The sequence below is a fragment of the Lepidothrix coronata genome, unplaced genomic scaffold (genome assembly GCF_001604755.1).
Source record: "Lepidothrix coronata isolate B3197 unplaced genomic scaffold, Lepidothrix_coronata-1.0 Scaffold1, whole genome shotgun sequence".
Taxonomy (NCBI): Eukaryota; Metazoa; Chordata; class Aves; order Passeriformes; family Pipridae; genus Lepidothrix; species Lepidothrix coronata.
The window spans coordinates 12,320,364-12,391,423 of record NW_016690181.1 but is presented as its reverse complement, the minus strand read 5'-3'; the positions used below and the strand labels follow the sequence as shown (position 1 = coordinate 12,391,423).

Sequence of the window (71,060 nt, the reverse complement as noted above, 5' to 3'; positions counted from 1 at the left end):
GAAAGCATCCTTTAAGCAGAAAGAGGTACAAGCCTGGTATTGTGGCAGAAAAATTGAGCACAGAGGTACCCAAAAATTGGATAATGTTGTGAAAAAGAGAGCTAGATCTGTTGCCAAAATCAGATCCATAAAAGCCAGTGGGCCACTCCTGGACCACCATCTCCTATTAAAAGCAAATTTACCAGCCAGAATGGACTAATTAGATATTTTCTGTTTTTCACTGGGCTTTACCAGAAATATTTCTTGGTAGTAAAGACACCATTTTGGGCACAGCCCCAGAGAGAAGAGCTAAGATGCTGAGAACTCTCACCTGCAAATGGCAGAGACTGAGTCTTTGCTCTGCTTAATCCGAAACAGAAATTTGAAGGGGCAGGTGAAGGAGGGGACCTCCCTTTCAGCAGGAGAAGGTGGAAAGGCTCACTTTTTTTCCACATATACAATTTCAAATGCTCAAACTCTGGCCCTGAGCTGAGACAAAATGATGATCTAAGGTCTCCTGTAAAATGCAAATGTCATTTCTCCCCCTGCCCAAGCTGTGGACACGTGTTTTTCGCTGTGGACCGCATGTCCAATGAGTGGGGACACCGATAGCCTCAGCTCAATAATGTGTTTTCCTTCTTTTAACACCTGACAGTAGCATGATTTCACCAATAACTTGGTCCCATTGCTGCATACTTTCCAAGGTAATATAAATCAAACAGATTAACATGTTTGCTTTTAATTTTAAATTTTAGAAACAGATGTTGAGCCACCTCAATGCCAACAGTGTCTATTGCCAGCATTAGTGTCATCAGTAATCATTGCAGCTGTAATAGCATCATTATCTCCTGCTAAAAGGGTCACTGATGGCTCAAGACAGAGCTTCAGGGAAGAGAAAACAGGTTGGACTAAATGAGATGGAAACTGCAAACTCTTGCTTCTGTCCTAACATGCATAAAGACCTGTGGATGTTACGCAGAGGGAAATTAATTTGCACAAGTAGCAAAAATTTTGTCTAGAGTGTCATCAAGGAGGTGGGGCTCATAGCTCTTGTGTCACTTGGGCTAACGTAAAGAGTATAAATACGGGAACAAGAGAATGGGGATATTACTACCAACCATCATCTCTCAGAGCAAACGTCTCTCCACCTCTTGCTGCCACCTCTTTGGGTAAGTCAGATTGCCTCCCTTTTAGCTTCCATCTGTTTAGCAGAGCTGTTTTCTTAAGTTGATGTAACTGGCTCCTTGACCCAAGAAAACGAGGTCTCCTCAGGCCTTTGAGCACGTTGTGCTGGTTTGGGGCCATCACGAATTACAGACCCTTCTGATTTGGCAGAGAGGGTTTTTCCTCTGAAAGTGTCTGCTGATCTTCCCTCTCCCAGGTATGTATGCTACAGGGCTTGGTGGGATGGTTCTTCAGCCTAATTTGGCCTTTTGAGACAAAACGGCAGGGAGATGAAGAGTGATGTGAACATGTGAATGGAGATGTATTTATGGTTATAACCATTAGTTATTTACTGTGACTTGCAAAGCCTGATGCAGAAAACTCTCCTTCCCTCTCAAGCTAGTGCATCTCTAGAAGGTACATCTCCTGCTTTGGTCTCATTTCCATGCCAAAGGATCTTGATTACAACCTAATTTTTCCTCCTAGACCTCCCTGTGTCTCCTCTGGCTCTTAACCTTAGGCCTCACCCTGCTCACCATGGCTCTCTGGATCCGATCGCTGCCTCTTCTGGCCCTTCTCGCTCTTTCCGGACCTGGGACCAGCCACGGGGCTGCCAACCAGCACCTCTGTGGCTCCCACTTGGTGGAGGCTCTCTACCTGGTGTGTGGAGAGCGGGGTTTCTTCTACTACCCTAAAGCCCGACGGGATGTTGAGCAGCCTCTGGGTAAGTCAGGCTGACTGTGAAAGCAATCTATGCTAAGTGATGTGAAATGCAACAACTGCCTGTCTTTGACAGTGACACCAGGAATGTCCTTGATGGGGAATGCCAGGAATACCTTTAGCATACCAGCAGCATCACATTGCCAGTGAAAAGCTCTTCAAGCTAAAAAGGCAGATGAGAGGGCAGGCAGGGAAAGAGGATTTATGAGACAAAAGGAATTGTGCCTGATAGCTCAAACTCATCTATTTCTTTGTGCAGCCATTACACTGGCCTGGGCGTATTCATAAAATATAAAGGTGGAAGGAACTCAAGAAGCCTCCATCTGCCCCAAGACAGGATCAGTTGTCCCCATTCTATTCCTTACCCATGCTTGCCTAGTATGTTCATAAAAACCTCCAGAGAGAAAGCTTCTGCCATCTGAAACTGCCTGTTCCCTAGCTTAACTGACCTTCTTGAGTGTTTCTTCCCAATATCTAACCTGAACATCCCATGCTATAAATTATTTCCTGTCTTCTCAGTAGTGGACATGGGGAAGTGTCTACTCCTTTCTTCTTTATGACTGCTTTTCAAAATATTTAAATACTGTTCTCATGTCTAGTTTTAACCTGTCCTCAGCTACACAACCCTACTACCTTCTTAGGTCATATTTCCTAGATCTCTAACCGTGCAAGTTGTTCTGCATTTGTCCACATCTTTACTGACTGGTGGGGCCTGGAGAAGAACATTGGATCCCAGCTGAGGTTTCGACAGTGCCACGTAGAGTGATTAGACTGAAAGAACAATATTTCAAGTTTCACACCTTGTTCCTGTCTACACAGGCACTTTGCCTTTTTCAAAGTAGCGCTGCATTTTCCATTGATAGTGACTGCTGTCTCCCTGGGATATCTTGGCCCTCCCTTGGGTGGCTTAGCAGTCCTTGAAGGTTTGCTACCGCAGTCAAACCCCTGTCCTGAATGTGCAACACAGTCTCACTGCCTACCTTTAGTGTCTTTCCTGTTGCTTACTGAAGTCATTTTTCCGTATTTCTATAATTTCAAATGTAAACTTGAGTACTAATCTTGCCCTTCAAGAGGCATTTTATCATGTCTTTTATTTCATGGTGGCAAAATGCTGGTGGAGCTGCTTTAGTTCCCCCTCCTTAGGATTCCTGAGCCATTAATGAGTGCAAGAACCAGGAGTCAGGAGAAGACAGCCCTGCCAACACCCCCAGCAGTGCTGGGTCACTGCCCCTGGTCGAGCACTTGGTGTCTGTATGGCATTGCAGGTGGGATGAGGCAGTCCAGAGATCTGCCCTTCAGCATGGTGTTTGTATCTAGATCGGGCCAGGACCTGTAATGGTCCAGCTGTAATGCAAAGGTCATCTCTCCTGGACATGGGTACCTGTGGCTCCTCAGCTCTGGCTCCTCTATAAACCCAGCAAGCACAATCTTTATTCTGGCTTCCAAGCTACTAATGAAGACTGTGAATAGATGCAGAAGAGACCCCTGCCAAACACATCCATTTCACCCCTCTCATTTCAAGATGGACCACTACTTAACCTCCCCTCACTACAATACCTCTGTCCCATCATTTCTCTTCCCATCACATACTGTTTTCATTGGTGTCCAATTCCTTCTTCTGTGTATGTAACCATCCTGTGAAATAGTCTTAGAGGTATTTGTAAGGTGAAACCAGGTAATGTCATAGCAGAGGGTTTGCCATGATTTGTTTAGAATGCCCAGCTGTGATGTTATTTGCTCTGTTCTCTGATATTTATTTCTGAAGACCACCACAAAGGGGTCGGAAATTTCGTTGACCAAATTCCCTAAATACTGTACAGAGAATTTGATCAGGCTAAACAGATTGCAAGTATTTGAGGACTTTCTACCTCTTTTTCCAGGACTTTTGCCTGAGCCACCACCTCTTTGTCACACAAACTGGTTGTGTTTACAATCTACTCACAGCTGGCTTGAAGGATGAAGACAAGTAAATTACAAAACATTGACTAGCTATTTCCTCTTCTGCTTAATGTTGGACCAAATCTTCTCTAAATTCCCCTCCTAGCACACTAGCATAATGATTTCATGTTACTCTTGTGCCTTGTTCATTGCATCACGCTTTGGGGGCTTGGGGATTTTGCATCCTGTGCTGTACTTTCATATTGCCCTAGAAACCACATCTCATTCTCGCTTTCCAGGCATTTTCTCTTTGTTGTTAGGGGCTCTTTTCTTCCTGCAGAAAAAAATCACTGATTTATTTGCCATTTTTCATATTTTCATTGTGCAACTAAAACCTGAACAGATCTGTGCACACGTTTTCAAGTTCTCTCCAGTAAATAAGACATTCTGTTGAGTTTTATCTGTGTCCAAATACCCTAATTTATCATTGCTTCTAAAACTTGCCCCCAGCTGTGAACAGGGACACACACAAATGCTTTTGCCATTGGCTTGGGGCTATATCCAGGCAGCCGACTGGAGCAGGCTGTTCAGGAACAACTGGGAAATTCACCCAGGTTCAGGACTGGACTGTCCCAGCAATTCTATGGACAATCCCAAGGGGGGCTGCAGTCCCAAACAACTCATCCCTGTAGAGCAGATCATCCCATTTTATCATCTTATTTACTAGCTGCTCACCCCAGGGAGGATGCAGACTTTCTCTTCTTCTCCAAACACCTTCCTCAATAAAGCCCTTGTGTTCCTTTGTCCTTCACTCTGCTGATATCCATTCATCTTGGCACATTCTGAACACCATAGGATTATTTTGGAAGTGGAAACAGGGACCTGAAGATGCTCCAAGCATCATCAACCTGGGGAAACCTTTGCAATGTCCTTCCTTAAGCTTAACAATCTGGTGTCTGCTAAGGGGGGGTCTGCAGGGCTCAGCAGTGCGGCCTGATGCTGTGTGATGTCCCGCAGCTTCTCTTTTTCTTCCCTGGCAGTGAGCGGTCCCTTGCATGGTGAGGTGGGAGAGCTGCCCTTCCAGCAGGAGGAGTTTGAGAAAGTGAAGAGAGGGATTGTTGAGCAATGCTGCCACAACACATGCTCCCTCTACCAACTGGAAAACTACTGCAACTAGCGGCGAGGCTGGCGGTGGGGAGCTCGCAGGCCACAGGTAGAAACACGCACTTATGCTACTGCACCTTCAAAGCAATTGAATAAATGTTGTGATCTATTGGAAGGACTGTGCTGGTTCATGTGTCCATGTCATGGGGAGGGGGCCACTGGCGTCTCCTTTAGGGCGTCAGTGTCCGTGCTTGGGTAAGGCAGTTTTATAAGATCCTGGAGCCAGGCATCACTTCACGCTATCCCTCTGCCATACAACCCTGAGATTAGCTCTGGGGGTTAGAGCATGGTGCAAATAACATCATGGTCGTGGGTTAGATTCCTGTATAGGCCATTCACTTAAGAGTTGAACTTGACGATCCTTGTGAGACCATTCCAACTCAGAATATTCTGTGTTTGTGTGAAATGAACTCCATGGGAATGAGGGAGGAGGGATATTACGCAGCATCGGAGTAGGTGCACCAAGCATCTGGTACCCCCAGTGCTTGGGACAAGGAGGAGAAGGCAGAGAGGTTTGAACAAGACTTCCCTCTCTAGGGAAACATTACAGGGGAATATCTGGGACAATGCCATACTGATCATCTTCCTGCAGTTCACAGCGCAAGTACAGCCAGGCAGCTGGGAGACTGAACTTCCTCAGCTACATAATGGAAACAGTACAGATTAAGCAAAGAATTAATCACCTATTAACTGTACTTAGAAAAACCATGGATGACCACCATGGCCAATTCAGAAAATCTATCCAGTTCCCCATTCTGCTTGTGGAAGGCCCAGGCAGAGTCCCAGCTGTGCGATGTGCTTATCATTCATAAATATATGACAAGCCATGTACTGAAAGCGGATTCAATCCAAAAGGAATTTTGAGTGAAGTTTTGAGTCTGTTGGCCACATATTGGGCAGTATTCCTGTTCCTGTTGCTGCAAATCTTTTTCAAGTATCTGGCCCCACAATCACCACTTTCTGGGAGGAAAAGCTGCCACAGCAATGCCAGCTAGCTGGAGTGGCACAGAGTGTAGGGAAGGAGTGTGTTCCCTCTGCCGAGGGACTCCCATGCCAGTCTAGTGAAAGACATGCAGGAGGTCCCTGTGGGATGGGCTCAGCCTGGCAGAGGTGACAGCAGCGGCCAGGGCTGCACTTTGCTGGTAGCAGATTTTGAAAGCTTGTCTGAGAGGAGGCTGTGGTTTTAACAGCCTCTTTTCCCAAACCAGTTCTGACTGCCTCTGGTGGAACTACACAGATGGAAGCTGCCATCTCATCCCTGCCAGGATGCATTACTCCTGCTCCTATCATGAGCACAAAACTGGCCCAGCCACTACAAACTGATAGGCTGGAAGAGCAGCTGAAGGAGCTGCTGAAAAGAAGGTACAGACATAAAAATTGAAATCAGAAAGCACTTTTGATTCCCTGTTGTGACCTTCCAAACAGGTTCCATTGATGCATCCAAGAGCCCAAGACAGGGGCCTCCTCCTGCAGGTGCCACACTAGTGTTGCTCAGTCAGTCCTGCTCCTCCTGGCCATCCTTCTGTCCCTCTCAATCACCCTTTCCTCTGGGCCCCGATGAATATTCCCAGCAGCAGAGCTTTCAACTGTGACAAGCAGCCTCAGGCCAAAATCTCATAGTTATGAAAGCATGGCAAGGTGTTTGCTGTTTCTGAGCTACTTGGTAGCCACCAAACCTCACAGTGTATAGCTCCAGTTATTTCTAAAGGGGACTCCCTACAAGCAATTCTCCTACCTGTCCTGGTGCCCCATGAGATCAGGACAGGTGTTTCTACAGTAAAAATGGCAGAGCTATTGCTCCTGAGAAGGCCACAAACATATTTAGGCACGCAGCAAAGTTCCAGCAATCCCAACTATCCATCCATCCACCCACCCCGTGGAGATGCTACCCTGCTCCCAAACATGTTCTGGAGGGAAGGCATATCCAAGAGATGTGTTCCTAAAAACCCAAGACTTACTGGAGTCACACAGACTTGTCCTGCATCACCTAGGATTGAGATCCTGCACTCAGAGTTAGGGTTCCATGGAAAGCAAGTGGGTAGAAGCTCTTCTGAAACAAGACTGAGACTTCCTAGTGCAGATCTGAGGCTTCCATCTGTATCTACCTAGCAGATTGTATAGGTCTGCTGATGAGAAAGGTTGAAGTATGAATACCAGAAGAGAAAGAGGTGGTGTAGGAGGAGCCTTGAGTGCTTGACTGCCAGACTGGTACTAGCACTTCTCCAAGTGCTGCACAGTGGTGATGGAAACAGATAAAAGAAAAGGGGTATATCCAAATCTGTGGAGATTCCACTGGCTTCTCTAGGAAGGGGGCACATGGGTCATGCCAAGGATGGCTGCAAACCAGAGTAGTCTAGAAATCGTCAGAGATGCATTTTGCATTGCAGAGAGAGCCTACCTGTGTTCAGAGCTGAAGGACACAGCAGTCATTTGCAGCAAGAAAAAGCTCACACAACCCTGGTGGTTCTTGCATCTGGCCCAGACCTGATTGTCTGCTGGCACTCCTGCCCTGGCAGTGATGTTCAGGTGAGGACAGCTCTTCGGAGATGCCCGGATCATTTCCTGTCCTCTGCCATTGTTTGGTCTGATCTTTTGTTTGTTTGCTTTTTCTGAATGCTCTTAATTAGAACTGGTTGGGAAATTGTAAATGTCACTTTTTCTGCTGGAAAATGTTGATTCATCAAGATCAGCACTGCCTGAAGGACCAGACTGGTTTTAGCAAGGCAGGATTTGAAGGGATGAAGGGACACAGAAGGTTCAGGTGCCTGTTCTTCCTCCTCTGCATGCAATTACCAAAGTTCACATGCTAACCACCAGGCTTTGGGCTACCCTAGGGTGGACACTTTTCCTTCTGCTGAAAGACTCCAGAAGGTTTCAGCAAACACAGAGTGGGAATTGTTTTGAAATCTTAAGATGGGGCAGGAGCATCCTCTCTTACCCAGCTCGTGTTGCAGTATGATGATTTCTTGGCAGATTTGGATGATAGGTGAGATAGGGGTCTGGACACAGTGTGGGCCCAGCTGGTGATTACCTGGGTCTGGAGCAGAAGAGAGGATGAGAAGCAGAAGGGGACCATGATAGACATTCCCCACCATTCCCCTACCCTTGTGTCTCTGGGAAAAAGGAATCAGAAAGTACCTTGACGAAGAAGAGAAGAACAGGAGGGAGTGGTGACCACCAAGGTCAGGGAAGGACTTTCCTCCCCAAAGCATGAGCTGTCCTGGAGACAAATGGCATACAGTGAGCTACATTGCTCTCCAGTAGGTGCAGAGGAAAATACTGCATCAGTTTTAAAACTGTAGAAAGCCTTAAAATAAAAAAAATGTCTACACTTTGCTTTCCAAAAATGAAAATAACATAAATGGGCAGGTCTTCCCTTTTTCAAAGCTGCAGTAAGGTGAAGGCAAAGAAGAACAAAGGTACTTTTCCCCTTTATCTGGGACCTCAGGGAAGGAAGCCTGGAAGCAACCCTATGCACTTTCCACACTGGAGCATGTGGCTTCTTGGCTTGCAAACATGATCCTGCTGGCTTGCTGACCCTGTGTTGTGGCAGGGCAGGCATCTTTAGCCCCCTACTCCCCCCAAACCCTAGAATGGGTGCCTTAAACGGTGTCCTTACCAGTAATCCAGGATAGGATTTCTTTATAAAGCCTCCCTCAAAGCCCTGTGTCCTTGCCCAGGTCATATGCTTCTCTCAGATGTGCTTGGGAGATGCCACATCTTATGAATTCCTGCAGGAGAAGTGACTCAAGGACAGGGAATGCTGTATCCATTGACGTGCCTTCCTGCTCCTCCTCTTTCTGGGGTTTGCATTGTGATCTTTGGGAAGCAAACTCATTCAGTCCCCTTTACTCTGACTCAGCAGTTGCTTTGAAGTGATTTTTGCAGTAGTGGTGGGGCATCATGCCTGGCTAAAATATCTTGGCTCTGCTACTCTTTCGACAAACTTCCAGAGGTCTCATGCAAGTGGTGGAGGGCAATTTGAAAAGAATGCAAATAGAGGCTTCAGTTCATTCATGCTGCTTGAATAGAGAATAGAAAGCTGAGCCGCAGAGGGGATTGCAAGACAAATTCTTTGGGCTGCTGAGTTGTTAACACTGACTAGAAAAGAAAGGACAAAAGTTGCCCCTGTTTGCGGTGTGCATGAACCCTTACCCAAAAGGGCACCGCTCCAGATTTGAGGAAAGGGGAGTGATACACACTCGAGTGGGAATGGAGGGGAGCCATTGCAGGGCACTGACCATTACAGTCCCTGGTGATTGGGTGGCAGATCATGTCCTCGAGGTGGCTGGATGGGCTGTGCTGCTCCGGCTTATCTGGAGAGGAAGGGAAGGCTGCCACTTTCCCGGAGTTAATCTGACTGTATTATTTCCTTTCCGGGAAACCACAGATAGAGTGCTCTCTATTACTCTGGGAACTCATAGATTTACTTTAAGAAACAGTCAGACTATACCCTGGGCTTTATTTCTTTTTAACCATCTTATCAGCTTTTTAGGAAATTTTAAACCTGCTTACAGCCTCTCTCCTTATCTGCAGGGTGATTCCTTAATAACTGGCTTGCAGTGATGACTTGAGTTGGAAAGCATGCACTGAGCAGATTAGGTGTTAAGACCTCAAATTCACTCTGATGTAGACCAACCTCACCAAAGACACCTATTTTGAACAAAAATTAGCCATTCTTCCTTCTCCTTTCATTCTGGGCAGGAAGAAAGCTTTAGATCAGGCTATAAATTGATCTGGAAAGTCACTGCCAGCACATTGTCCCTGGGTGAATTATTCCTGGATGCCATGGGGAGGAAGGAGGCTGTTTTTTTTCTGAGTCCAATGCCAGGCTGGCTCTCACATGCCCTCCCTTCCCCCTCCCCTGTTCCTCCCAGTCCTGTTGGGCAGAGCAGGCAGGATCAGATCCAGGACAATAAGAGGAAGTGAAGCAAACCCATAAGAGAGCACAAGGAAATGATCTGAGCCTCAATCCTTTCCCTCCATCCCCAGTTGGCTTCAGGACTGTTAACAAAAGGTGGACAAATCATCTGAGCTCCTCCAGCCTCCTTTCTGTTGTTGAAAGAGACAGTCAAAATACGGCTTTTTTTTTCCCTGCCTGGTAAGTGCCAGGATTGCCAGGATCTCCAGGATGTGTATGTTTGCTCACACTGAAATTTTCCATGAATGTTTTCAGATTTTGGAAGCAAATGGATAACAGAAATAAATTTGGCTTTTGATTTCGAGGTTGTTGTCGTTTGGGCTTTGTAACGCTGGATTTTGGCAGTGGGGGTGTTTTACATAACTGCCAACTTCTGAAACGTAACTTTTTGTCAGAAAATAATGCAGCTTCCTCTTTTCTAATCAGAAAATGGAAAATCAAATATAAATGACACCACCCACCCTACACTGACAATAAACCATTCTGTGGAAGTTTCAATGGAAAAAAAATCTACCCTTTTTTCCCCTTATCAGAAACCTCCTCCACTTCAGAGGCTGGGATCCAGTAGGGTCCTGGTTCTGCAGACATGCCTGCCAGCAGATCTTGCACACCCAAGTCTCAAGCTTTTCCTACCTATTTGTGGGAATTTTTAAAACTTATTCCAAATGAACGGTGTCTTAGCCCCTGGACTTACACTGATTTCAGTGACAAAAGAAAGAAATCACAGTGAAGCAGACCGAGACCTAGTAAAAGCACACAGAGGTTGCAAACTACAGCGTGCTCCTCTTCCACTTCTGAAGTCTCTTTTTCAGTATGTCTGCAACCTAAACCTGGCCACTTTTTTCCAAATGCTGACACCTTGTCCTGAAATAATGAATTTCAATCCCAAATGATGAAAAAACTGACCCCATAAAATTCTGATGAAATGTAGACAAAGCAGATGTTACAAAGCAAGTGTCCAGTGTGTATACCTGTGCATCCATGTGCATTTTGGCTGACCAAACCATGGGTGCTTCTCTGCAGTGGAAACAGTGACAGAAAGGGGCCAAGGTCACCCTTCAGCTCATGCATCCAGGGTCAGGAAGGAGCACCTGGCTCAGCCTGACATATGCCAAGCATGTGGGAGGACCACCAAAGACTGAAGTCCCTCTTGGGGTAAGCACTCCTCCAGCAGCAGCTCCTTTGCTCCTGCAAGATCCCTGACCTTACCTCAGGAACATCAAGCAGAAACGAGCACTGATGTAATGCCCATTTTTCCTTTATGGTTTTGACTACAGAGCCCGGATATCATTCTCAAAATGCTTGCCCTTCTTCACCCCATGGAGCTGTTGCTTTGACTGCCCCATTTTGGCATGCATCCCATTTAAGAACACAGGACTGGGAGCAACTTTCAAGCCATTTGCATTGGACCTTGCTAACCTCACACCACTGCCACCTTCACCTCCAAAAAAGGCTTTTATATCCTGTTTTCTTTCTTTAGTCTGTGTGTGGGTTTAGTTTCTGGAACCTTTCCTGAGGAATTCATCCTCTCCTGTTGGGCTTCATAGTCCTCACAACCTGGAAAAGATCCTGAGGTTTCACATGTCTGTTCAGAGCAAAGCAATTATCTGTGGCTCTGTCACCAATATAGGAAAACACAAAAATGTTGGGAATCTCTTAAAACCAGATTCCTGCGATGGCATTCCCTTCTCTTGCAGTCCCAGCTGCTGCCAGGGGATGGAGTGCAGGTCAACCCACAGCTGGCAGCACCGTCTAGGGCAGGGCACAGTGGCACAGCCACCAGGGACTGGCAAAAATAAGGGAGAAAGACTGGTAAATACAGACCGTGCAAGATGCTGGAGAAAAACTGACTGAAGATGTGATGCTGGAGTTAGACTTTGCACCAAGGCCATGGGACCAACAGAGCTGGGGCAGCAGGGCTAGAGCAATGAGAGCAAACTGTCCATTGACTCACAGGCAGCTCCCAGTGATGATGCCTGTGACCTGCAGTGAAGGCATGGCCAGTGACCTGCAGTGAAGATGAGTTGGGTTGCTGCTGCTGCAGCTGCTGCTGCTCTTGCTCTACTCTTTATTAAAGGTGGTATTTCTTCAAAGAAGATTTAGGTTGCTGTTCTGAATCTCTGCACTCTTGAAGCTGGGACTGCCAGCCTGGCTATCACACCCCAGGGCACCCTCACCACGGGTTCACTTGTTACCCTGAAGTGCACCTCTTCTCTGTATGCTCTGGGGAAACTTAACCTACCTGATGTAGCAGGTACCTATGGCCTGTTTGGGGCCACACGGGCCTGTGTTTTCAAGTCCAAAATCACCTTTTGAGCAGATCAAGGTTTAGGTCTGCAGTAACCTCCTGCTGCAAAGAACCCATGCTGTGCAACAACACCCTGGGCTCTTCTGGCTCACTCTGGCACTGAAGTACTGAAGAGCTCGGATATATGTCCTGAATGGAAACATTACTGTTTCAAATCTGAGACATCTCCCCACCCAGCATTGCCACGGGGCTTGTGTTCAAATTCTCACTCCCACACATCACACAAGGCATTTCATGGGATCACAGCCCTCCTCCTCGGCCGTGACACAGCTTTGACCAGCTATTCTGCTGTTGGGGACAGCCATTACCCCAGCCGGCATCCCCTCCCAAGGGATGAGGCCCTAATGGGGGTTATGAAACCATGCTATTGCCAGCAGAGGGAGTGCTCAGAGCTTCGGGATGCACTGGGACAGCTTGGAAAGTGCCGAGAAAATGTATTAAACTCAAGGTCAGAGTGATAGGGTGCTGAAACAAGGGTTCACCCTGGCTCAGCTGCCAGCCTGGTGATGCTCAGCTGTGAGAGGATGGGGAAATGCGATGTGCCATGAACCCCTCTGGAGATCTCTCACACTGGGTGAGCCAGAGATGAGGATCCACAGTGAGGGACATGCTCAAGCCTCTTAGGCTTGGATAATTTTGCAGAGACTCCTCTAAGCTGTCAAGTGAAATTTCCCCATTCATTCAGTTCTGGCTTTAGGCTCTTAACTTTGGGCTTTGGGCTTTCCAACTGAAGTAATTGCTGCAACTCAATTAGTAAGGAATCACTTCTATAGCATTTTATTTCCAAAGCAATTTGTACCTCCATCACAACACCAGCTCAGTTGTTGTGCCTCACATTGGTGCTGGAGTCAGGGAGCACTCTGTGGATTGGGAGTTGTGGGAAGCTCAGGCTCGGCTCTGCCCACCAGATGAACATTTTAGGCAGAGTTTCATTTGAATTTAGGCCAAACAGAGCACACACAGCTAATTTGTATAACTTTAGTGAATTAAAGACTTAACATCTGGCAATATCTATAACAGTCTCTTATGTTAAGAAAAGGGTCTAAATTATTCTCTATGAAATGCCTCAGTGGTGGTGGGGCCTCTCCACTCACATACAGTACTAGAAATACAATTAGTTTCACAAATACACATCATCAAAGACTCATGTCTGGTCCCTTCCTAAATGTGTGGATCCCTCAGGTTTTTAAATTAAGGCGCTTCAAGCACCAATGGGCAATTTTGCAACTTATCTCTAAGCAGATCAATAACTAAAGAGAGTAATGTAATGAAGTCAGGTGTCTCTGGGATTGTGTTAGGAGAAGCTCATGACAGGATTCTGATGTGGATGAGATAAATATCATTAAATCACTTGCAGAGTGAGGTTAGGTAGGGAAAGCCTAGTGCTGAGCGTTAGGAAGGTGTTGCCCATGGTGAGCACAACAACGGGCTGATTAACACCCCACATGAAGCCTTTTGCAAGCCTGATAAAATACAATGGGACACATTTTCACTAATAAATACATCAGGGATGAAAGGGAGCTGGGGGAAGAAGCAGAAAAGAGGAGCAGGTATGATCTGACCTGACTGAAACTTGCCTTTCTACTGGAGAGCAAGGAAGCTCACTCTATTTATCTGAAAAAAAGGTTGAGAGAGACTTGGTTGCAACCAAGACGGTGGTTGCGAGAAGAGTCCTGATGGTGCACAGCGACCAAGTGCCTTACAAGATTTAGTGTCTAGAAAGTGAAATTAAGCCCATCTGTACTGGAGTGGTGTTTGGAGGGCAAGAAGCAATTATTCAGTGGGACAGTTCAGCTATTGACACAGAAGATTTGTATAGTTTGAATCAATGTAAGATGACACTTGTTCCTTGGGACCTGGTTGCTCACCCCAACATCAGGTGCTTACTCTAGGAGCAGCTGGGTACAATTCTTTGGCCATGGTGTGTAGAAAGTCCCTCTTTGTCCACTCAAAACCCGTGTCTGAGGCTTCCCATATGCCTGATGTTCTTGCTGGCACCTCAGACCCATTGTCTCTCTTTTTGTTTCAGTCCCTGAGGCGAAATGGGAACATGTAGGGGTGTCAGTGGGGGTGGCAGTGAGCATTTACACCCTACAAAAAGAGCATGTGGGAGCCACTGGGGAGTGGTGCTATTGCTGTGAGGGGCTCCTCTGCAGGGCATGGATGAGGGCACAGCCATGGGCAGCAAAGATCTCTGTTAGAAAACAACCTTTTTTGCAGCCATACTCCCTTACAGCTGAGATGTGGCAGTGAACCCTGCCACCAGCCCAGGCAGCCTGCTGATCTTACTGTTCCCTTCTCAAAGCCAAGATCAAATGAAGAGAATAAATTCACAGGAAGGAATTGTTCCCTCCTCCCTGCATTCACTTTCCAATTAAATCTTCCTCCCTGGTCTGGAGAAATCTCATGCAGCTCTGCAGCAGAAGACACTCTCTGTCCTGCCAACTATGTCATATGCTGTTAGTTGGTCCCAGCTTTTAGATGGAGATGCCTTGACCCAAGACAGCCTGGTATTTCCAGTTTATAGTTACTCAAAATAAATCTGAGAGGAGAGGCAGCACTTGCTTGTGATGTGGGTGACTCCTTCAAAACCTGAGCCTGTCTCATTCACAGCAAAATAGGACTGAGAAGCCTTTGGGAAGATGGGATGGCAAAACCTGTGATGGGTTCGGTGAAGCAACAGGGGGAAAAAGTCAATGCAAAATGGCTCAAGCAGTGATTCATTTGGATTTCTTTTATTATTAGCTCCAAATCAGCAAGAACAACCAAGCTGTCAGCAAATCCATTTTAGACATAAGCTGCCCTCTAAAGTCAATTTTAGTCTATAATATCCTCCACATGTGCTAATGCAAATTCCCTTTTTGACAACACCTGATGGCTGGTGCAGAAGCAGGAGAAAACTTCATCGCCCAGGCTAGTGGGAGTTCTGGTGCGGTGCCTTTCCCCTTGACTACCACATTATGCCTTTGTAACCTGCGTTCCAAACTGTGTCATTTGACTATATGTGAATGCCAGAGAGCGTATCCTCTGGGCAGCCCAGCAGAGACATGGGCTCCAGCACTGCACCCTGCTTGAGCACTCGCCAGGGCACAGCAACGTTCAACACACCAGTGCTTTCATGCAGGAAAACCTCCTCAGGGCAGTGGGTCCCCCAGCTTCATCGCAGCACTGTCCTTCCCCTCTCCATCTGTGGGATCCTGGCTTGCATGCTTTGCTTTACCTTCCTGACAAAGTCACAGATGGCAGCAGGGCAGCAGAGTTCAGAAATAGCCTTTAAGAGAGGGGGCTGTCTGTCAGAGAGCCCTGGAGCAGCTCATGTTATAAAAAAACGACTGTGACTGGGAGGTTGGTTCCCCACAGCCTGTGCTGTGGTCAAGCCAGACAAGAAGCAGGTGGGAAAGCAGCCGCTGTTTGGGTAAGCACATGGCAGCAGTGTCTTCCCAGGCAGAAGCCTGATAGAGCTCAGCCAGGTTGAACCAAGTGAAGTGCTCACACTCCACAGCCCACTGTGTTTGATCTGAGTGGTTCTTGCAGCCTCCTGTACCTCCAGCTCCCATCCCACAGCTGTGGGAGTCCCAGTGCCTGGGGCAGCTGGGTTTGGGATGCAGAGATGCTGCCACCTGTAAGGGAGCTCCATCCGCCTTCTGGGCTTAAGAGCTTATGAGGCTCTTGCCCCCATCAGGTGGTCTTGCAAAAGCATCATAGAATCAATCCTGGTGCTGGAAACTGGTGGGCAGAGAGTGGTAAGTCACAGGGGGCCAGCATGTCTGGTAGCTGGAGGCCACATGGTAGTGGCAGGGAGAAGAGAAGGCCAGATGATGAGAACCACCCTCAAAACCCTCCAAGCATGGCAGAAATCACTTCCAGTGTCCCAACTTTTTGAAGTGGCCTCATGCAGACCATGTAGCTCACTTGCAAACTAGCACCCTTCCCTAGTTCTCACCTCCCATGCTACCCATTAGCCAGGACAACTACTGAAGCTCAAGGACTGGTATTCCATTTTATTGCAGAGATCCAGGGCTGTTTCCACTCTGCTGACCAGAACCTGGCTCCAGCCATTGCTATTCTGGCAGAATCATGCCCAAAAAAGCATGCTTAATTTAAAATGCAAGTGCCAACATCCCAAGCTGGTTGTTTAGACTAAATGAAAGGTTTTCAGAAAAAAAAAATCAGTCTGACTTAAATTCCACCCCCCTTCCCCAGGAGATTACTCCCTATCTGTTTGCCTCCCGAAGGTGGGAGCAAAGGCTTAGCAGTGAGTCATCTTTCACTTTGTATACCCCAACAGTGCTATTACTGCTCTCATGTGGGTCTCTGGGAACGGCGAGGGTGGCGGTGAGTGGGAGAAAGCGGCCATGAAACATCAGCTACTGGAGGGGGTTTGTGCCCCCTGTGGGGGGATCAGTGAGGCATCCTCAGAAATACTGCCCTCCCCAAAATGGTTCTGGCTTGGGGCAGGCAGGACCTGCTGCCCTACTGAAGTGGGGTCTCAACATGGGATTGGGATGGGAGCTCTTGAAACACCCCAGTGACTCAGACAAATATGAGATGATGCTCATGTGAGATAATTAGGGAGCGAGGGTAGTACTCAGCCTGCCCAAATGAGATTGAAGCCCCTGGGCTGACTCACTGGAAACAGCGAGGTTCACCCAGAAAGGGATACCAAAGCAGCTTCTAAGAATCAGCAGTTGCAGGCACTCATCATCTCCGATGACAGGAGCTCCGGAGTGGGACCCAGCAGGTCTGGCCTGAAATAACTCCCCACCTCTGACACTAAGGTTTCTTGGAGGGAGAGCAACTTTCCTCTAAAAGGAAAGGGGGATGCCTGCTATCCATTGCCAGATTTTTCCCTCTCCTCGTATCACATGTAGATACAAAGGAATTCATTCTATCCCTGTAAAATATCTTTTTTTATTTCCCCTTTGGATTAGGTTAGTGGAGAAGAGGTTGTTCCAGTCTGGCACCTCCTGTGGTTACTGTGCTTGTTTTGACTAAAAAACATCCGTGTGATCTGTACATATTTGAAATGGTTGCCTTTAATGCAAAAAACTCTAAACAAAAATCTATGCAACTTACTTCTAGGCAAAAAAAAAAGTCTTCTTCTGCATGAAGATCTACCCAGTGGACTGAGGTGGATCAGCAAGAGACTCACTTGGAAAAATAAATGGAGGAGAGGCAGGCAGATTTGAACCCAGGATGCTATTTCCATTGCTGTTATTACACTTGCTGATAATTAATTACATCCAGGTACTTGTATAGCTACAGAGGCTCACTGCAGCCACATCTCATAACTTGGGATGCCCTAAACTACAGCCAGATGAAGTTGAAAGCACTATTTCCAATTATTTTTTTGTTGTCTCATTGAACATTTGCTCCTGCAGATGTTTCAATCACTCTCTGGCTACCATTGCCTTGGCAGCATGTCCTTGCAAATGGCTCAGATAAAGGCAGGCGGTCAGTTGCAGGGTTAGGAAGGGCCTTGCATCACACACAGCAATGTCACAGGGATGGAGGAGACACCTCCAGCTCATATAGGTCAAGGCACTAGAAGGCTGCATCCCATTAGCTTCCCCAGAACACACTCACCGAGGGTCAGAAGCCTAGCGCTACGGGAGGCAGCTGACTGTGCCTATACCCACACATGGATTATGCAGGGAAAGGTTCGTGGGGGGTCTCCCTTGGCTGTAGTGATATCTAGCACTGCAGTTTTCTTTAAACTGTGGGGAAGTTGGATTAGGTGAGGAATTCCACAATTTCTTAGCTTTTCAAATAACATGTCTACGATATCACCCACTCTGACTTAAGCTCCCACCTGCCTTGGGAATTCAGTTAACCCTTTGCCTGTTGACTTCAGGGCTTGCACAGAGGGCCTTTTTGGAGCCTGTTATCTTTGGCCGATGAAGAGATGAGGACTCAAGTGACACAACCAAAGTGGTGCCGGAAATAGGGGGTAGCATCTGAATCACCTGCCATTTGGCTATACCTACTTAGTCAAGCACTCACTTCCCCCTCAGCACAAAAATACATTTGGACACACACACACACACACACACACACACACACACATACACACACACACACACACACGCCTGCACGTGCTATGCAAGCATACCACCTGCTGTTTTGAAAAGCTACATGCATGGTCTTTTGGTGAGGGTTACCTTCCAAGTAATTAGTAATTAGCTTTGCAGTCCCAAAGGTCCTACCCTGTGTGAGGTCTCCTGCTCCAGAAGTGCTGATATCTCTACAAAATCCTTGCTTCTCTCACCAGAGCCTTTCTGAAGCACAGCTGTCACCATAAAAAATCCTCCTCCCCATCACACAGGATTGCGTTATAGCTGCTTGCCCTGTGACACTACTTGGAGATGCTACCCTCATCTACACAGCTGTCCTTGAAGGTGAAATAGCTCTATGAGCTGGTGACATCCCCAAGCCCACCCTGGCTGGGACCTGGCTCAGGGTGCAATCCCCAGCTTGGCTCTGCCAGCACCAAGCCACATTATTGCCATGCTCGGTGAATTTTTCAGCAGCGGAGTATAAACATTTCTAGTGAAGTGCACTTAATGTAAGTTGCTTTGCCAAGTGCTGTTGCCTCCCCTCCTTCATTATGATTATGAGACAGAGTTTTGTTTAAGCAAGAAAACAAACTGCCTGCACCTCCTTCCTCGTCATCATCCATGGCAAGGGCAGTGTAGTCTGGAGGGGATGCTGGCAGTATGGGTGGGTACAGTGTCCCTTTGTCACCTGCTTCAGGAATGGGAACAAGGTGAAGGTGCAAAGAGTGGGGACCTTATTGCAAACAGCCCCTGCCAGCTGTAGGTTTTGAAAGTTCCAGCCTCTAAGGCAACAAGGCAATGGGGGATAGACTTATTCCCGTCATGAGTTGACGGATGGGGATGAAAACCAGAGGGAAATTAAGTGATTTGCCCAAGGTGATGTGTGGATGCAGTGGCAGAGGAAGGCTCTATATGAGCCCCATGATGCCCCTGATCCCCATGCCCACAACTGCCTGCCTATGGGACCTCAGCCCCACATCCTCCTTCGGGGTCTTCACTGCTCAGCTCAGACCTGAGGGCTCTAACTGCTAGGCCTGACAGCACATTTATCCTGCCCAAAAAGCCCCAGCCTGAAGAAGTGATGGCAATTGGAGGTGGAGACAGGGGTCCCTGATAAGGTGGGAAGCCCTGGCCTGGGGGAGATGCTGCCACCCAACCCTCTGGCTGAAGACAATGAGAGCTGCAAACAAAGACCTGCACTGAAGCACAGCAGCAATGCAAAAGAAAGGGGGAAAAAAAAAAAAAGAGGAAGAAACGCCTGAAAGATACATAGCTGGGATTCCAGAACTCCTCAGAGGTATTCGGGCTTAGCCAACAGGCTTGGTTTTTTTTTTTCAAAGCCATTAATTACACAACAGAGACATATCTGCACCACTCCACCTCTCTGCAGCAAATAAGGGCCCCACATATGTTGTCTAAAACGCATCACTCTCTGTACTCAATGCCATCACCTCCCTTGGCCAGTTGGAAAAATAAGCCATCACATGGTGGTATTTGCAGCTGGCTCTTATGCCTGATTTTCTGCAGAGTATTGAATGGGTGCTTAAAGCGTGTGCCTCCAAAGTGTGCATCTGAAATACACGAGCAGAGGGTTGGACATACCACCCTAATCACCTGGGCAGCTTTTCTGAGCATACTGATTGCATGAGGCCAAGGGGAAAGGTGTCCAAGAAGCTTCACCAAGGCAATATCGGTAAAAGGACTTCATCCATCTCTGGCACAGCCCATCACTGGCATTGCCACTGGCCACCCTGTGAATGGCTGTTCTGTTGAAGCTGCTGGAGAGGTCCTCGGAAACATCTGCTCTGTCTCTTTTTTTGAGAAAGAATAACTTACTAAAAGCTCACCTTTTTTCCCCCCTGAATCCAGCAATATGCAGCCAGACTGAGCAGTTCATACTGACACTCCTGCGAGCAGGATAAGACATTTCTAAGAGTGAACCCTGAGTTTTCCAAGTGCAGACTGAGTGAAGTGGTACGAGGGTGCATGAGGGTGCCTTGCCGGAGGATGACACACAGACACCCTTAGAGAACATGGTGTGCTCCTGCTCAGAGGCAAGTGTAGACCAGATTCCTGCTGCTCAGCTCCTCCCAGGGCTGTCTGCTACTAGCACTGCCTTTCTGGAACATCCTTGTCAGGCCACCACTGCTGGAACACAGTTATGGGTCACTGTCTTCATCCAAAAGAGCTTCTAGTCCAAATTTCCCACTGTCTCCTGTAACGTGTTTCATTTGCAAGATGTTTTGACTCAGAGCTTGCTCTGTAGACAAACCCATATTTGCACAATGCTATAAAGAGCCAACTTAGTCCTCTGGTGCTTGGAAGAACTAATTGTACCTGCTAGAGCTTTTACTGGTCATTAAACAATCTTGGACCACTTCTTTCCCGTGACATTCCAGTGGGTATTTTGATGGAAATGCTTAAAAAAAATAAGGAAAACAGGAAATGGTGATGTGCTTACTGTTAATATAGGCACAGACTCATCTTCTTCTCTGCTACTGTATTTGTTGCACATTTTTGATACAAATAATCAGACAAAACTTGGAGCCTTCTGGGCTCCCTTTGCAATGAAAAGAAGCTGGGGAGAGGGCAGGCATTTCTCCTTATATATCCTATTCCACTCTTCTTGGAAACTCCTTTTGGGGAAGTCATTAGCTGAGCTGGAGTCCTCTTTGGCAACCAGGGATGACCAAGAGATGGTTGCTTTTCTGCAGATGATGGGGAGAAAGGAGGAACTTTTCTCCATTTCTGGGGTCATCTGACCCCGGGACCCCTTGGCCTCCTTCTTTGGGCCATGCTGCAGACAGCATCTCAACACGCAGACCCACTGAGCTTCACTTGCTGAACAGTATTTGTACTTTTTCAATTCCTCCCTCACACTTGGCCACAGTGGCATCTCCCTATCCCACATCTTCCTTCCTGCAGCCTCTTGAGCCATGTGAGACTGCTCAGACTGGAGCTTTTCTCTAATCGCTGGGGATATATAATTTTAAAAGACATTACCAGAATACCAAGTCTGTCCAGCCTATAAAAAAATCCATAGTTTGTCCTCCATATAAACAGGGGTGAAAACACTACACTTGTGCCTTTTACAACTGTCACAAACTCCTCTGGCACAGTGAAATAACTTACCGTGCAATAATTTCATTTTTGCTTTGCTCAGCATCCTCCAGGTCCTTAGGATCCATATGCCAACAACTCTCCTGAACACCTAAGTCCAACAAGTGCTCCAAGGCATCAGTAGACCTGGGCAGGAGTTGATATAGGAGTCCCTCTTTCTCTCTGAACATGCCAAAAAAAGGTTCCCTGCTTAAGGGCAACCCCATTTTTTCCTGCCCATATAACAATCCTGCAGCAGAAACCTTCTGGGCTGGGAGCACAGCCTCAAAATGTTCTCTCCACCCAGGAGTGCCAGGAGTCCTAAACAGACCTGCCCAGCCTCTGCTCTTGTTTGCTTCTTGTTGATCAAGGGCCCCAGGTGAATTATTTCTCCCACTCTTTGTTCTTTGACTTCAATTTTATTCAGGGACCTTCCATATATCACATACCCTTTTGCCAATGAATCTTTCTTGTTCCAACAGTTTAGTGTGCCCCAAGATCAATATATCTTAGCATGCAAGGACACGGTGTTATTGTCAGGTTCCTGGGTTGTACAAAGCAAAAAGTATCGCTTTCTTAAAGCTACTGAAAGATGCTCTGTGCCAAGTATGGTTATTCCTCTGCCATTAAAGCTCCATTCTAACTAGGAATGACTACTTCTAGTCATCATCAAAGGAGACCCAAACCCACAGCCCAGCCTCACCTTCCTTTAGTCTCATCTTGGACATCACAAACTGCAGTGCCCAGATCTGGACAAATCCCCATTCTTGTCATTTGTGGTGTAATTTTGAAATAGACCAAATGAACACCACAGGGTATCTTGGTTCGGCTGGGATTAGGTGACCTTTCCCCTCTTTGGATTATAGGTGGAGAGAAAGGGAAAAGTCATGTAAAGGTCCCCTTCCCCGAAGGTATGTGCTTGGCTCATCTCCCTGGTAGCATCGCTAACATCCACCCTGGCCCAGGACCATTGCATTTCTGCAGCTATTTACATTCCTCTGTCTTTGCTGAAGCTCTCATCCCTGCTTGCAAGGTCCAGGCTGGCCCAAGTTTTCCTGTTTTTCCCCCTTTCTCTGGAAAGGCTTCCGGCCCAACAGCCACGTGTTGGTGGCCACCCACGAGGTGCTTTGATCAGCTCAGATGGGCAGCGCTGTCAGGAGGCTTTGCAGTCCGCCCCAACGCTTCCACAGCTGCTGCAGCAGCAAGGTTTTCTCTCCAAGCCCCTGGCATTTCCTGGTGGTTTCAGGGCACCTTTCTGGTATTGCTTTTATTTCAGCTCCCACCTTAGATTCACTTAGTTTCAGCTCACTTTGCCTGACTTTGCTTTGTGAACACTGTCCTTGCTCCTTGCAAGGGATTTAATGGCAACCCAGAACCATGATTTCTCTCATGAACTGCGCCGATGACCACGGAGGTCAGAAAAATGCAAGAGGCAGTGGTTTATTTTTATTGCATTTCCAACGTTTTCAGATGATGCTTTGCTGTAGTCCCATCCACTTTAAAACAAAAATGCTTCCTGGGATGCTGTGTTTTTGCAAGACATTGATGGTCTGTGCTATGGTCCAGAGGCCTTCCTACCCCTCTCTGCTTCTCTGTCCTCAAGTTTGCCACATCCTTGGCTTTACTGGTCCTCCTCCTGCTCTCCTTCACAGGCCCTCCTTGCAGGCAATGCCAAGGGCTGGAGTTTGGGGTGGAGGCAGCTATTGTTCCAGCTATCTGCAGTGTAATGTTCCTTATGACTGTATTAAATGAAGGGCGGAGGTCACACATCCCTAGTTTAAATTAGGTTTAGGCTGACCTTTAACAATATTACACTCGTGGATCCTCTCATAACTCATGGAATAAACTCCCAAAGGGTTTTACCACCTCGCTCTTTCCTCCTACTGTAAGGATGCCCGAGGCTTAATGTGCTTCTCTCCAATTTCGCTTTGATTTTTAATCCTATCCCCTTTTCCCCCTTCTCCCCCCTCGCTCCCCCCACTACAGATACATTCACTCCTTTAAGGTGGGGGGAAAGAACCTGTTCCTTTTCTCTTCTGGGCGACAGCTCTTTCTTTTGTGTCTCTTTCTTCCCTTCCCCGCCCCCCTCCTCTTTCTTGACACAATGCACTATTTATTTGCACTGAAGGATAACTAAGAAGCAATTAAAAGATCAAAAGGCACAAACACAAGTAGATCCACTGGCAACTTGTGGGGTTTATTTTGCTGTAGCTGCTGCTGCTGAATCTTCACCAAACTGCTGCCGTGTTTTTCCCCCAGCCAGAGGACACCTCTCTTAGTGGGTCGCCTCTTCCTCCAAGTCGACTTTTTTACGATCGCTATTTTTCACCCCCATTGTTTGCTATTGCAGTTGTTTACTGGAAAATCACTTGTTTTTCTCAGGGAGATTAACCCTCCAAGCTTTCTTTTGTCTACTCTCAGGAGGTCCTTGTGGTGAGCTGGGGGAAGGGAGCTGGTCTCCTTCAGCTATTAACAGTAGCTTACAGCCCTGCTGACCCCCCTGCCAAGGCTGGGTCCTTTTCTTTGATGGGGTTCTGCTTTTGCAGTAAGGAAAGGTGGTTGCTCTTTGTTAAGACCACCTCTGCTGAGCGGTTTTTGAGAATGGTTTGTGAGGACCCACAACTGGGATTTACTAAGTCCTGGGCATCTAGGAGAAACTCCAAAAGCCTGAGATAAGCATCGATAGAGATGACCTTTTTTAGGAGAAGTCTGGAGCCCTAACACATGTCAGCAGATGCCCAGTCTCTTTGATGGTCAGGTCACTTATTTAGATGTTTAAATGTCAGTGTAGGAGCTGAGATTTGATGCCTGTGGTTGAGTTTGGTATGCATGGAACCACTTCCTCAGCATCACCACACTCTCTCTCAGGTGTGCCGACGCTTCGGTTGAAGCCCGCAGCCCTGACACCAGGACTGCTTGGTGTGATGTGCAGCGTCATATCGCAGAGGACAGCTCAGCGAACAGAAGGATGCTGGGGAGGAAAGGACGTCCAAAGCCTAGTGAGAAAGGATAAAAGTATAATCCTACCCACATTTTATCGTGCATATTTAGGGTAATTCTAACTGTTCGGAGACACACTGAGGCCCCCATCCTTGGGGGGGGGGGGGGAGTTGGAAAGTGCAAACTTGAAAAAAAAGAGAAAAAAAATAAGGAGTATTTATTGCATGCTGTGGTGAGGACTGCTGCATCCTTGCCCTTTCGCACCACTATCTATGGTAAACGCTGCCTGAGGTGGACCAGCCTGCTGCCCGGTCTCAGGTAGCTCTGCTCCTCTCTGCTCCAAGGAGGGTGCGTACCTGTGGCGCATCCTGGTACGAGCGCCCCTGCAGAGGGGCACCCACTGGGGCAGCGGTGAGGGTGAGGGCACCCGGGGGCTGCCCTTGGAAAGCCAGCGGGATCCCTTCCCCTGGGACAGGCTTGAAGGGCAGATCTTCGGGAGCAGGCGGGTGCCGGCCGATGCAGCACGGTGTGCCTGTCATGCAGCAGCGCGGAGCAGCGGGAGCGCGTTCTGCCCGCGCTGCTGCACAGGCACGGGAAAAGTCCCTTTGCCTTAAAGGCAGCGGTGCCCGCTTGCAGGAGCCGGCGGGAAGCAGAGGCGACCTAGAGCGAGGGAACCGCTGCGGGAAGGTGCTCTGCGAGGTGCAAAATCCGAATGCGGAGAGGAAGCGCCCATGTTGTCCACACGGACACGCACGGGTGGGTGCGGGGGCTCGCTGCTGCCGAGGCGGGGGCTCGCCTGCCCGCACTGGGGCGCGTAGGGTGGGACGGAGTTCCGGGGCAGGCACGGGAGCCGGGGCAGCCGGGCGGGAATGCCCGCGCCTTTGCCAGGGAGCTTTCCGGAGCAGTTCGGCGGCCGGCGCGGACACCTGTGCCCGTGCGCACCTCGGGAGACCTGAAAGAGGACGGGCTGGGCGATCTCCCCCCTCCTACCCCGCCAGGGCATGGGTCTCGCCGCCTCGCAGCGAGAGGCGCTCAAGGGGTGCCCCCCAGTATTCTGGACAGGGGCTTGGGGCGCGGACCACACACCTTCTCCCCCCACCTGCGGGGCTGCGGGGAGGCGGGGGATTCCCGCAGCCCACTTCCCACCTGGGGCCGGCACGGGGGTTCAAAGCCCCCACCCGGGGTAGCAGCCCGCAAAGAAACCGTGCGGCACAAACTTTCTGTCCCCTCTTCCCTCCCCGAGCTGGACTCCGGAGGATTACGAGGGAGAAGGAGGGAAGAAAGGGAGGGAGGGAGGGAAGAGAGGGGGTTAGACAGCTCTGCAACATTATTGGCTGCGTGGCCGGGCTGGTGCTCGCCGGCAGAGCATGCCCATTGGGGGGGTATAAAAGGGGGGCAGCCGGAGCGCCCTGCCTGTCTCCTCGCTCGTGGGGCAGCCAGCTGGGAGCAGCGGGCAGTGAGGCAGCCGGCTCCTCCGCCCCGGCCAGGGGGACGCACTCAGTAAACACAAAAGTGAGAGCCACTCAAGGGGCAGCCAAAGCAAGAGGAGAGAAAGAGAAGGGAAGAAAAAAAGGGTGAAAAAAAAAACCCAGGAAAAAAAAAAAAAGGAAAGGAAAGCGCTCGCTCGCTCTTTCTCTAGAATAACAAAATACCTGATCGTAACAAAATAACATCCTTCAGAAAAAATCCAGCAGGGACTTGACATACCAAAAAGGCAAGGCGAGGAGAACGTGCCAGGGCCCGGGGAAAGCGAGCCAAAGCCGCGATCGCTGCCAGGGCAGGAGAGCAGCATGTCAAGCGCCGGGGCACACACGGATGAGCGCTGCCGGCAGCCCGCCTTCCTTCCCGGCCCGCCGCTGCCGCAAGAAGTTGAGAGTAGCAGCGGCAGTGCCAAGGTAAGCGCCGCTCCGCGCTGCCCCTGCGCGGGCAGAGGGCGGTGGGATTCCCCGCGCCGTGCCGGGCAGAGCCGTGCCGTGCCGCTCAGTTCCATGCCGAGCCGAGCCGCGCACAGCCGTGCCATGCCGCGCCGTGCCATGCCATGCCGAGCCGCGCCGCCCCGGGCACAGCTGAACCATCCCGAGCCGCGCCGGGCAGAGCCGCGCCGGCCTCGCTGCCCGCCGTCCCCACGCGTGTCACTAGAGGGACCCCGAGCGCCGGCCCAGCCGCTGCTGGCGGGGCGGCCCCGCTGCGGTGGGGTGCGCGGGGCATCCCCGGGGGTCCCTCCCGCGGCCGCCCGCAGCCGGCGGCGGGGATGCTGCGGCGGGACCGCCCTGGCGCGGCGCGGAGCCGGCGCGGTCCCGCGTGGGGAGCGGCGGAGGGGGCGGCCGCGGCCGTGCGGGGGCCGGGCCGGGGCTATGCGAGGTCACGCAGCGCTGCGCGGCCCCCGGCTGCCCGTGGCGCTCCCTCCGCGCCGAGCGGCGGTGGGAGCGGGGGGACGCGCGGGGAGGGGACGGGCAGTTCCCCGGCTCCGGAGACTGGAGAGGTTATTAAACTCTCTTCTGCAAAACACTGCGGTGTGTTCGGTCTCGGAGGGATAAAAATACAGAGAGGAAAAACAAGAAAGCGAAGCCAAAATGGAGCGAGAATTAATGGTTGGCGTGCAACCTTCGACTTTCTGTGATTTTTTTCTTTTTTAAATTTTTTCTTCTGCTTCCCTCCCAATTGCTTTTCCCTGCAGTAATTGTTTTAAGAGCGCAACTTGGAAAGGTTTTAGCACTCTGAGCAGTAGGGAATTGGGGCACATGAGGGAACTCGGATTTAGCGTAACTGTACCAGCAGATGTGTCTGCCTCGCCTCCAGCCACGGGTACTTCAGCAGGGTTGCTGATACGCCAGGTCTCTCTCGGGTGGTGTGGAGCAATCAAGTGTAAAAACAAGGTTTGTGTGGGTGGTTTTAAACAGACACCTCGGGAGAGCCGCTGCTTTCAACCCAGTCTTCCTATGCAAAGTCTGTTGTTTTCTTCCCAATGCCGGGATGTGCTTGGGAGGCCGAGGCCCGTTTTTCTTTGGGTTTGCTTATTGTCAGGTTGTGCGTGTAGGGGGTGGGGAGGGGTGAAGCGTGTTGGGTTTCTTTATTTGGGTTTCTTGTCTTGATTTAGAGTGGAGTTGAGGAGCCTGGGTCATGGGGTTTTGTGAGGGTGACTTTGTGCTAAGGACATCTGGAGGTATAAAACTGACTGACACTTCTGATTTGAGCTCCTCTGTGCTGTTTTGGACCCAACTTGACAATTTTGGTGGGGGTGAATGGGTCAGAGCTGTAAATCTTGCTCCATGTTGTTGACACCCACACAAGTTCACTCAGCCTTTCAAAAGGGGCTATCCCAGCTCCTGTGAAAATTCATTAAGGGATAAAAGATTTGACACCGCAGGTCCCCTCCTACCACCGCATGAAATTTGAGAGCCAAAATGTGTCTGTGTGTGTGTCCCAGCGCTTTTTTCCTGACAGGTGATCTTTTTTTCAGCCTGGCTGGAGGACTGCTGCTTTGAGCAGTCAACCTGGAGTTGTCAGTGCGTGTCTTCCCCTTGATTCCTCTAGGCTTCAGCATGAGCCCAGCTTGCCTCATGGAGCACCAGAGAAAAGCATTTCTGTACTTTTCTTTTTTTAAATAAAGCAAACACAGCAGGTGAGGTCTTATTTTTAGAGGGACCGAGGAGTTGGTGTGTTTCCAGCAATGCATACGAGCACTGTAAGTGGCCCACCCTCTCCGAGCTCGTGTCCTGGGACTGACCTCTCCGATCCTTCTTTGGATTGTCTTTGCTTTTAAAAGCTGATGAGTGTCTTAGCAGGGCAAAGTGATATCGGCCTCCCTAAGCACGTTTGTCTGAGGGGTCACGAGAGGTGGGGGGCACAGGGGGAAGAAATCTGCCTTGGCACTGCAGCCCAGCTCTGAAAGGGTTAAAGTTGTCCTGCCAAGATATAAAGCAAGTTCAACGTGTTGTGGGAATATCACTTGCCAGTAGACTCCAGTCACCCGATTTCTGATTTAACAGCTTAACTTGCTGTTAACTTTCCCTGATATACTCCAGGTTCTGGAAGAGAATGCAGAAAGGAGAGAGGAACAATAAAGAAAGGAGTTAAGTGAGGCTACGAAAACGAACTTAAATCCCTTCACTGGGTCCTGCCAGCTGTCTTTAGAAGCGTTAAGCAAGATTGCATTTCCTTTTTTTTATACAATAAATCAAATGTTTCTGGGCTGCATACCAAAATTTGTGCAATACACTCTTACTCCCCAGTGGGGTGAGTAAATGGTACTGAATACCCCATTCACCTTTTTCAGCTTGATTTTTCCACAGTCATGGTAGTTCTCGCTGTAACATGTATAGACGTGGGGTGTGGGCAGCACTCCCCTGCCTGCCTCAGCCTCTGTCCTGCAGGCAGAGGAGACAGGTGACTCTCCTGTCTCACAGGATGGGAAGAAGAAAGGTGACCCCAGGTGTGGGGCAGAGTGGGCTGCTGATGGGGATGAGCAATGAAGACAAAAAAAGTGAGTGCTAAAAATAGCAGCAGTATTGCCATCCTCAGCCACATGAATGTCATGCAAGCCAGGTTGTTTCTTTCTTTTCTTCAAGCTTGAGCTAAACAACAAAACCGCTGGTTCCAGGTTGGTTTTATTCATCTGACAGCTCTGGTTAAAAGTTTTGTGTTTTGAAACTTGCTTCTTTCAGGCTGTGGAAATCTCCTCATTTCTCTTTTAGATGAAGAGGGAGGCCCTTCTGTGGCACAGCATGAGGTGGCTTCTCTCCCTTCAGGTCCTGCTGGGCACCTCATCCTTGTGCCTCTGCCCAAGATGCAGCTCCTGGGTGGTTTTCAGCTGCCAAGGCACCTGCCTCTCCCACTGGTCTCCACTGTTCCTTTGCTGTTTGGTACCTCAGGGCGTCATGGCCTGGCACTCCATGCGAGGTTGGGTTGCCCCATGGGTATTCACTTGGGGTGGCATTCACTTGGCATGTGTGAGTTTGGCATCCTGCCCCTTCAGGATTGTTGTGCTCAAAACCGGGTCAGCTCCCTACTCTCCTGGGGCAGAGAGGCAGATGTTCAGCATCTCTCACAGGCAATCATGTGAGTAGCAAAACATCAGTCTGCTCACTTTTTTTTGGAGGAGAGGTGGAGTGTGAAGGATGCTGGGATGTGCAAACTGGGGTTTTTCCCTCTGGCACACACAGCTGGGTTTGGGCTGGTGACTTTTTGCTGTGCTCCCTTTTAAATGCTGCAGTGCTCCACAAAGAAATGAGGGGGGTTTTTTTCTGTCCAAATCCAAATTTTACAGACTGGGCCATCTGTCAATTCCCTCCTACGTTGTTCTGTTCATATTAAATTGCAATGAAGGCCAGACTGAAGAAGGAATTAGGTCAGACAGGAGGTTTAGTCTCCATTTTTGGGGAGGTGTTTGTTGCCCAAGAGGCACTGTGGTTTGATTTGCTCAGAACAAGCCTGGATGTAAGGGATGCCTGAGCTGTTCTCTGAGATTTGGCAACTGGACCTTCTAGTGCATTGTGGCCTCTTGGCCCCTCACTCCCCAGCAGCTGGACAGTAATTGCCGATCCAGCTGATTCTGGAGCAGATTCTGAAATATCTTATAATGGTCCCAGGTGGGAGGGCTATTCCACTGCAGACCTGCCCTCAGTCTCACTCCTGGCACACCACAGCCACTTGTAGAAGATGCTTTCTGTTGGACCTCTCTGCTGGATGGGTACAGCAGTGAGGCAGGAATACACAGGAGTTCCAAGGCAGCGGCAGCATCCTGCATATGGCATCTCATGGCTAAGCTGATTCTAGTGGCAGCCTGGCCTTGTGTAGGGTCCTGGGAATGCAGAGGAATGCAGGAGAGCGACATGGAGAGCAAAGCAGACCCTCCCTGGGAAAGAGAGGCCAGCAGTGTGTGCTGATGTCCTGTCTGAGCCTCTTCTGCACTGAATATGCTGCTCTCAGATGCAGGTTATTCAGAGGAACTTCAGATGTGATTCCTAGGATGGTACACAGGGTACCTGTGCAACCAAAAAAATTCCTCTTGCATCACTCTCTTGCACGCTGTATGGGGTCCAAGCCTTTGTTAGAAGGAATTTGGTGCTCACGTTATTGAGCATCCAGCATGCCTAGCACTGCTATTCCCACTACATCCTAAAGCCTTTGAGCTCTCCCTGGGCACATGAGGAGGAACAGCAGCCAGCATGGCTGGTTCAACCCACGCTGGCAAGAAGGGAACTGTGGTGGCTGTAGTCTCTCTCCTAGCAGAGACAGGACCTTGTTCTTTAGGGAAGTGGCCCACTTCCCTCTCTATGCCTTGTTCCTGTTCCATGTCATGTAAGAGAGGCTTTCTAATAAAATCTGAAGGTATTTTCAGCCATTGGTGTGAATTTACTCCTGTCCCACAGCTGAGGAGACTGTGCCTGTCCTAACGCTTGGACTAGAAACCAAGAGCTCTGCTGTCCCATATTTTCAGTGGAGAATGGAGTCTTGGAGGTGTTCAGAGGGCTTCGACTCATCATACTGAGCAGGATTTGGCCATGAAAACTGAGGCCCCATGCAACCTGTGCAGCTGGTCACGGGCTGCAGGTACCCAGCTGTGCCACGGCACCCTGTTTGGGGAAGTAGCACCTGCTCCAGCAGCCATGGCAAGGCAGGTTCAAGCTCTCCTGCCTGAGTGCTGCTCATTCCTGCTAGGAGAGGCATGTGAGGGTGGGAAGGATCAACTGAAAAGTCACCGGGGCATGAGCCGGTGATGGCACTCTGGGAGCCTGTCTAGCCTTTGCAGGGACTTTTCCTCAGAAGAGGTAGTAGGGCTAAGGTGAGAGGGAAGGGCTTACAGTTTGGGTTGGATTGTGTCTCCATCAAACTGGAGAGAAACTGCAGCACTGGGTAGCAGATAAAGATGCTTTTTGCTTTGCTGCCTGGTTTCTCATTACACGGTTGCTGGAGGGAGTAGGGAGATGCCAAGGTAATGGCAGTGGAAAGGGCTGGCAGTTGGTTCATGGGCAAAGGTGGACTTGATTGCATTTCACCCCTCCAGGTTAGCCGTGATTCGGATGACAGCACTGGGGCTGTCCCTGTCCTAGCGGCTTCAGGAGTGTTTCCTGGATGGAGTTATGGGGTGTGTGGCCACCCAAAAAGAGCTTGCAATGGAGGCAGGGAAAGCTGCCAGAGGCTGCCTTATGCTTGTGGCGCGAGTTGTGCAGGAGCGGGTATTTTCCGAGGAGCATGAGTGTTTTTCCACAGAAGGTATCAGGTCTCCCCAGCATCAGATATCGCCCCGCTGACAAAATCTCGCTCTCTCTTTGCTTTTCAGAGCATCTCACCCCTTTCTTTAGACTGAATGTGGAGGAAAAACAGGGTTTGTCACCTGTGCCACCAAGCACCCCCTTCTTGGAGGGGTTGGCTTTGGCTTGGCCTGCTCATTAGCCAGCATTAGCCTAATTGGGGATGGGGGATTACGTAGGTGTCCTGAAGTCCCCCATCAGTGCCTTCAATGGCAGTACTGGGTGGCACATATCTGTCACCTTGGCAATGAGCTGCTGGCACTACCCAAGCCCTGGGGACACCAGCAAACAGGAGATGCATGTAAAAAAAGAGGAAAAGGGGGGAAAAAAAGGGAAGGGAGCAGGATCGTTGGTCTTTTGTCAGTTGGGGATCTGACTGATGATGATGCTGCACCAGAGGCATGACTTCAGCAGTGGAGGTGATGCTGTGGTCATGTTGGAGAGGCCCAGTAAACACCTGTTGGCCACTGGATAAAAAAAAAACTCAAGGTGAAAAGGTATGGGTGGCAAAACACTGCAGATTGGCAGCATGGTGTCACAGCCTGGTGCCATCCCTCTGCTCCTACTTTAATACAGAACAAAGCCCCCGCAGTATGCCGAAGGGATCATTGCTACTGGAAAAGCTCATCCTGGTTCTCATCACTTGCTGGTTTGAGACCAGTTTGTGCCCAGGGCTGTTGCCTCTCTTGTTGAGAGCCCAGGAGGGCTTTTGTCAGCTTTGCTGGTCTCTGCCAGCACAGGCTGAGCAATACTATGAGCATCAACATTCAAGCAGGGCGGATGCCCCCCACAGCCCATCCAGACCTTGCAACTTCTTGGCTTTTCTTGCTGCTGGTCCCTGTCCTCCCACTGCTCAGTAGAGCCTGCGACTTGCAAGCATGATGCATTTCTAGCAGCAAGGATTCAAACTATGTGCTAGTAAAAATTCGGTAGCAAGGGTGTCTTTATTGCTGGCAGGACTGTAGCAGGGCCTCGGGGGAGCTGGGCTAATTTCCTGGCTGCGCTGCAGACTTCCCCTGTGACCTTGGGCGAGTCATTTAATCTATCCTGGGCTTCAGCTCCATCTCTGAGCATCCCAGGAGGGTGAGGTAATATTCATTAACTGATGTTATTCTCGAGTTGCTCAGATGCTATGGTGATGATAGCTGGATGTGAAACCCAGCATCTTGGTTGAATGCTAGCAAGAGAGGGGATGCTCTGCTTAAGATTAGGGTTGCCACACACCGTCTGCTATTTTGACACACTTATCCTCTTCATTTTGAGCTGACCTGTCTGGTCACCAGTGTTATTTGGCTGTGTATATACCGTGAGGCTCATCATTGAGGGGCTATAATACCTTGAATAATCCATGGGTTTTGTCCCATCCAGTGAGGCAATAACAGCCTTGTTTTACACTTACAGAAGCTGACACAGAGGTAAAGCTGGTTGCTGGAGTGGAGCCAGGGGAAATCTTTGGGCTAGTTAGCAAATATCCATGGAGTTTCTTTTTTAGTGCTCTGCACTGTCTGATACTGCCTTGGTCCTCCTTGGTGATGCTGCAAGTGTGTTTCCCATGGTACTGCATTTTTCCTGAGGGATGTCTTCTCAGTCCCAACTCTTGTCAGCAAACACGGCTTGTGCAATCAGCCCCTTGATTGTCCGAGCCTCCCATGCCCAGGACAAAGGCTGTTGTTCCCAGCTTTCCTCAAAAGCAGCTCTAGGACAGGTTGAAACTTCACTTGTTTCTGCTTTGGAGGGACATGTTTTCAGGTATGGCCTGAAAACCTGTCATCAGAAGAGGAAAAAAAACACCCTACTGATAATAATTTGAATGAATTCCCATGTAAAGGGGGGGAAAAATAAAAAAAAATCATGCTGTTGAAAGAGCAGAGGGAATAAAAGCCTTTTAGACGTAGGTTGAAGTGGGATTTTCCAATGGAAAAACTGCTTCAATGCAAACCTTGTCTGACCGAGCGGCTGCCCGGCAGGCCGAGTGCCGGGAGCCGGCCTCACACCAGCGGCCGTCGCAGTGCTGCCGGTCCTTCCCTGCAGCATCTTGACATGCCCGGGCATCAAACCCCCAGCATGCTGTGGGCGGGGGGCATTGCCTGGGGGAGGTGGCGGAGAGGGATCTGTCTTGCAGTGTTAATGCTGTGCCTCTGTCCCCAGGTGCAGAGGATGTGTGCGGCGAGGCGGATGCTGCTGCTGCTGCTGGCTTTCCTGGCCTACGCACTGGATTCAGCGGCTGCGTACGGCACGGCGGAGACCCTCTGTGGTGGGGAGCTGGTGGACACACTGCAATTCGTCTGCGGGGACAGGGGCTTCTATTTCAGTAAGTGCTGGGCAGCTGCCAGCAGCAGGCAGGATGCTGCCCCCATCCCACACCCTGCTTAAGTGGAGCCAGGCCAAGAGGGAAAGGAGGGATTTCCCAGCCTGGTGCTTTTCATGATTTCCTTATACGTGGCAGTAGGCCAGGAGAAGAGCAAGAAAATGGACATGTTCAGGGTGACATAAACCCACCTCACGTCAATTTTGGGCATGGTCTTGTACCATGGGGAAACTGGGTCCCACATATGCTCGGGGAAGTTGAATATCACTGGGGAACCTTATGTGGCTGGCTCAACAGTCATGTGGGCAAGTCATTACAATAGCAAAGATGTCTGCAGCCAGCTCTCTGCTGAGCTTGGGTCCTGGCTTATTCTGAAACGTTGCTGCCTAAGTGCTGCATCTGACAGCAGGCAGGGAGCTGAGCACTCATTCTTGGACAGGCTTTGCTTTGGTACAGCAGCACCTTCTATGCTGCTCTCAAAACGCACTTCATGACCTCCTAACTACCTGATGGTAAACTTGTTGCTGAAGAGTGATGTCTTATCCTTTTGCAGTGCAGCTAGTGCAGAAAAAAAAAAATTGCAGCATTGCTGTTGTCTGCAGAGTGCAGATGGCTTCAGGCCAGTTGGCTGCAGCAGGCTTTCCACCAGGATGCTTTGGGTGTTTGGACCATTGGCATTAGCATTACAATGGCTTAGCTGGTAAACGGGAAGGATGAGGAGTAAACCAGTAGCAATGGATGCTGAGTGATCTATGGGCAAAGGTGCCTCGAGTGTGATACCTTGTTGGTTCAGTCCTCTGCTCTGCTCGGGAGAGGGAAGACCCTGTGTTTTGCTCCCCACTGAGGACTGAACCACAGACTGACTACAGGAAAGATGCAAAGCCAAATGGGGGGGAAGAGGATACCAGCTGCACATGGTGCCATGTATTTGGCAGTCTTGCCTCTGCCTTGTAAAAAGATGTTAAAAAGTTACTTTCAAGTAATGGGGTGGGGTTTTTTTGAGTACTGGAGTTGAGAGCCAGCCTCTCTCTTATTCCAGTCTGCCTATGCAGGGAACAGGTTGCTGCAAAGTTGGAAGATGACTCTGGATGTCCCTTTGCAACGTGGGTGCTTTGCCAGACTTGACTGGTGCTGTCTGCTGAGGTTGGGCAGGGAGAGGTGCAGGGATCCCATACCCAGCCACAGCGGAGTTCAGGCTGTGTAATTCCTGGTAGGTGGTTGGACTGCAGATGGCTTTAGAACTAGCTGGGGCAATCACCCTGCCCCATCATGACTTAGCAGAAAGGTGTTTTCATGGCTCCCTGGCTGTTGTGGGCAGGCAGCACTTTTGGGGTGCTCTGGATGCATTTCCCTCTTCTGACTGATCCAAGTGGTGGGGGTTTGCATATCAGCTGCCCTTCCTCTTCCAGCTTTCCTCTGCCAATGAGCCCTGTGCCGGCACTCAGCCAGGGTGGCAACTCTGGGTCTGGCCTTACCGGCACAGCAAGGAGGCAAGCTCCTCTCCCGCTCTCTTAGCTCTTCCTCTCCCTCTAGATATAGAGGAGCATCCGTCTTCCTCCCATGGTTTCTTTTCCCTCCTCCCCCTCTCTGGGGATGAAAGGGAACGGGGCTTTTGTTTTAAGGTCAAACTGACCTCCTTTCACCTCAAATAACCCAGCTGCCCAGGCCAAAATAAAACCACTTTTGAAGGGAGACAAGTCTCTTGGTGCCAAGTGGCCATTCTGGTGCTTGCAAGGGGATTCTTGGCTTTTTTTTTTTGTCCTCTCCTGTCTCTCCCCCATTCACCTTTATGAATGTTTCTAGAGAGCCCAGGTGCTGGGGATAAAGCAAAGTTCCCCCAGTCCAACACTTTAACCCCTTCAGCATCTGACCAACTTGTGCCATGCAGGGCTGAAGACATTTGGGCAATACCTCTACTTGATGAAGGGTTTTGTACATCCCCTTTTCATTTAATTTTTCACCTTCTACCTCCATCAGTTGGCCTCATAAGTGATTAATTCTCCTGATCACATTCATCTTAACTCCTAAACCCATGTGTCACTGTGTAGATGCGATAGGGCACAGTTATGTTGCACAATTGTGGGGTTTACATCTTAAAGCTGAGCACCTCACAGCATGGGATGTATGACCTGATGAGCAGCCTGTGCTAATGCAGTCATTCATATGGGAAGTAAATGACTTGCGCAGCCTTGTCCCAGGGGTACACAAGGATCCTGCTTGCTGAACAAGGGTTGTTGAAGCATCTGACTGGTAATGTTGGAAAAAAACAAAAAATGGTATGAAAATCCGTTAGTGGTTTTTTTGCTGCAGCACTTATTTAAGTACTTCTGATGCTCTGCATTCGTAAAAGTGAGCACTTTGCTAGCAAAGGTAGCTCTGAAATACAACACTCTTTGCACAGATGCAAGGGGATGCAGTGTACTGACGGTGTTTCATCCCCCAGGCATCTGAAGCTGGGGAAATATGCAACCTAGACTGAGCAGGGTGCACCCCTGATAACTGGAATGCCTGTCTGTCCACTGGCATGAGGAGCGAGTTCCAGCCCTCAGGTACCCTGGGAAGGAAGCATTGTGGCGTGCAGGTGCTTGAGGCTGAGGATGTTGAAGCTGCCTCCAAGAGTTGGGGCTGCAAAAGAGCTGGACTAACAGGGGCAGGAGCCAGCACACTTTGTTCTCCTCTAGTGATGCCTCATCTCAGTGACTTTTAAGGCTTTTGGGTTGGCCTGCAGCTGCTGTCAAGGTGGTGGCTTCCTGCTGTGGCTCTCTGGCAGGGTTGGAACCACTCTCCCTGCTCCCCAGCACTCACCCAGGGACAGCGGCACAGCCCATGGAGGAATTCTGAGTGCAGCCCAGAGTGAAAATGCAGGGTAGACTGAGAGGAAGCCTCGGCCGTGAAGTGCTGTCATGCAGTGCTAGCAGGGAGGGAGAAGGGGCTGTAGGGGGAGAGGCAGCCGACTTCTCTGTAAACAACAGCTCCTGTTTCCTCCTTTCCAACAGCTGATAAGAATTTAGCTCTTTGCAGCCGCTTGTGCTGACGGGGCACATTCTTGCGCACCCGCCGCTCCTCCGAATAATACTAGGAAAAAGCAGGGGGGAAAGTGCGGTGCCGGGGTGGGGGAGGGCCAGGCTGGGGGCACTGGGACGGGGCCCGGTGCTGCACAAAGGCCCCCTTGTTGCTCCCAACATTCCTGCGACAGGGGCACGGGGACTGTTTACACCCAAAGTCCCCTTCCACTCGGCTGACCGCCTGATTGACCGGAGGAAAGGGGACCCAGCCAGGGTGGCACCAGCACAGTGCACCCCTCCCCGCAGCATCTGTCCCACTCTGGTGAGAGTGGGGAGCCCAGAGCAGTGGGGTGTTGATGCTAGGGAACGGACCCTCCTGTCCCCCGTGGCCATGGCAGTTTCACTGCCTCTGGCACAGTGGCATAACTGAGCTGCAGGTATGTGGTCTCTCTGGGTTTGGCTCTGTACTTTTTCTGGGATGCCCAGCCCTCCCTGTCGGGATAGCCCACTGCTAGGCTGCAATAACCCCAGGCAGCAGAAGGGCTTTGCACTACCGGGCTTTGCATCACTGGACTTTGCATCTCTGGGCTCATACCCTCAGCAGTGCTGTAGGAAGTTTTGGTGAAGCACAGTTTTGGGAAAAAGAGCCTAGCCATTCATTGAAGGCCCAGAGGAAGCGTGTTTCCTCAGGAGGAAGTGGTCATTGCTGCGATGGGAAGTGGCTCGCGTGCCCGAGCGGTGCCGCAGCCCGCTGCCCACACAATTCTCCCCTGCGGGTAAGAGACAGAGTGGCAAAACCTTCCTTGGGTTTGGCAGTGGCAGTAAAGTGAGATGCCACCCATGACCAAAAGCCAGGAAATTTAACCTTTAGTCCCTGTGTAAATTGTTACGGAACAAACACTTTTCCCAATCCAGGTCAGCAGCGATATTGCTGTTAGCCAGCAATGTCCTGGTGTTTCTTCCCTGGGTTGTTGTCTTCAGGTACTTTCTGTGACTACATCCTTGTTTGCTATGTTTGCTTATTTTTTTTCCTAAAGTAACTCTCCCACAGAGGATTGTATTGGCATTTGGCAAGATCCGTATGGACAATTATGTAATGGGAAATGTGTCCTATCAGACAGTCGTGGTGGACCTGGCAGTGGTGCCAGCAAGGGGAAGGGCGTGCAGCAGCTTTATGGAAGAGAGAAAGGGCAGCACATTTGGGGCTGGGGGCCACACTTGTGCCCACTGGCTGGGCAGGCGCAGTAGTCAGGGAGGAAAAGGCCGTAGCAGCGCAGTTGGTCCCTGCTGGGAGCTCACCCTGATGGTGCTACACCTGGGCATTTGCTAACACATGGTGACATGATCTTCTCATGCGTACCCATGCCACAAATTGCCCTGGGTGGCGTGGCAGTGAATATAGTCCCGCTTTCCTTATTGCTTTTTTTCCTCCTCTCTTCTTTCCAAACAAACACATAGCTGCAAGTGGGAAACTTCTGTTTTTGAGAGGAGACATGTAACCTTTCAAAACCTCAACTTCTCCTCAAATCGTGTGTGTCATCACTTGTGCAACCTTCTGTTCAGCGGGAGTGTGAATGCAGCCCTCTGGGGACGTGCTAGCAAGGGGGGGTGACTTGAATTTTTTTCTCTTTCCCTTCCAAACTCTCCTTCTGCCCGTGCTCACGATGCCTTTCTGGAGCAGCCTAATGCTTCAGGAACCTGCCATGCCTACAAGTTGGGCACTGGGATTGATAGGTGCTGAGCAGGGACCGTAAGCAGTGCAGGGTGTTGGTGCAGCGCAACCTCTTCCATGGACCTCACTGGACATTGCATGCATAGAGGAGAATGCAGCTGCCCCCAAGCTGGCTCCTCTCCCCTGCCTTCTTTGGGCATCACCACCCAGGTTGCCTACACTGGCATTGCTTGTGCAGCTGCGGGCACCCAACACACCTGCCCTGCCTCTAAAGAGAGGTCCCAATCCAGTGTGCTTTTTGGACACAAGTATTTATATAGAGAAAATTAAACTACTAACAGTGTTCTCTTTGCTGAACCTTTACCAAGAGTGAACCATCCTTCTCACCTTCCTGTGGGGCTGGTTTAAGGTTGTACCTGTAATTTTTCTAGAGAAAAAGAAAAAGAAAAAAGACAGATGGTGGCACTTGGGGGACAAACGTGGAAAATAGAGCGTTTAAAATGACTCCCAAAGGTGGGTCTCATGGTATGAGTCAGCTGCCCCATCACCCTGGTGCCATGCTTGTTATTGTGACCTCTGAGCATGGTGGCAATGCACCAGCATAGAGCAGAGGGCTCCATGATACGGGGTCACAACCAGTTTTAGCAGAGGGTGGGTGCCCTGCTGCCAGGGCTTTTCCAGAGTCAGCAGTGAGGCATGGTCGTGGGGTTTTGCATGTCAGCATTGCACACACGGGGCTGCGTTGTGCATGGAGAGTTGTGTTGTATATGCATGTCTGCGTTGCACACACGGGGCTGCATTGAATGGACAGGGCTGCATCCCACATGCATATCTGCATTGCACATCTGGGGCTACTTGTCACATGTGGGGTTGCACAGTATGCATAGATAACTCCTGTGCTTTGCACTTTGTCCCGAGGCACTTTGGGTGGGCACCGAGGGTGGGGTACACCCCAGGGAAAGTGGTCAGCTCCTTCTAAGCCAGGATCCTTAAATCTTCACCAAGGCCTAATACTTGAGTGCCTGCTTCCTCTGGAGTACAAGTGGGGGCATCATGGGTCATGCACAGGGCCAATATGGACCATTTTGTGTGTTCCTGCAGGCCAGCTGAGGTGTGGAGGTTTGGCATGGCGTGGTGAGCACTGATAGGCATTGCACTTACACAACTTGCTCTCTTAAATTCTCCTGGTTTCCAAGCCCCACTGGTGCTTGCCTCTGCTTCCCTTGCTCAGAGCACCTTGTGCTGGGAAGAGGCAGTGTGTAGAACCTTGACTGCAGACCCTACAACAGCACGAAAGCACAATATGCTGTGTGCAAAACCATGAAGAAAATAGTTTTGTTTACATTTTGGAAGTCACAATTCCCAAGCAAATTTGCTTTGCATCAGAAATCCAAATTTACCCATCTCTTTTATTTCAAGAGCGGGAGGAAAACAGTGAAAGTGATGTAAGCTTTTCCTTTGGAGTGCTTTGGTCATCGTGAAGCTGTTATATGAAATGCACTTGGTCGTTGCTGCACCAGACATGGGCTTTTGCATCCTTCTGCAGGCAGAAACGGGAGAGGAACACTTATTAAAAGATTAAGTTTAATAGCTATTCTTGGCGGGTGTGGGAGCCTGTATTCTTTCTGCAGCTGTCTTAGAGCTGTCCCATCTGGTAAAATTTAGCCGCCTTGGTTCGCTTCACCTACCTGAGTGTTGACCCGACAGAGGGAGGTTGGCAGCTGCAATGCTGTGCTGCTTCTTTTTAATAAAATCCACTTGCCAGGATCAACATCTAAGACAGTCACAGTAATCAGCACAGAGCTGGCGGTCAGGCTGGGCTTGAGCTTCCTTGCCTTAGCTGCGCTCAAAAAGTCCACCCATGCCAGAGATATAGGAGGGAGATAAATCCCCATCATTCAAAGTGCCTTTAAACTACAACTGGAGGCACATGGGGAGCCTGTTGGCATCAATAACATTTGTCTGGGAAAGTCTTAACATGAAACTTGGCTGGTTTGAGGGTGCGTGTCAGCTGGTTTGGGAGAAGCGCTGCTATTTTTGAAGCACGTAGAACCCACCAGTCTCTGGTGGTTGGTGGAGGGATGCTTGCAAGGGGATAGGTGCTATGGAGGTAGGGAGAGGGTCCTGTCCAGGTTGGTGGATAACGCAAGGGTCTCTGCTGTTGCAGGTAGACCGGTGGGACGAAATAACCGGCGGATCAATCGGGGGATTGTGGAGGAGTGCTGCTTTCGGAGCTGTGACCTGGCTCTGCTGGAAACATACTGCGCCAAGTCCGTCAAGTCGGAGCGTGACCTCTCCGCCACCTCCCTGTCAGGCCTGCCAGCCCTCGGCAAGGTAGGGAGGCTGTGCCGGGATGATGGCCCTTCTCTGAAATAAATAGCGAGAGAAAAGATCGGAAGGCCGTGAGTGGGAGAGGACAAACCCCAGCTGCAAGCTCTGTTGCTTCTGCAGAGCCTTTGGGAGACAGCCACCATTGGCAAGTCATGCCAAATAGCCTGCCAAAAGATAGCTTTTATTAAAGTGGGGGACCAGAGGTGGGCTAGGTCACAATCATAGAACGGTTGTGGTTGGAAGTGACCTTTAAAGGTCATCTAGTGCAACTGCCCTGCAATAAGCAGTGACATCTTCAACTAGATCAGGTTGCTCAGAGCCCCATCCAACCTGACTGTTACTGTTTCCTGGGATGGGGCAATGTTTCCATGGGATGGATGGAAGTCCAAGAGGGGAACCACCCTCTGGAGTGCAAGCAGGCGTAAGCAGAGGCTAATATTGCTGTCCCTCTCCTTGCAGGAGAGCTTCCAGAAGCCCTCGCATGCCAAATACTCCAAGTATGACGTGTGGCAGAAGAAGAGCTCCCAGCGGCTGCAGCGGGAAGTGCCCAGCATCCTGCGGGCTCGCCAGTACCGGTGGCAGGCTGAGGGGCTGCAAGCGGCTGAGGAAGCCAAGGTGCTGCATCGTCCCCTCATCTCCCTGCCCAGCCAGAGGCCTCCAGTGGTGCGAGCCTCCCCGGAAACGGCTGGCCCCCAGAAATGAACCCTGACCAGCTGTCTCGATTTTTGATCTCCTGGGGGAGGGCGGGAGGACTGGTGATTCCCGACCCCCAAGCCCCTCCGTCCCCGGGGCCGCTGAGCCAAGGAGCGGGGCGGCGGGGCACCCTCACGCCGCTCTGGCCCCAACCAAACAACTGACACAGCAAGGAGGGGATGACGGCGGCAGCGGCGTGGCGAGCAGCACCGCTCCCACGGCATCGTCCTTTTGGGGTGGGGGGGAGGGTTGTTTCGTTTCCCACACCTGTTTCATTCCCCCGCTTCCCCGGTATTTCCAAGCCTGTACTTGCAAAGGGACAGTTTGGCACTTGAACTTTTTGCTGCCGGGTGCTGCGTGACATCCCCGGTGCCAACACCAGAAGACAAAAGAAAGAGCAAGAGGGAAAAAGGATATGAAGTTAAAATTTTTTTAACCTTTTTTTTCTCGTGAAGAGTCCATTCCATGTCTTTCTTGACAATAAAGTGAAAAAAACAATAAAATGGGGAGAAATGTTGAGGAATAAAATTTTTTTGCCTCATTCCCACCCCACTTTTTTCTTCTTTTTTTGTTCTTTTTTTCTTTTGGTTTTCTTATTTTTATAACTTTCTTTTGCACCTTTAAACAAAAAATGTACCTGAGAAGAAGTTCCGAGGAGCCCCCATCTGCGTTTTTGTGTGTGTGCTTCATTACAAGATTCCAAATCGACTTGCACCTTTTGAAATCACCGATGATGTGAGAAAGAGAGGAAGAGGAGAGAGAAAGCGAGAAAGAGAGAAGGAAAAGGAAAGGGGAAAGAAGAAAAAAAAGAAAAAAGTGAGCTGATGCTCACTTTAAATGGAGAAGGCGTCTGCATTGCACATTTGCCACGGATTTAGTTGATTTATATATATAATATATTATATAACTTTTTTGGCAAAAAAAGCACTATTTTTATGGGACATTTTGTGTAGTATCTGAAGAGGGATTGTAATGTTTAAAATGTGTTATGGTGCTAAAGTAAGTTGGAAGGGAAAAAACCCAGAAATAGCAAGGGAGGGTGGGGAGGGAAGACAAGATAGCGAATACTGAACTTGAAATTTTAGCTTTTCGTTTTAGGAAAAGTGTGATAAATGTGTTTCTTTTCTCTTCTGAAATATAGCTTGGTCATGACCATATGAGCTAGTTGGCTGTTACTCATGTACACAGATGCACGCACACACAGAAATACATCAACACGCATCCTTTTTTTAAAAAAAAACAACAACAAAACAAAACAACAAAACCACCGCAATTTAGAACTAAAAGGGAACTGTTCTAGAGACAAACTATTTTGAATGGTGAAGGTGTTGCCAGTTACAACTCAAGGCCCTGCTTCTGCACGGACCCTTGGCAGAGCTTGGCTTCCTGAGCCACGGGGAACCTACCGCTTCTTCCCCACCCTCACAGCGCCGATGCTCCAGCGAGTGGGCAGGCGGGCAGCCCTCGGCACCAGGCCCCTGCAGAAGCAGCAACAGTTCCGCGCCCTGCCATCTCCTTTTCCTTCTTTTGTCCTTTGCGTCCTTCTCGCCGGACCCTCCTCTCCCTGCCCCACGCCTCCCGCCTTCCTCCTCTCTCGCTCCCCTCCCAGGGGCTGTGCAGGAGCGGGGCTGCACCAGGGTGGCTGCAGGGCTGGGACCGCTGCTTGGGATGGGGGGGAAAGGCAAATCTCTGGCTTGAGGCTTGAGACTCGAGACTCAGTGAGTGTATGGGTTTGAGAGGTGGGCAGAGGGCTGTAAAATAGGTTGGGTTTAAAGTAATATATATTATCTGTCTAGGAACCGTAAAAAAGGGGGAATCAATTACATCTCCCTGATATACTCTCACTTGCTAATAAAATGGGGACACTCTGTTAACCAGTTCTGTACTTGCTTTGTCTTATATATCCATACATTTAAAACATAAAAAAAAGACTACTTGAATTGTATTCTATTTCGTGGTTTGGAGGGGAGGGCTAGGGGGAGTTTTGAGAGGGGGAGGATTTTAATGTATAATCCTTTTGTTTGTTATTACCTTGCAATGTTGAGCCATGAAGCCTTTGTTTAAAAAAAATGGCACTGCAATACACAACAAAGAAAATCCTTTATTTATTTTATTAAATATATATGGAAAAGAATGAAAATCAGTCCAAATTAAGAAGGGGGGGGGAAGGGAAGTGGGTGGGGTGGGAAGGCAAAATTTAAACAGAGCAATTGCAATTTTTTTTTTCCTTTTCATGTGTCTTTTTTTAAAAGAAACTTAGTTTTTATTTTTTAAAAAGAGAAGTAAAAGCTTTCCTGGATGCTTTGTACCAAAAAAGAAAAAATTAAAAAAAAAAAAAAAGAAAATCTGTTAAGCAAATAAATATCCATCCAGAATATGAAGCCTGACTTTTACTTTTCATTTATTTTTGCTCCTGGGGTGAGAGTTGGGTGGGAAGAAGGCCACGCCAAGCACCACTCCTTGTGGAGAAACAGAGTGCATTGCAGCTCCTCTTTTGGAGCTCAAAAAACTGCAAGAGGGGGTAAAGTGCCCTTAAACACAACCATGAAACCTCAGTCTTGTGGCAGATACCCCCTGAAACCACCAAGGTAAATATATGCCCAGTGATTCTTGGCCAGATTTGGGGATGTTTCCCAGCAGCTGTTGTGATTTGCTCAGCTTCTACCAGTTTGGGCTGTTCCCAGAGACTTGAGAGCTGGATGGGAACTGAGAGGGTAAAAAGGAGAAAAAAATGTCTTATTTAGGTTATGTTTCCTAATAGGTATTGCTTGTGTGGTTTCTCAAGGTAGAAAAAAACTTCTCTTAAGTTTTTTGGAATACTAAATAACTGCTTTTCATCACATATTACCATCATGCACCACTGTAAATGAGAAGTAAAATACTGCAGTTCCAATTTGGCAGTAGAGCAACTGGGGTGAAAACAGTGCCTAAGCATCCCTAATCTCACAAATCTGTGCAGCTCCACTGCCATGGCAAAGACCTTTATCTTGCTGTGGGGTAAGGACCTCACCAAGCCCAACCTCCTGCCCCAGATGATTTGGGCTGGAAAAGATTTTCCGCCTCAAAGTGGCATTGCAGATTTAGGCCCTTAAAAATACATGTTCTAAAACAGTTACTTTTAAAATTTTGCAACAAGCAAAAAAAAAATTATTATTTTTTCACAGAAAGTTTTTTCTCTTGGGATTTTTGTGGTTGATCAGGAGGGGGGTTGTACAGATGCAGGGCTGGCTGTTTCCTCTGGACATGTACTTTATTGCAGGTCAAAAAAGGATGTGTCTGCCTTCCTGTACCTGTCCCAAGACTTGCCACAGACCTCTGGTTTTCTTTGCATTAAAAGATGTCCCTATGAAGGGTGAGGACTGACTTCACTGTGGCTTCTGTTTGTCACTGCTGGAAATTTTGCCTTTGGGAGCTTTGGTCCTTTTCTGTTCTTTGCTGTGTAAGCTACTGTCATGGAGGCATTTAGAGACAATTAAAAAGCAAGAAAAACTTCAGCCAAATCTCTTGCCTGCATCCCCCAGGGAGCAATACAGCAATGCTGGAAGCACCATGAGGGTGATGATGATGCTTCCAAGCATGGTTATTCTTAAACCCTCTTTTCTGCCTTATCATGTCAGGGACCACCACGGGGCCAGACCAGAACAGCTCATTTTTTTGGAGATAAATCAGGAGACTTTTCAAAATGTGCCAACTTGCCTTTTGGCTTGTCCAGGACTGCCTTTACTTGCAAGGAGAGACACAAGCTGCCTCTGAGCATGATCCTGGCCAGAGGGTGGGAGTCTGGATGAAACTGGACCTTTGCTTTGTCTCAAATGTCTTTTGTTGCCTGCAAAGCCTCTTTGCAGGTTGGCAGACAAATCATGGGCTTAACTTGGAAATCTCAGACTGCGGGCTTGAGAACAAACCAAAGATGCCATGTTTTCTCTGGTGGATGGGCAGAATTGACTCTGATTTTTGTACTGATGCCTTTATACACAGGTGCAGTTCCAAGTGGTTAGCTGTTGGATTTCAGAAGCATGGGAGGCTGCAGCAGCGACAGGCAGTGATCCCTGGGGAAGGAAAACTGGCAGATATGGGCTCCCAACACATCTCCATGACCAGCCCAGCTGGTTCAGGGACCTCCACCCACTGCTCTACTGACATGCAAGAGGGTGGGGAGGCAAAGGATGGTTTCAGCAGAAAAGTCCTAAATGCTTCCTAGAGGCCCAGGAACAACTGGGAAAGTTGATGCCACATCCTAGTCCAGCACCAGCTCTGGCCCCTAAGTCTCACCATTATCATGTAACTCTTCAGGCAGCAAAGGGCAAATGTTTTTTGCATAAAGCATCTCTTCAGAGGGCATTTTCTCAGGTGATAAATGCGGGGATACCGGGAAAGAGGGAAGGTCCAATTTGCTGTAGAGAAATGGCCACAGTGTTTGCAAGGTATGTAAATCAGTGTAGCTGGCTTTGTCGGATAGGGGGAGACACAAGTGGAAAAAACACCACCAGGTAACACATACTTTCCCCTTTTTCACCTCATTTTACATTATTTCTTAGCTTTTTTTTTTTCCCTTTTAATCCAGAATGCAGCTGAGCTGTTACCTAGCTTTCAGTGAGTCATACTAGTGCCCATCAGGATGGACTGAGCCTCCAGACTGGTTCTGCTACCTCTGTATCTCATAGCAGCTTCATCCCTTTAATCATGCCTGCTCTCAAAAGTCTTTCAGTGATGTACCTCACTGCACTAAATGAAGGACCTAGCTGCAGTAGATGAAGGGAAGAACCATGTTTGTTGTTTTTTGTAAAATACACCTGTTTTCTTTGTTGCAGTACATATTGTCCACTGATGATTTATATGGCTTTGGGGAGACCTGGGAAAGGTACTGCTGTATCGTGGATTATTTCGCTTGTGTGCACTCTGCAGTAGGCAAGACTCAGATGCTTTCTGCACCTTTTGTAGTTCTCATTCGTAATGCAGCATCAATGAAGCAAAGCACTTATAACAACCTTCTAGATGGCAGCTGGTATCTTTTCTCCCTCCACTTTATTTATTTTCTGAGGAGCAGATGAGTCATAAAACACCCCGAGGCTGGGGTAGCACAGCAATTCCACAGCTCCCGGTGTAGGCAAGGGGGGAACCCTGGTTTGCAAAGATAAATAGACCTCATGTCCCAGGAGGGGTCTGTCATAGCCACCAAGGTGCCAGGGTTGGCTCTCTCCCCCTCAGGTTGCTGAAGGATGCTCTAAGTGTCAGCAGGCAGCATGCACTGGCAGACATGACTTCAACCTACTGGAAAGGCACAGGTCCTCACAGGAATCTTGGCCTGCTTCGCTGCTGCGCTCCCAGCTGTGCATGGCCCAAGGAATGCACTTGCTCATTAAAATCATGTCAGTGTTTGCAGAGAGCCCTGAGAGAGCCTCTTTCCCTGCCACCTTCTTGTAACTGCCAAAGGGGACTGAAAGCTGAGGTTTCCAATCTGTCAGGCTCTGGCTCAGAGACCAGCAATAGCCTGAAGGCAGGAAATTTCTGAACTGGGGTGTTCTTTGACTTGGGCAGCATGGGAGGTCACACTTGACACACAAAATGGGCTGTTCTAGTCTTAATCTGGCTGCTTGCAGTTCTGGGTTTGGATTTCCAGGACAGGCACAGCATGCCTGATCAGAGGTGAGGACCATGGTAGAGCATCCATCTCCAAGTGTGTTCTCCAAAAAGCAACACAGTGAGCAGCACTGACTGGAAAGAATTAAGCTTATAACAGTCCTGGATGGAGAAAAGACACTATTCAAGTATCTGAGTAATTCACGGGTAGAACAGCAGAGACAAGTGCAGAACTTCCAGCCATAATATACCTGTTTCACTTTTCAAAATTACTAGAAATAAATTCAGCTCATACTGAATTTTCAATGCTCTTGCATCTATTTCTTGAACATGTTTGTGCTTTTTGTTGGTCAGCTTTAGAAAGAGTATAGCTCACAATTTTAAGGCAGTGAGGTGAAATAATACCAATGATTACAATATAAAACAATGTATTTGCATGCTTTTCCATGGGAGAAGTACTGGCACAGTCTCTTTGCCTCCCTGTCCTCCCACCAGCTTGTTTAGATGAAGGCTGCGCTCCTTCTGTACAAGACCACATCCTTCAGCTGTGTCAGACTTGAAAGGAACTGATTTAGGAAGTCAATCAAAAGCCCAGGAGCTTATTATAAAGCTTTTTATTGCAAACAAACACTAAAAAAATTATTTATTAATAGCAATCTTTCCCCAGATCATCCAAGTTTCTTGTTTCACTGCCTCTACTGGCAGGCCAGTGGTGACTTATCACTTCTGGTGGCTAAAAACCACCTCCTTAGTATCAGACAAAGACACCTATGACCATGCCTATTCCAATGACAGCCCTGTCTTTTGTCTTCTCTCCCTGGATGGAGGGACCAACTACTTCATTTCACCAAGGTGACAGCATTTTGGGCACAATTTTCTTAAGCTCCATGTGAGGAGCACAGAGACTTATGAGTTTACTCCTCCAACTTGTAGGACAGATTATTTCCCTATGATTCCCTCTCATTGAAAAAAACTTACCAGGAACTGGAATTTTGTGTACTTGGTTTTCCTGTCTCAAGCCAGAAGGGCACACTGATAATGGTAATCTTTGTTTTCTTCACGGCTGGAGCATAGCTGAAAAGGGAGGGAGGCAATTAAGAGAATATTAAGATTTCATCTTCCAAGATGTTGTTGCTTCTGTTCCTCCTCCCTCTCTCCTCTGTTCCCCATGCGTAGCAGAGAAAGTGGCAGGAGTACTATTTCTCAAGGCCTACACTGACGTCAATACACAGAGTATTTATTTATGAAATCGAATCAAACAGTGGGGGAGAGAGGAGTGGAGGAAGATGGACGCGTGGAGCTTGCAGCTGCCAAGACATAATAGAGCAGCAATCTTCCCGTATTTTTCTATCTTCTTTCTGGAGAAGGGATGAGATACCCAGAGCTTCGGAGGCCCAGGAAAAGCAAGACAGAAGAGAGAAACAGTGCTCAGCTAGAATTGAGAGCAGAGGAAATGTATGGCGAGGAGAGAACCATTACAAGGTAAATAGCCCATTTCTGGTGCTGAGACATTCAGGTGCAGTCCTTATGCAGTGAGGACAGCAGTGCTTTCAGGCAGGCTCTGACCAGGCTCTAGCAGCCCTTTCCTCTCAACCTTTTTAGTCTTTATATAGAAAATTCAGAGGGAATTTCCAGCCCAATAAATAAGAATGCCCCATCCTCGTTCACTGTTTCAGGCTCAGTCAGCAAATGGCTGCCTGGGGAACCCAGCACTGAAGTTAACATGAAGATTAAGTTGTTTTCTGCAGTGAATGAGAAATGGTTTTCCAGAGTATAAATTTTTTCCATTGATATTACCTTGTGTAGGAGCCATAGAAAGACAAATCTCAGAAAGGGAGAGTAGTTTCTTTTCTTTCCCAAGGAGGATACAGATACCAGTGCAGAGCATCCACAACAGGGAGGAAAGGCAAAGGAGCAGACATCATGATGCCTTCAGCTTCAACTCTGGCAACCATTGGGAGAAAGTGCTTTTGGGCATTATTCACCATCCTGGAAGTTATGCATGGAAATGCAGATGAAAGTAGAGGAGAATGACTTTTGTTTTCTCTCACCTGCCTGCTAGCTGGTTACCACAGGATAGAGCTGGGCAAGGGGAGGAGGCAAAGTGAGCATGAAAATCAAAATCCTGCTCTTTAACTCTTGGGGCTTCTCCAGGCTCATTACCAGAAAGCCTTCCCTGCACAGCTTCTCTCTCAGTCAGAGGAAAGCCTGCTGCGTAGCATGAGATGCAGATGAAGGAGCCCTGCAGGTCTCCAAGTTTATTGTTAAAGCCCCTGCCTTTCCTGGGATTCCCCTGCTGACTTCCCACTGCCACTGATGAAGAGGAGGTGATACCCTGGAGCAATTTCTTACTTAAAGGGAGAGACCTTGCAAACAGTGTCAAGATGTGAGCCAGCCCCAATCTTATTGTTTTTCCAAAATAAGGGAAGAGAGACATGTTCTGGAGATCCGTTTACAAGTCAGACTATCTCCAGTTATATAATGGCACAAGTCTGGCTGCCAGCAAATTGTTGCTCTGAGCTGGGGAAGACAATTAGCTCGCCTCTCAGGGCGGCGGGGGTGCACAATGCCGGCTTTGTGCCACCCTGCCACTGGCTCCGGCATGTGCGGGAGAGCCTGGCTCACCCATCATCTTCAGAGGAAGAGGTAGCAGAGGGAAAGGGAAAACCTCCGGCTGCAAAGAGGCAGAGTCCGCACCTCGGTGGGTGCGCCCGCGCCAGGGAATGGATCGCTGCCGAGAGCTGGGGGCGCCGAGGATGGAGCCCGTCTGCGAGCGCTTTCCTGTCCCGGCAGTGAAGGCATGACGGTAAATCGGTCGTCGCGCTGCAGGGCAGAGACAGCTCTGACCCCTCTGCTGAAAATGGGATGGGAACTTTCGGTGTTTGGCTTCCTGCGCTTCCTGGTGGGCTGATGGATTTAGGCTTTCGCTGAAAGTCCTGGCCCTGCCTGCAGAGCTGGTGGAAAAAATGTGGTATCTAGAGATGGGAAATACCGAACCCGCTCAGAAATGCACTCACTTAAAAGGAAAAGGTGGTTTCCGGGTGAACTTGCATTCCTGTCCTCGATGGATGTGGATGGAAGCAGGGCTTTGTAACATTCAGAGTCTCGTCTGCTGCAATGTAACCAGCAATGAATGATAGCTGGGTCCTGCTCAGAAACACACCTGGGCCAAAACAGGCTTCTAGTAGGGTTATTCCACCAAAATTGCATGCCTGGCTAAGGAGGAAGGACCTGCCACTGCTGTCCCCTGGGCATGGTGGAGCAGGGACATGACATGGAGCTGCATGTGAAGGACATCTCTCAGCTCTCCTACATGCAACAGCAGCCCTGGTTTCAGCAGGCAATGATGCGTGGAGAGGAAAGATGGTCTAAAATAAAATAGTGTCGTCAACAGCCACAGATTAATTCAGTGAAATTGCTCATTGCTGCAAGGAGTTAGTGAGAGAAAAACACTGGGAAGAGAATGCTGCCTGTGTGAAGAATAAGGGTACACATAGCTGTTTTTCACAGGGGAAGTGTTGATGAACAATACTAAACCCTCATGCTTCGGAGGAGCTAAGTGATAGTAACCTGGGGGGCAGAGGAGACTTCTGTTAGCAGCTTGTTAGGTCACAGCTGCCCACTCTGAGCAGTTTTACCTGATCCTCTACAGCATTTAATTAAATACACCACAGCCCTGAACCATGGTGCCTAATACACTTTGTTCTGTCAAGAGCATGGCAAGAATCTTCATGTTAGTGTCACTGATTACAAAAGCTATGTGTAAATCTGCACTGCAGATAAACAGGTGCATCCTCTGCTTGCAAAGCTCCCTCAGTGTTCATGAAGCACGCCTGGTCTACATGCCCATCATACACTTTACTGGGTGTCCAACCTGTCCCTGGGGATGTTAGTAAAGCCCCAATGGCAACCATGTACTTGCCTAAGACACAATACTACTCTTAGTCCAGCCCAACAAAAACAGTTCCTTCTGGAAGTGAGTCATGTTTCTTCATCTTTCGAACCACTTCAAGCAATGTATCTTGCAGACTCTCTGACTACATTTACATAAAATGCATCCTTCCTTTCTTTCTATTCCTGGTTCCATGCAAGGGGTTATTTTAGATGGCATGCTCAGAGGTCACCATGACACACACACACACACACAGAGCAGAGAACATACTATGCTTTCAGTAGGTACTTTGCAATGTTTATGCAGGTGGCAGGCTCTTGGTTTCCCTGGGCACTCACAATGGGTTTACGTGCCAGCACAATGACAGAAAAGGATAAGTTGTTGGTCACTGCCAGAAACTCCATGGGTTTGTCTAAAAAGTGCAGCTTGTAGACATGAATAACCTTACAAGACCCCTGGAAGTGAAGCTGGGAGTATGGGTTACTGGCAAAACTGGGGAGGTGTAAAGAAAGATGGGATCATGGAAAGCTTCCAGGAATGGCTTGTGCATGTGTACAGCATGGTTAGAAACTGTTCCTCCCTGGGATTTGAGTGTAGGCTATTATTTATATTCCCGTAGCTCTGCCAATGCATAATGCTTGCAGCATTAGAACTAGAACTCAAGCCCTGAGCAAGCTGGAGGCTTTAATTCACAACTACAAGTTGCAAAAGACCCTTTATAGGGCAAGTGAGGCTGGGCAATAAAATAGCCCAAGTCCTTCACAAGGTCCACCTTATGGCTTAGTGTCCCTACCAACTAAACCAGGTATCTTCAGGTTAGAAAAGAAATATGAAAGAGGTTTCTGAGCTTTTGAGTGTCATGGAAGCAGGGATGGGGCAAGCTTTGCTGTCTCTTCCTGTACAAAAGCAGACAGTATTTCATGAAACTAGTAGAAAACAGGCTCAAAAACAAGAAGATGGCTCTTCATGCAACAGGTCCCTTCATTCACAGTAGATCTGTGAATCTTCTTACCAAAGGATGTTGTGGATATGAGAAGTTTACATGGATTCAAGGACAGTTCACAAAAGAGAAATCCTCTGAGAGTTACTAAACACATAGAAACCATATCTGGCTCAGGAAGTTCCTGAGCTGAAAATAGTTGGAGGCTGAGAGAGCATTGAGGAGAAGTATTGTATATGCTTGCCCTTGTTCTTACTCTCCCTAGGCTTCCAATCATGGGCTTTGTTGGGGTCCGGATATTAGGTTAGACAGACCTTTGGTCTGACCTAGTGGAGCTGGTTTTATGTTTTTATACACCTTCTTATTCAGGGTTTATCCTGTTCTTGCATGGTTACTTCCCAAAGCTCACCATCTTCAAGCATCCTAAGCCACTGCTCTCCACAGCTCAGGCACTGTGCACCCCCTTTTTCTGGCTGCATTTTGACTGAGCAGCTTAAGATCCTGACTGCTGGCAGACAAATGTGTTGAACAGCTTAAGGTTTGTGATGTCTACCATGTACATCATCATGAAGTAGTCCATCACTCTCGGGGTTTGATGTTATCCAATGTTTGGCAGTAATATTCATGTCAGTCACCGCTACCACTCTCACCTTGTTGTTGTTCTCTTTGTTTCCATCTCAGCAAGTGATTTCAAAACTATTGTGAACCCAACTGTTTTCAGTAAATTATAATTCTGCTCTGGTCACCAGTTTGCCCACTTGATATCGAGTTTGGCTGTGGAAATTGAGTCCTTATTGGCATCTGTGTTAAAAATTGCTGAAGCTGCCAAAACAGTGCATATCTCAAATGAACTGCTTTGGGACTTTATTCATCCTACTTGGGATATGTTTTAAAGGCTTTATTTGTAGCGATAACAGCCAGAGCCTTTCTCACCCCTCTCTTCCCTGAAAAACAGTATTTGAAAGATCAGTCTTTGAATAACAACCAACTGTCCTTGTTAGCCTTCTCTTCACCTCTTCCCAGCTACTATCCTGTCCTGGGTCTCTCACTCTGACTTTGAGAAACTGATGTAACCCAAGAGCAATCAGAATGGTAGTGACATTTGAAGAAGAAATAGGAAAAAATGGTCTGGAAAAAAAGGAGAAAAGATGGATACCTGGAGTGCACTGACCCTGTTCCCTCTCCCAGACAGTTAAGAGGGAAGAGCATGCATAGCTACACCAAGAGCTGTCTTCTGAGATGAATACATCAGTTCAAGATTTTGGGGACTTCATAGCAAGCCATCTGTTGTGGAAACAAAAACCCTAGCTCTGTCACAGTTCAAGACTTGCTGGGGTCATTGATGTCCAGTTATCAGCATGTTTGCAGTACTGCAGAGATTACCTAATGCAGAATGATGGCCTTAACTTTGCTATCCCCTTTGTCACACCAACTGTGGATCCCCACTGAGGAAGCTTCAAAATTAGCCAAGCGCCACTCAGAGATCTCCAAAAATAGACTACTGTCGTGACAGGTGTAGCAGGATTTTTGCCTCAGGTGACATTTACATCATTAATACTCTTTTTACTTTTTGTTGCAGCTCACATAATGGCAGAAGCTATTCTTAGTAGCGGGGAGCCTAATGTTTAAGAAAACAACCCCCAAAAACCCAGCCCTTTGTGAGCCATTTCCACAACAATAACCTGTAGCAGGGAGGAAATAGAGTAGGCCAAAATATGTAACCCTCTTCACCAAATAAGGACCCTGGTAAAGGCAGCCGCCAAGCACTGCAAGGCTTAGGAAGGACAGGGAGGGCTTTGGAGTGGAAGAGTGAATCAGCATGGCCATCAGGTCACACCCACATGAATAATACCTCTCACTTCCCTAGAATTGTACATTGTGATAAAGACCTAGCTGCCTTTTTTGGTATTCCAGCGTCTGCCTGAGAAGAGTCAGATGTGAAATTAGGTTTCCTTTACCTTAATAGATTAATTTAGTTTAAACTGAAAATGAGGGCACGTGTACTGTCGGGAGTCAAGAGGCCTCAAATGACATATATCTCCCTTTTAATACTTTTTTGTGTGTGTTTTGTGACTCTAAACATCAATTAAAATGTGTTTTCTTAAAAAATTTCTTCTGAATTTTAGAAGTTTACCACTACAAGGAGCCCCACTGATCGTGTGCAAGTGTCTGCAAAACCAAAGGTTGTGTCCACACTGCCACCTGCTCGGTTTCTTGGGATCCTGTGGAGGCACTTCTGTACCACTGGAGAAATATTAACTCCTTCTTTCATTGTCCTTGAAGTTTTCTGTCTTAACAGCTGTGCTTGCCCAGAATATATCAGCTCACCTGCCTTCCTTCTGAGCCTCTGAAGGAGAATCCCTGGCTAATGTTATCCTTCCAGTGTGTTTCATGGCAGGAAATATTCAGAGTCTATGTCTTATCTACTACTGGCTATTACAGCAGAGATCCTGAATGGGAACAGGCAAATGAAGCCAGGCACAAAACTGTACTTGCAGTAGGGAATTGCAAAAACCTCACGCTGAAATGTTATGTTTTCCTTCAGAGGCCCATAACAGGTTTCCCTCTCACAGAGGGAACATTGATGGGAATTTCCATGGTGACTGTGAGGATACCATCTTTATCTGAAAGTAACTTGAGACAAACTTTTCCATGGAAAAGTTTACCATGTGACCTTGTGAAGGCTGCTAAGTGTCTCAGACAGTTCTGACTGAACTTTCTTACACTTTAAAACTCTGTGCTGCTAAAAGAAGCGTTTGCAGTTTCACCACCAGATTAGCTCTGTCCCTTTAGTGTTAGAGATTTAGGACTGGTAGGAGACTGCTATGCCCAGTTAAAAATGAACATGTATTACTGCTCACTTCACTCAGAGGATACCAGCTTTTAGGACAAGATACAATGAGAAAAAGATGGAAGAAAGGTTGTAGAGATATTGGGGTCACCAAGTACAGAGTGAAAGGACCAGGATAAAATCTTCTTCGGGTCCAGATGCCTCATTACTTTCCCATATTAAAGGCAACCAGTTTTAGAACATTTTAAGTCAAAATTGGTGCCAACTTGGATTCACAGACAAGAGTCTGTGGCATGAGGCCTTTCCGGAGTTTCCATGCTTCAAAGGATCTGTGATAGTCTGATGGTACTTTCAAGTATCAGAAGTCATAAGACTTGTTGCCAATTTTTCTGACATCTCCTTTTTCACCTGTAAATCCCTGACACATTCAGCAACACCATGATAGGTTTGGGAGTGAACAGAAGGCTCTTTTCTTAAAATCTTACCAAAAAATCATAAACGTTGTTTATCCGACCCACTCCTTATTTTGGGAGGTGGCACTGGCTAACTCACTGGGCTTATGGCACAGCTCTTTCTGCATTGGTTCTCTGGTTGCAGCCATAAAAACTGCCTTTAAGCCACTCATGTTACAACTGGTGCCACCAGACACCCAGTCCCACCTACTCAGGCAAATGGCAGAGCACAAACTGCAGGTGCATCCCAGGTCGTCTCTCAGGGTCATGTCACATGGTTGCATATTCACATTATTTCTTGAGACAGAGCAAACTCAAACCCAATTTTTAATAGTGTTATTTCATGCTGTTAAAAAATGCACCTTCCCTAACTCTGCCATGTTGTACCAATATACTGCTTCACCCAATCATAACAAAAGATAAAAAGTGCCAGCTCTGGTGCTGCTTGTGGCTTTTGCTGGCCATCTTTGTCTCCCATGGTTTCCTCGCCTGTGGCCAATATGTTTTTGTGGTCACCCACAGGCTCAGCTACTAAGCCCACAGGGACAAGGGCCCTCCACATCTGGAAGCCCTGAGCAGACCAAGCTCTGGGGCCACAGCAGGAGTCCCTGCATGATACCACACTCTTTGCCACCACCTCCTTCTCTCAGCCAGCTGGAAGGAGATGAGAATTTCCAGCTCTCTTGTCCGTCTTCCTTCTTAAAGTGGAATTTCAAGGAACTGTGTCATATCAACAGTCTGGGACAAAGACAAAAAAAACCCCAAAATACCCCCCCATCAGGAACACCCTGGAATTTCCTAGTGATTGCTCATAGCAGATGAAAGCCGCTGAAGAACAGCATCGATGATTACGATGATTAATGTTTCTTTCCATGTGAATACTACCGAAAGAGGACAGATTGTGTGCCTTGAGAGAGCAACATTCCTTTGTCTTGCTCATCTGCCCCTTGCAAAGACCTTTATCTGTTTTTCAGATCCAAAAATGGCTCATAAGAAAATAAGTCCTCCCAGCCTCACAGGTTGTTCATTATTCTAAGCCTGTCCTCTGAAGGCTGGTCAAAATTAAACCAACAATACTTCAGGTCTTTCCCCTCCCATTTATTCCTCTCTCTGCTATGGGGACCCCATTTTAAATATTATTTAGGAAAAGACAGCTGCTTCCTGTTTGTATCATTAATTTATTTTGTTTCCTGAAGGGAAGCTTCAGTGAAAAGAATCTGTGGATAGCTGGAATGTCTTACAAAATATCATTGGCTGCACGGGCCAAGGTTAAATACAATAGCTAGGTTTATTTTTAAATGATTATTATTTTTTTAAATCCATGCCAAAGCAGAGACTAAAATTCTAGCGCACATAACTAAGCTTTTACAGTAAATTGTGCCTTTCCTACATAACTCTCCAGAAGGGAGACAGGCATTCTTAGTTACAACAAAAGCTAAAACACCAATTTCTATCCAACTATTATGAAAACCAAGGCCGGAGAGAGCTGAGGTGCGGCTCTCTTTCTCCAGTTTCTCAAAACCTCATGCTCTGGTGAATTTGATATCCTGAAATAATTTCTGGCCATCGTGATAGCCTTCCACAATAAGATGAGTGTCTTGATGGATGAGGGGTGTGCAGTGTATGTTATTTATGCCAATTTTAATAAGGTTTTTGACACTGTCTCCTATAACATCCTTATAGACAAGCTGAAGAAACACTGACATAAATGAACAGTGAGGTAGCTTGAAATCTAGCTGAAGTGCTGGGATCAAATGGTTGTGCTCAGTGGCATGTAGCCCGTCTGAAGGAGTGTCACTAGTGGTGCACACCAGGGGCTAATACCAAGGCCAGCACTCTTTAATATCCTCATTAATGACCTGGATGATGGGTCTGAGGACACCCCTGACAAGTTACAGAAACAGAGCAGATGGTTATGATACCATTCAGAGGAACTTCAGGAGGCTGGAGGTATGGGTCAACAGGAATTTCACAATATTTAAAGGGGAATGTGATTGTCTTGCACATGGAAAGGAATAACCTCAGACACTAGTATGAACCGGGGAGTGATCAGTCAGCTGGAAAACAGCTCTGCTTGTTGTGCACCTTAATGTCCTGGTGCACAACAAGCTGACCGTGAACCAGTAATGTGTCCTCATGCCAAAGATGTCAAGGGCATTCTGGCCTGCATTAGGAAGTGCACTGCCAGCAGGTCCAGGGAGGTGATCCAACACTGGAGAGCTGGGTCCAGTTCTGGGTGCCCCAGTACAAAACATGGATGTGCTGGAACAAGCCCAGCAAAGCGTCCAAAACTTGACTAAGGGATTGCAACATCTGTCATACGAGGAGGGGCTGAGGGAGCTGTGACTGGTAAACCCAGAGAAGAGAAGACTCAGAGGGCATCCTAGCACAATGTATAAGCATCTGATGGGGGAGGAAAGATGAAGCCAAACTATTCCCAATGATGCCCAGTGGCAGGATAAGAGGCCATGGCCACAAGCTAAAAATAAGGAAATTCCATTTAAACATAAATATAAATATATATATTTTTATTTTTTTTTTAGCTGTAAGAGTGGTTCTACAGTAGCACAGGTTGCTCCACAGAGGTTGTGGAACCCTGTTCTTGAAGATACTTAAACTGGTCAGAGTTTTGGACTTGCTCCAGCTGAGCCTACTTGAGCTGGGGAAATAGGGTATATGTTCTCATGAGATGCCTATAAACACTAGCTACTCAAAGCTTGTGAACACAAGACAATGAGAAGAACACCAGGAGCAAATGGGGTGTGAGAGCTCTTCCAGACTGGCAGTGAGACGCAAGTCATACCAGCGATGCCATCATTGATCATGCGAGGAGCTGTGAGCTTCATCTTGCACCAAGTCAGGTCTGTCACATCATTTTTGCAGGCTGTTAACACCATCCATTTCTAAGCCCTTCACTCAGCCTCATTCAGCATCTCACTGTTTTGGCAGCCTCATCCTTTCCATTCGTTTCAGCTGAGAAGTGCCCACTGGCCTCAGAAGCCTCACTGTTGCCCAGGCTTCCTGCTGGGAGGAATTATTTGGCCCCAGCACTATTGATCTTTTCACAAGACCAAAAATTATGGGAGGTTTTATTTAATGCACATGAAGCAACCTCTTGCCCCCTGCCTTGTTTTTTCTGGTTTCCTTTCTTATGTTTGGATCTCTCCTTCACTGGGAGCTTTCACATGCCAGGTTGCTTTGATGGAAACCACTACTTGAGAAAGAAAACTTGTAGAAGCTACTCCCTCTTCCTATACTCAGTACAGCTTTAAACTGAGCAATGAGCATTTTTTTTCTTGCAGGGATATTTAACACTGCAAATTCAGCCGTGAGAGGTAGGATATGCTAATATATATTCCAAAGAATGGTGCTGAAAACATGTAATAACAAAGTGGACAAGGTTTATATATATATATATATATATATATATGGGAAGCTACACTTTATTCCTTTTACAGCAAGTGACCAAATGACTGACAATTTGCTGCACTCTTCCCTGGATAAATAACTCCATCTTGAAGTGAACACTTAGTATGGCAAAGTTAAAAGCTACTGAAAATAAACCTTTTAACAGAAGTACCAGTTAACTTTTGGTGTAAGCTAAGATTGCTGATTGTGCACTGATAAGTGCAGGATTTTCAGCAGAAACTGATTGCTGCACATGGGCTTGCATAGAAAAAGAAAGGTGGGATGAGCAATGCGCTTGAGAAGGCATGTCCTCCTACACCATAGAAACGTGGCACCCTTCAGCTGCACATGATGAGCAGCATGAATGAATGAATGAGTGCTGCAACCGCACGCAGAATTAATTCCTGTCACATCCCAGGAAATGGTTCTTTCCCCGGGAAAGAAATAATATTACAATGTGCATTAACAAGCTTTCTGTGCAGGCAAGAACGAATGTTTATAATTCTGACTGAATTTGAGATTTGAGGTTCGCCCCCCAGGACTAACTGCAAACCAGTTGCGGTGGTTTCCAGCATTGTCTGCAGCAGGCACTGGGTCACGGCTCACACCCCACTGCTTAACACATACAGCGCTGCTACAGCGTTTCCCAACAGTGCCTGTGTTGGAGGCTGGGCTCCCACTCCACTGCCATGGCTGGCTGAGGCACAGCCCTGGAATTAGAAAAGATTTGAGCTATATTTTTTATCCAGGAGATGGGTGGGAGACTTTTGATGGTACTATTTCCTGCTGGATGGTCAGAATTTAGAAGAAAAATAGAACTTTAACCTCTTCACTCAACTATGGAGAAGACAGTCTCACCATTGGGCAAGGTTTATTCCACTGGGAAGCTCAGGCTATTCCCATCCTGGGTATAACACAAGGTCAACAGCAGCAGTCTCCAGGAATATTAATCTTTCACCCCTCAGACTGTGCCACGGGTAATTAATCACTTGATTGCATAACTTCTTGTAAGACAGGAAAAATAAGCTGCCTTTGCCAGCTTTTTGAACAAGTTATTTCACATACATTTGAACTTTCTTCCAGTACTTACTGGGTTTTGATTGCAATGAATGAATTCCATCCAAAGCCTTTCCCAGCCGTGGAGGAGCCAGACAGCATGGAGGCGCAGGATGTCCCAGTGCAACACTGGGGAGTGGGTCACTGTGCTGTTTTGAGGGGATCCGTTCAGCTTCCCAGTGGGTGGGGAAAGGTAAAGCATCCAAGAGAGCAGCTCAGCCCAGGGCGAATAGCAGAGCACCACATTACCCTACATTTTACATCTGTATGCAATTGAATGCAGAATCTGGCCAAGCTGCTGCTGACCCCAGAGATCTGGAACTCGCTTAAGAGCAAGGAAATCCTGGAGTTTAATCCTAGAAAGCGAAGTTATGTTTCACTGCATTCACCTGGGACACACCACTGTGATAGGTCCAGCTGCAGGAGACCTTCAGGCCCTGGAAATCATGTAAGGCCAAGAGGGGTGTTGAGCCAAGTGCATTGCTGGAGTGGTTGAGTATCAGCTAATCCCATCTCCCCAGCATGCTGTGGGACTCCATCTTCCTTTCTACAGCTTTATTAAATGGCCGTGAAAACCCAAGGTTTTCTTAAAAAATGTATTGTATCATATGGTAACAAAATGGGAAACAATGCTCAGAAGCTACCTTGTGCCTCTTTGCTCACACGGACATCAACCAGCTCACTTCCAACCTTGAGCCTCCAATTTTGGGTGGAGGTGAAGGCATTCCTGGGTGCCTCAATACTGGTGCACCCTTCAGCAGCCCTGAGCATTTCACCACCTCGCTGCTGCCTTACAAAGCATCCTTTAGCTCTTTGGATTCCGGTTAAATATTTGGTGAAGCTTCACGCTCACTGTCTGAGTGGCTCAGAACACTTTCTTCCTAGGTTTACACTTTACACCCTAGGTTAACGGTGATACAAAGGGGGTAAACCATGGAAGGAGTCATGAGTTAAGATCTCTCCTAAGTCCTAAAGTGGGGGGATCTCAGTCACACACTGAGAGGGAAGCTGAAAAAAATACTTTGCGTCCACAAGAACCAGAGGCGGACCAGACTGATGGATGAAAGTACTATTCCTTAACAGGTCCTGTAAAAGCAGTCAGGAGGCTTGGTTTGAAAATGTTCCTGCAAAGATCACTTTATCCTTGCTCTAGGTAGCCCTTAGGTAAAAAATGAGAAAAACATTTCCCTGTATTAAGTGTTTTGAGATCCTTGCAGAGAAGACATTTATGAAGTGAGAGGTTTAGCTATGGCTAAACAGGGTTACTTGATGCTCCAAGTGTTACAGGTAACGTGTGGGGAAATGGCACAGTGAAATGCAATTTTCCAAAGCCACAATGACTGGGGACAAGAGGGAAGTCCCATGAACACACAAGCACACTGCAGAGACTGCTGTAGGGGGTTGTGTTTGCAGCTCGTCTGCTTAACCTAAGGCTTCTTGGTGCTCTCTTCTCCATCCCACTGCCTCTGAACATCTCTGGAAGGAAGGAGGCAGAGAGCAGCTCCTCATTTGATCAGATACCAGAGACCTCCAAGAAACACCCTGCAGCTTTTTACCTGGTTGCTCTGCCTTATGCTTCACAGAGTAAAACCACCTAGTAAGTGAGCTGTGATGAGAATTCAGTCATATTGCTGGCTATGCAGATTAACATGTGCTCCTCACTGTGCAATGTGTGGCCAGAAGCAGGTTACAATCCATCTGACCACAGCTAAAGGTCTATCAAAAACAGGTCATCCACATGAATTTCCTCCAAATCCGGTGTTGCACCAGTGTAATTACAGGACACTGCTGAAATACAGATGAATTAAAACCAAGGCCAGATGCAGCTATTCCTCAGGTACCTTTCACATGAATAAACAAGATAAAGTCTGGGAAGAAAAGCACAGGAAATGATTCTATTTACAGCTCAATCACGCATCTCCCAAAAACAACTAAGCCAGCTGAACAACTTAATATCTTGAACCACTCTACTGCTGCAGGATGCTGCCCCTCCAGATTGGTTGGCAGCAAACTGAAAGTAGCTTAGAAAGCAACCACCCAGGCAGTTCAGACAGCACATCAAAAAAGATAATAGCTTCCAACAGGCAATGATGAGATGCAGGTAAGGAGAGAATGGAGGGGGTGATGCCTTCAGCCAAACGGTGAGTAACACAGTAGGCAACTAGATGATTTTGAGACAGAAGCAAAGGAACCACTAGGAACCAGTTCACCCAAATATCTTATGGCTCATGGACCGTGAAGCATTCCAGTTTACATCTGTGGAAATCCTGCTGCCAGCTCAGTTTCCTGTAAGGAGAATCTGCTTTAACCAAGGTTTATGTACTCACATGACAGGCAATGCAGAGTCAGTTTAGGTCAGAAATTAGGAGGCTCAAAGCAACTACAAAACTTCCCAAGAAATAATATTTTCTGTTCGCTTAATGAGTGCAAGAAAGCCTTACTCATCCTCTTCCTCACTTTCTCCACAACTAATGGAGAAGAAGAAAAGTGGAACAGCACAGTCTGATCAGCTGGGTGATGATCACCTTATCATGACCAGCTACAGAGGCTTTGGGACAATAATCTACCACAGATGGGTGGAAATCAGCTAATTTATGTTAAAAATAATGGAGCATCCAAGCTGAGCAAGCCAAGGATAGTGTTGTCTCGAGCAAAATTCAAATAGAGAGCTGAAGTTTGTGGTCACTGTTTGCTGCTGAATGGCATCCTTACCTTGACTTTTGACCAGTGGTGGACAAAGGTGGCTTTCAGCAAGGTGTCCACCAGCACCAGATCCTTGTGCCTCTTCTCCAAGAGGCTGAATGTCAAAGTCCCATGATCTGGGTTTGAAGGAATTGCTAATGTCAGAATCTATTACTTTTTTCCTAGATGACTGCAAATCAAACATGCCACTGTGATAAAATAAAGGTTAAATCGCCATGGGTTTTGCACACGTGTGCAACAGTGTTCAGATGTGTGAGTGTAGGCAGGAATTGCTGAGGACAGTGTAATAAGGAAAGCTTCAGGTTGCATAATGTCTGTAGTCTGTGAGTTAACATGGGACTGCTGCTGCCTCATGCATAACAAATTTTCTCGAGCAACTTTTTAAAGCATTGGTGGGCAAGAGGAAGATTTTGCTTTCCTTATTTACAGAACACCTTAGCCAATGAGGCAACTGAATCAGAAACAAAAATATCTGTGGAGTCCATTTTGGATGTGAGAAGAGAGAGCTGTGAGTGTAATGCTTGTGGCTAAAGATGATGACAAAATGCTGACTTTACTGATTTTTCTTTCTTCGCTCACCTCTCCCCTCCAAGACGATTGCAAAGAGATGCCAGACTCCTTGCTGAAAATGCTAAGACACATGGAGAATGGGGAGGGGATTAGAATCAGCCGGCATGTCTTCACCAAGGGCAAGTCCTGCCTGACCAAACTAGTGGCCTTCTATGATGGAGTGTCTACATCAGTGGGCAAGGGAAGGGCTACAGGTGACATTTATCTGTACTTCTGTAAAGCCTTTGACATGGTCTCCCACAACATCCTTCTCTCTAAACTGGAGAGAGATGGATTTGACGAATGAACTGTTAGATGGATAAGCAAGTGATTGGATGGTCGCATCTGGAGGGTAGTGGTCAATGTCTCAGAGTCCCAATGGACATCAGTGATAAGTGGAAACAGTGCTATTTAGTATCTTCATTAACAACATAGACAAAGGGATTGAGTTCAACTTCAGCATATTTGCAGGTGACACGAAACTGAGTGGTGTAGTTGCCACAGCTGATGGATGGGATGCCATCCAGAGGGACCTGGACAAGCTTGAGAAGTGGGCCCATAAGGTTTAAGAAGACCAAGTGCAAGGTGCTGCCCCTGGGTCAGTCAGGGTAATCTCCAATACCAATACAGACTGGGGGATGAACAGATCAAGAGCAGTCCTGCCGAGAAAACTTGGGTGTGCTGGTGGATGAGAGGCTGGACATGAGCCAGCAATGTGCACTTGCAGCCCAGAAACCAAGGTGGCTGCATCAAAAGAATTGTGGCCACCAGGTCAAGGAAGGTGATTCTACCCCTCTTCTCCCCTCAATCCACCTGGAATGCTGCACCCAGCTCTGGGGTCTCAAGCACAGGAAAGATATGGACCTGTTGGAGCAAGTCCAAAGGAGGGACACCAAGTTGATTAGAGGGATGTAGCATCTCTGCCATGAGGAAAGGCTGAGAGAATTGGGTTTGTTCAGATTGTAAAAGAGAAGGCTTCTGGTTGACTTAATGGTGGCCTTCCAGTACCTGAAGGAAACCTACGAGAAAGATGGAGAGAGAGTTTTTGCAAGATTATGAAGTCTCAGGGGGAGTGGCTTCAAACTGAAAGAGGGTAGGTTTAGGTTAGATATTAGGAAAGAATTGCATACTGTCAGGGTGGTGAGGCACTGGAACAAGTTGCACAGAGAAGCTGTGGATGCCCCATCCCTGTCACTGTTCAAGGCCAGTTTAGATGGAGCTCTGAGCAACCTGGTCTAGCCTAAGATGTCCCTGTCCACAGCAGGGGATTGGAACTAGATGACCTTTAAGGTCCCTTCCAACATTAACCATCCTGTGATTCTATTATTCTTTAGGTTATTAATGCTTAAATACCCACAAAACATTTTCATTGCTACCTGTTTCCTAGGGAATGGTGAAGAAATATCTCCATATTATTTCTAGCTCAGACAAGATGAAGATGGTTAACCCCTCTGCAGGACAGTGTTGTAGTTGGGTCTGTAGATTGTATTTACCTTCTACACTTATTTGTTTGCTTTGTTTGAGCTTCCAACTGGTACTTCTCCCATTTCCCATTTATGCCATTAATGTGAAGGTTTTGACACAAAAACTGTGAAGACTTAGCTATCTGATAGAACTGGACTGCACAGCGTCATAAAGGTTTTCTTCTCCCATAGATTGCACAGAGTGAAGAAGCACATTTTGTGGCTGGACAGTGAAAACTTCAAGAAAGCTGATGTCCCCATCAAACAGACATACACATCATTTAGAATAGCAAAAGAAATAGTTCCTTTAGCAACACATTCAAGGTGTTACTACACTAGGAAAGGGGTGTTTGGGTTATGATTGTCCCTGCTATCTTTCTTTCTCCAGGCAAAACTTATCGCTAGCAGTGGAATTCATGAAGGTAGAAAAAGATTTCTAGGAAAAAATGCATCTTTCCAGGGATACCCATTAATTATCTTACCACCTATATATTCTAGACCAGACAGCTGAACATCATAAAAAACAAACCCTCAAGGAACTTTGCTCAAAATGAGCCAGTTGCTGTGCAGACGTCAGTGTACTGGGCTGGACGGTTGAGCTGTGAATTTGGCTGCAGAAGTTCAGTAACCAAGAAGAATCAATATTTTGGTTGGGAAATATTCAAGTCTCTGATTTGGTTGGAAACTCTAGATATCCAGCTTTTCTACTAGGTGCCATTAACCCTCTCACTCTCCACACTCCAGTCTGTGCCCATTTGAACTGGAAGCTCAGTCTGCAAGTTGAATGGGGCACAGCTGTGCAACAGCATGGTGGGTTCGCCAGGAACGAGCATCTTCTGCTAGCTTGGCCATGCAGTCACCATTTACGTGTCTCAGAGTCTCTGAGTGACTCCACTGGCTCTAGCAACATGGTATTCTGCAAAAGGAAATATATTTAGCCCACCAACCTGACCTTTACAGAGCAGCTGCTTCCTATCTGCACTCTGACTCCTCACTCACGGGCTCCAGAATGAAAAGAAACCAACACCCGTTTCTTGGCCCAGAGCTTTGGGTGTTCTAAAGACAAAGTTCGTCATAAAATTACTGTGACACCAATCGAGGGAGGCCTAGAATCTAACCATAACCTTGGCACCATGCTCCCACTGTAATATGCCTCACCACTCCAGGGTGCGGTGCCTTTGCTTCCAGCCCTTTGCGAGCCAGGAAAAATGGAGACAAGAAGAGTAAAAATAGGCATTAAACATAGGACAATTGTTGTCATTGCTTGTTAGCAACTTCCCTCCCTGCTTCTGTGGAGATGGCACACAGAAGAGACCTGGGCTGTCCCACAGCCTTTTTTTGGATCACTTTGTAGATGGATATATTTTTTGTAGATTGACACTCACGCTTTTTCAAGGAGAGAGTTTCTGTTTGCCAAAATACTTCTGGAGCCTGTGCAAACCTTCCTGTCAACCCAAGTGCTTGCATACATGCTCTCATTGCTCTTCATACCACCTTGCAGACAACACAGCTCCTGTAGCACCACGGAGAGTTTGGTCTGACAGGCTTTCAAACACGAAACCCTTCATGTGCAGTCTGAGTGCCAACAATTAATCTTTTACGCAAATGACCATAAGTTCTCGTATTCAGTCAGTCATCCTACCAACCTCTGGCTATCAGAGCATAATCAATTCATGTGCAACCACAGAAAAAAGAAGCTCTGAATTCTTTTTGGCAACTACAAAGAGCTGGAGTGGCCATCAAGAGAAGAAATATCCACTAGGTAAGTACTTTTATTTCTTTTAGCACACCATGTGTTAAAAATATTTTCCCACCCAAGGAGACTTCATATAAGGGAAAACAAAGCTAAGTTACAACTTTTTAAAAGTAGGACATAGCATTTTATATTTTCTTCCCTCCCCATTACTGTGCAGAGCCACCCCACCCACATGAAAGTGCTCTCTGACTCACTCTTGTGTCTCACTTGGAGAGAAAGGCTTTCCACCAATGGGGGCACCTGGTCAAGATCATGACATTAAGGGTGGTGTTGCCTCTTTACACTTTTTTTCATTTTAAATAGCTTTATATCTATGACTACAGAGACCTTTGCATACCCATAAGCATTACCAGTGAAAGAAACATGTTGTCACATCCTTGCAGTAAGTAAAGAGATCAGATCTTCTGGAAAATTAGTCTTCTTGGGCCAAGCTGACTCAATGGCTTGAACAATAAGACTTCTCTTCTGTATTGGTTCATTTGCAGTGTTAGACTCCTCAGGCAGCAAGTTACCCTCCGCTATTCTGGGAACACACATTTGACCTCTGTTACAGGAGTTTATTGTCAACATGTGTCCACTGGGAGCCTCAGCAACTTCTCCCATTGTCTATTGTCTTATAAACAGGCTTATAAAAGTGCTGCAGGAAAGTCAATAATGCATCAAAGTGGAAATTGCTGGTAACTCAAAAGCTTAACTTTCAACATCTATTTCTTGCAGTGCTAGGAGAGGTAAGGCAAGGGGCAGGAACATGCAGCTTGCTTTTCTTGGTGTCCCTACGACTTCACACTTAATTGTGCCAAGATGCAGAACTGCTTGCTCAATGCATGGCAAGGAGGAACCCACTGATGCCAAAAGCATTGTGTGTACTGGGGTTACTGGGCCTTCAATGGCTTCGAGGGGGAAAAATGGAAAAAAAAAAAGAGGAAAGCTGTGGAAAAGAAATTACTGGCTGACTCTAAAGTGAAGTGCAATTTCTTCTTTGCAAAAACCTCCAGTGTGTGGCTGAGCTATTGTAGTAAGCACAGAAAAGCTGGTATTTTTACAGTTAACAACAGTGAAGTCACTCAGCTTAATGCATGAATGAAACAAACCCTTGGGAGCACGTTGACCCAAGGGAAGGCAGCATCCTAATGAAATATCCCATGAGATCAGTTAGTCATCTGCAGTTTCATAACGTTCAACCTCCAAACTATAATGTGCAGAGGAAAAATCCCCTCTGATTTTTGAGATGGTCCCACCATTTCTGATTTGCTGCTGTGGCCAGGCAAACAAAGAACAGGCGCAAGCATTTTTGGGAAAAGGAAACAAGTTCTTCCCCATGCAGAACAGCATCCGATATCTGAGCAACAAGACAGCAGACCTGGGCCACCCGACCTGACAGAGGGGGCAGGAAAGGAGAAAATGGGAAAACCAAAGGTTTGCATTGGCCTTGCTGCCAGAGGAATCCTATCCACTCTGGTGGCAGGGAAGGGAACACTGCATCCCTTAACAGCCATTGGTAAGTTCCAGGACCAACCATACAGCAGCTGGTGGGACATGCTGTGCTGTTAACCACTAATGTTCAACCACAGGCAAAGGGAAGCCATCAGTGTGACCAGGGCTACACAAGCATGAGATGAGCAAGACAATTAAAAAAATCACTTAACAAAGAGGAAAACTCAAAAGAGACAGAGAAGACACTGTGGACTCCACTAGCCACCCCTGTCTCGCCACTTCCCACATACCACCAAAGGGAAGATGGTGAGGTCAAGGAAGAGTTTTGAGCCTCTCTTCGTATTTTTAATGCACCTGATGCTCTCTTGCCTTTCATGAAACCTTCCTCTGAGTGCTGGCAACACCGACACATCTCCCAGTGCTGCAGTAAGCCCACTCACTGAGTGCACCCCTGAACCAGGCTCAGCGATGCCACGGTTTGGAAATGCAGGAGTGGGGTGCAGCCCTGGTCAGCCCTCCCACTTGCACTGTATCCTCTCCACTGTCCCTGAGCTATTTACTGCCCATGGTCATGCCTCTTTCACCAGGAAAGCAAAGGCTCCCATCCCAGTCGGGACTATTTTAAAGTTGCTCAAGAGCCTGCAAAGGTTACGTTGCCTTGCTTTCTGAAGGCAAAACAGTTTTAGCTGGAAAAGGAACAAAAACACACAACAACAGCAGCAACAACAACAACAAAAAAAACAACCCATGGTGTTTGTTTACAAGAGAACATTCACTGGTGTCTGGAGGGTTGACTCAGTCCAAAATGGAGTGGCATCAGGCAAGCTCTGCTGATAAACAAATCCACCTCCCATTGTAGGGTGGTCCGAGAGCTGGCTTTCCTCACCTTGCCAGGCAGCCCCAGCCTCCTCCCTCAATGGACCCTTCTCTTACGTGATGCCCTGTGGAAGGATGGCTTTGGGGTACTGATGGGCAAGCAGTTGCCACCCTTCACAGAGTAGCTCCTGCAAGGTAGTTCTCTATGAGGGGGCTTGGCATGGAAATTTGGGGTCCATGTCTGCTTGGGCATCCCTATGGAGGAAACAGGGAAGTCTCACACACACATTCACTTTGTTCTTCAGGGCTATGCCCCTCCTTGCTGCCTTGCATGCCTGATTACATGAAGGAGACTTTACCTTATCTTGCATAGCACGGGGCAGTGCAGAAATTCCCACAAAGCATGTCAGATATCATCCAAGTCCATCTGTAGCCATTTCACCAACCACAACTGTGTAGGCAAGACTGAAAGGTTGTACTTCATCTGCTCCTGGTGCATAACACATCATCACATCATAGAGCCTAATTCAGTGATCAAAAGGACATAGCAAAACCATCAGCATGTATGCTAAGATGGGTACAACATGTGTATAAAGAAGACTAAATAAAAGCATCTCGGGGCTCTTGAGGTCTCAGAAATAGCATCTGTGATTCACTGGCCATCCCAATTCATATTGCACTCAAGTACAACTCACCTAGCAGATGTACAAGTACTTCCACATCCAAAACACCTCCAAAAGATTAATGGTGATGCACTTTTTAAAGTGTCACTTTTAGCTGTGATTAATATCCGAACTTTGGAGTTACTAATGATCTGTTCTTCATCTGTCAAAATACTATACTGCTTCTTGAAAACAGGGTCAATTTCCTTAAGTTAAATGCAGATTTGCCCTAAGCACTGAAAAGAAACACTTTTAAAGGTGCAGAGTTGCAATGTTGCAAAAAAAAAAAAAAAGTTCAAAAAACAAATCAACTTTCTAGAGCAATCAGGATCTTCATACCTTTACTGCATCTAGAAAGAAAGAGAAGCCCATTTGCTCTCTAAGCCTAGGCAATGGAAGTGTACCTTGCGGATATATCTTCCTCTAGAAAAATATTTTCTCCACATCCAGCCTAACAGAAACTGTGTCCGTGTCATGACACAGGTGAGGAGGAGGGCTTCTGGAGGTGAGACATTGCCTGGCTTCAGGACTACCCCGCTCTTCACGAACACCATATCACCCTCCAGTAAATAGTCATCCAGCTTTGGTCCTACAACTGCATTACTCAGCTAATCCCTTTTCAACTCTGATTTCACTTCTCCTTAAAAACGCTTTGCCACTACACATGGAAGTAAAGCAGCCATTTGGACCCTAAAGCTTAAAAACCTCAGGAGTCACAAATCTTCCATTTACGCTTTTCTTATGTGGTCCAGACACATTTTTCAGGCTTGTAGCATCGTCTGAACCCTATTTTCCTTTATTTGGCCTCTGATATTGGCACCGAGGTCTGTTTGCACTATGTAATCAAAAAGTATATTTGTCGCCACAGCACTGCATCTTGCATGGAAAAGGATCTCTCTCATTTCTTCCCCCTGTAATTCTCAGAGTGGCTTGGCACTGTCATGGACAGGTGTTTAAGAAATGCTGATATATGGCAATTTTATGTTATTGCATGAAGCCGAAAGTTGTTTGCAATACTGATATAACAGAGGGCTACTACTGTGTTTCAACTAAACCTTGAATTTATTAGCAGCATGCAGGCTGGGAACATGAATAGCTGGCAAACCTGCATCCTCTAGCATCTGTAGAAAGACATTATGAATTAAAACCCCCTTATTCCATTAAGAAATGATTTCAGAAATCCAGAGCACAAGTGGCGAGCGTTGATTGGCTATTGGCGATGTCAGACACATGTCAATAATATTACTTAATGGATTTTCCTTGTCTTTATTCATAAGTTCCATTTCATGAAGCCATTGCCCCGAAGGGTAATTATGACACTTTTTGGGTGGTTTTGCTCTTTTGGCCTTTGGCCTCATGCCTCAGAAAACCACCCAGGGTATCCAATCTCATAGAAAGTCTTTGTGGCCAGTTGTGCTTTCTGTAGTAAGTACTTTTTTTTTTTTTCCCATCCCTAACTTAAATAAGCCATGTAAACATTTCAAAATATCCTTGGTTTCCATCAGTCCTATGACATCACTGCCCACCCCAAGGAAGAGCTACGCCCCGTACCTCTGGCTGGCTGAGGAAAACACCACTGGTAGGATGCTCATTTTTCTTGGAGTGGAATAACACATACAAGAGCATGTTCTATGTGAAAGGCCATTTTAGAGCAACTGTTTTACTTAACATTGTATATTTACACAGTTCTCGTGTCTTCAAACATATGACGCAGTTGGGAGCCTCAGAGTTGATATTTACCTGTTTTAATACATCTCAGTATATATTTGGGTTTGGATATTTTTTGAAGATGACTGACAAGACTCTTTACCCATGCACTTTCAGTTTGCTTCAAACTTGAAGTTGATTTTTATACCATATTATAACCATATTTATTTAAGTTTCCCACATTCTGTCAAAATCTGTTTACACAAAGAACATTTGTTTTCACTACTGCTTGCGAGGAATGAATATAATAAGTGCCAAGGGATTTTAAGAAGTTGAGAGAATTAGTATTTGGAAACAATACATTCGGCTATTTCTTAGGGGAAGATTCATGGAGCACAGACACATTCTCCACTAAATCTA

At 47.6% G+C, this 71,060-nt stretch overlaps 2 protein-coding genes across 4 annotated transcripts in view; both read left to right on the top strand.

Annotated features, from left to right (window-relative positions):
- Positions 1-4,973, top strand: part of INS (insulin) — a 9,137-nt gene extending 4,164 nt beyond the window's left edge. For all 3 annotated transcript variants that reach the window (XM_017807448.1, XM_017807432.1, XM_017807438.1), the window contains 2 exons: positions 1,630-1,867; positions 4,782-4,973. In XM_017807448.1, coding sequence (XP_017662937.1) covers positions 1,630-1,867; positions 4,782-4,918 — 375 coding nt within the window. In that variant the 3' untranslated portion in view covers positions 4,919-4,973. The remainder of the gene's footprint in view (positions 1-1,629; positions 1,868-4,781) is intronic.
- Positions 4,974-25,650: 20,677 nt separating this feature from the next.
- IGF2 (insulin like growth factor 2) lies at positions 25,651-42,722 on the top strand. Its single transcript, XM_017812983.1, has 4 exons — positions 25,651-26,124; positions 33,631-33,793; positions 40,635-40,801; positions 41,258-42,722. The coding sequence occupies exons 1-4, from the start codon at positions 26,020-26,022 to the stop codon at positions 41,498-41,500; spliced, it is 678 nt and encodes a 225-aa protein (XP_017668472.1). The 5' UTR covers positions 25,651-26,019; the 3' UTR covers positions 41,501-42,722.
- Positions 42,723-71,060: the final 28,338 nt, after the last annotated feature.

Excerpts from the sequence above, each read along its gene's own strand:
- IGF2 (XM_017812983.1), top strand. The coding sequence starts at position 26,020 with ATGTCAAGCGCCGGGGCACACACGGATGAGCGCTGCCGGCAGCCCGCC. Across the intron at positions 26,125-33,630 it reads GTAGCAGCGGCAGTGCCAAG|GTGCAGAGGATGTGTGCGGC; the intron begins GTAAGCGCCGCT and ends CTCTGTCCCCAG. Across the intron at positions 33,794-40,634 it reads GGACAGGGGCTTCTATTTCA|GTAGACCGGTGGGACGAAAT; the intron begins GTAAGTGCTGGG and ends CTGCTGTTGCAG.